This window comes from Peromyscus eremicus, unplaced genomic scaffold, assembly GCF_949786415.1.
Source record: "Peromyscus eremicus unplaced genomic scaffold, PerEre_H2_v1 PerEre#2#chr22_unloc_1, whole genome shotgun sequence".
Classification (NCBI taxonomy): Eukaryota; Metazoa; Chordata; class Mammalia; order Rodentia; family Cricetidae; genus Peromyscus; species Peromyscus eremicus.
The window spans coordinates 3,255,289-3,327,377 of NW_026734286.1; the positions used below are offsets into that span (position 1 = coordinate 3,255,289).

Consider the following 72,089-nt stretch of genomic DNA (forward strand, 5'->3'; position numbering starts at 1 on the left):
GCCACCATGGGGGCTGGCTGGCCAAGCACGTACTGCACATAACTCTAAGTTGGTGAGGGGCCTCAGAAAGTAAACATCTGGCTGAACTTTGAGCAGTCAGAGTACGTGCAGAAAGGAAGCTACTGCAAGGACTGTCTTTTGTTCATGGCCCTCCCAGAAACTGCTTGCTCAAGTCTCACGAGAAGACTGAGCAGCCTGTTATGGCATCTGCTTGGTCCTTTCATTATCTGATGTCCTCTTACATAGAGTAGTACATGCAGATAAAGCACTCATACATTTTAAAAAAATCTTTTTTTAAAGAATAATAAAAAAATAACTACAAACAAAATGTTAAGCAAATTGAAATTTCTCTCTTTCTTCGGACTGGTAATTTTGGCCAACTGCAGTTAGAACCAGAAAAAATTCTCACACATTATCATTTTGTAAAAGTAAGCAAAACAAGGGGGCTAAGAGAGATGCTCAGTAGTTAAGAGCATTCGTTGCTCTTGCAGAAGACCTGCGTTCAGTTCCCAGAACCCAAAGTTGTTCACAACCATCTGCAACTCCAGTTCCATGGTATCCAAAGGCACCACCAAGCAAGCACATGACACACAGAAATATATGGAGGCAAAACACACACGAAATAAAATGAATAAATCTAAAACAAAAAACAACTAAAGCAAAAACAAACCAACAAGAAAACAAAATGCAAAAACCATACTGGATGAGGTGTTAAGGGGTAGAGATACAGCTCTGTAGGAAACTTCTCGAACAGCAGGAGACATAGGGGAACGATTTTGAGACAGATCAGATGAAGGAGGGGACAGAAGAAGACAGAAATTAAATCCGAGGTGATAATGGGGAAAAGAAAAACAAAAACAAACAAACAAACAAACAAAAAACACCTAAATCAGCGCCCGCAGAAGTACAAGAGGAAAAGGGAAACTGTACGGAACACCCAAATCCCTGCACAGCCGTCTGGACTGACCATCTCCAACCCGCCAGCGAGGTTAGGTCTGTGTTCATGGCAAGGACTAACTCAAGAGGGCTGGGGATTGCGGGGAAGCTAGCTACTTTACTAGGACATAAGTGTGGCGGACTCCAGACTCAAGGCTGCCTATGGGGTGCACATTTCAAGTGCACGTGGGCATAGGCATTGCTGTGCGAGACTCCGCCTTCCACTGTACTGCATAGCAACAGGGGAAACTTCAGGAGCTGGCGCCGCATTTAACTCCAAAGGAGCTAGCGTCCCAAACCCTCTCCAAGAGCCCAAGGCACACTCACCATTCCTGGCTTCTGATGTGTTTGGGTTTCCACCCAATGATGCCTGCACTCAGCAGAACACAAAGTCTCCCAAACCAGGTCCTCACAAGAATCCCGCCATACTAAGCAAAGCGTAAAAAAGACTTCCCCCACCCTTCCCCCGGCTCGCTGCAACTATCCGTGCTCCCGATTGGCCAATTCATTCCTTTTAGTACTATGGTCCCTGATTGGAGAACTCTACTGACTCAGCGGTAAGTATCAAAACATTTTAGGAAAGTTCAAGTGCAACCCCTGACTGCCCACACTCTAGAAGGCGAACTTCAGTGAAAGACATTCAGGGCTACACGGTGACACCCTGACCCAAAAACGAAACCAAGAAGCCCGGCATGGTGGCAGGCATTTTTAGTCGTGATCACTAGGTGGAAGCTAGCCTGGTCCAGAGAATTAGCTCCAGGACAGATAATAGTACCCAAAGAAACCGTGTTTCGAAAAACCAAAACAAACAAACAAGGAAGCAAAATAAACAACAACAACAAATTTAAAAACAAAAACTCTAACATATCCATACTCTCTGGAATGAACCTGTTCCATTTTGGCATTTCACTGCATTGTAAGAAAACATGCTCTGGGATTTGGGCTGTACTCCCTCCCTCACATACACAGTATGCCTGCCTTTTCCATAAAGATAATGCATTAAGTTTGCTCTATACATTCCAATATCTTGCCTCAAAGGAGAAAACGGAACTTCAGGATAGAAGCAGGCCCTAAGCAGGTTCAAGCACAGAAACCACATGTAGGGCTTGATAGGAAACCTCGAAGATTAGGGATGAGGCAAAAGCCTGACTTTCTCACACTTCATGTTTCAGTATATTCATTTTCTGCCAATATAATGAAAACACACCAACAAGAATATGCAGTTACTCGATGGATAAAATAGACATACATGGCAGGAGTACTCAACTAAGGATTCAGAGTTATAAAAAGAAATTCTTGAACTTCAGAATAGGTTTTCTTTGCCCAAGGTCATGAAGAAAGCCTCCATTCACTAGAGGAAACACTCCCAAGCATCAGGATGACACTGATTACTAATAAAGAGCCCTGCAATGGTCATTCTCTAGTGATGATGCAGACACTCCAAATGATTTATCCTTGGGACCTCATCATGCCAGCTATTGCTTCCATGACCATGAAATATTCTTTCAAAACTAAGATATTCTCCAGAATTACAATGTCACTGACACCCACATTAGATTTACCTATTTTATTTCACCATTGTGTGAGTTTTTCCTACATGTGCAGCATTGTGCCTCATGTGTACTTGGTACCCTGGAATATCAGAAGATGCTATTTTATTCCCTGGAACTGGAGTCTCAGACTGTTCTGAGCCACCATGAGGGTGCTGTGAATCAACTGTGGTCCTCTGGAAGAGAAGTTTGTGCTCCTAACAGCTGAGTCATCTCTCCACCCTCTATTTGGGTCTACCAAATTGTGTCTCTACAACATGACCATCACAGATGTTCTTCATAGGAGAGGGAGGACTGTTGTGACTAGTCTTAGTCATGCTTTGAGTGACTGTCCTCCTAGCTAAGCAACCTTCATTTGGGGGATGTCCAAAGATGATCACAGCTGGGCTGATTAACCATTTAAACCCCACATGGAGAGTGGAGGAAAGCACAAACTTCTCACCTGAGGGTCCAGCTGAAAGGAGTCTGGTGAAGGGACAGCTTATGCCGAGGCAGGGAAGAATGAAGGGGGAGGGGAGACTCTGCAGCTACAGAAAAGCTCTCATCCTGCTGGATAAGGCTTTCCAGGACCAATGTGTCAGTTCTGAAACTGATTACACCAGTGTGTGTGGCATGTGTGTTTAGGAGCGTAAATTCCTCTTGGCAGGTTGTTCCTCTGCTAAGCACTAAGTGACCCTCTTCAGACTAGTTTTGCCCTGAAGTTTGTCTTCTGATATTATACTAGATATGCCCTTGTGTTAGTAAGGGTTTCTATGGCTGTGATAAAACACCAGGAACACAGTCAACTTGGAAAATAAAGATTATTTTCACTTCCAATCCCACACCACAGTCTATCGCAGTCAAAGAAATCAGAGTAGGAAGCAAAGGCATGAAACCGGGGGGCAGAAAATGAAGCAGAAGACATGGAAAATATTAATTAGTGGCTTGTTCCTCATAGGTAGCTCAGCCTGCTATTTTATACCATGGAGGACCATCTGCCCTGGGGTGGCAGTGTCCCTAATGAACTGGGCCTACTTACATCAATCATTAATTTAAAAAAAAAATGACCACAGGATATGGTAGTACATGACTTAAACTCCATATTGGAGTTGGGAATTCTACATCTAAACAGTTTCAAGGCTGCTGGCTGAGATGGACCAGTTGCACAAAATACCTGAGTCAGGACTTGACCATAATTCTAAATTTTCTCAGGGTCCCCATAAGATTACCAGAGCCACAAATCAACAGGAAGTAGCCTACAGAACTATACCTAAATTCCTAAAATATTGTTTATGAATGTTTGTTTTCATTTAAGGTTGGTTGATTATAAATTGTTAACGGTCATATGTCGGCAGCAGTAAGTTTGCTGCCTTAATTTTAAATGCCCTTTTCTGTCCTGTCCCAGTTAAGTTGTTTGTGTGAAAAATGTGCAGTTGGGTTCCGGAGGGTGCTGGGGATCAGTTCCCCTGTAGTTTTTCCTGTTTGGAAAACAGTGTCCGGCTTGCCTCCAGATACAGAGTAACCATTCCTTGACTCCTGCTGTTAGAGGGGTATATAAACCCATGTTGGTACGAATAAAGGGGGCTGCTTCCCTGACGAGCTGAAACTGGGTGTCTAGAGTGCTGTTTAACCTCGGCGTCCCTCGCCAGATTTTGTGCTCCAGCTGCGCGGGCCGCGGCGGCCATAGTCAATCTCTTTCTAAGAAGAAAAAGGGATATGGTATAGAAATGATGGGGGAAAGGGTAGATTATTCTGATGAATTGTTGAATCTACTTTAATCTCAAAATATTTTACATTGGTATGGATTTTAGTTTAATGATACAAATTTAAAGCCAATTTTGTTATACTATATGTATATTTCTACTCTTGTTTAAGGTATTAGGTTTATGCAGCTCATTTTAAAATGTATAATTAAAAATACAGATTAATACATAGTCACCTAAATAGTCACATTTATAATCATATTACCTATACTTTCTAGGTATACAAAAACATATTTCAATTAGATAGGTAATCTTCAAATACTTCAAAGACCTGTAGAATAAGCATTTAAAATGTTTTGTTAACCTAAGGGTTTGCATGACAATGAGACACATCTGCTCCTAGCAGCAACAATTTACTTCAGAGATGATAGGCATTGAAGAAACTCCTTATGGAGTCTTCTTTCAATGTGGAAAGGCTAGACATTTAGGCAAAAAACTGCTCTTGCCTGGACTGCTTGACCGTATCCTGTATAAATTGAATACTCAGGACCCACAGAAAAGTAACCACTAAACTTTGTCAAAACAAGGTGGGATGGTCAGAAACAACTGCCAGACATTTTACAGGACACAGAGAAAAGTGACTGATGAACTTTGCCAATATAGGCAGGACAGTCCTTCAAATCTCCTGCTTCAGAAAAAGTTTGCAAATACTCTAGGCTTATAGGCTAAAGATGGATGCCCCAATGTTACAGAAGAACTTTAGATAACTACCCAGGTAGCTAGATGTCTCTGTCATTTCTAGAGTTTTGGAAGTTGCTTCCAATGCACTTCCTGTTTACTCAGGTAATATTATATCCTTCTGGGGTCTTTGGTGGAATTGAAGACTAGATAGTTATAATTATAGTTTTCCTTAAAAGATAAAAGATAAATTAGATATGAAACTTCAGACTCACTGAGATAAGATAGATAATTGAATGTTTTCTCTAATTTTGTCAAATACAAATAGACTAAATATTGTAACTGTAATTCTTGCTTGATAATTGTTTTGTTATATATAATTTTACTATGTTAAAGTTAAAACCTTCTTTTTTGATTAGACAGAAAGGGGGAAATACTGCTCACAGTCCTTCTGTATGCTCTGAAGATGTGTTGCTCTCATTGGTTGATAATAAAAATATTTGGCCAATGGAGAGGCAAGATAAGGTTAAGTGGTACAATCAGACTGAGGCTAGAGATAAAGAAGGGCAGTGTCAGGGCAGACACCATCCAGCCAGCTACTCAGGAAGCAAGATGTGTAGAAAATAAAGTAACAAGCCACGAACCACATGGCAAAGCATAGATGAGAAATATGGGTAAATGTTGTATGGTATTTAGTTTGTGTTCTGACAAAAAAGCTTCTCTGGAGATCAGAGGGCAGAGCTAGTCACTAGCTAAATGTAGAGGTCAGGCAGTGGTGGCACACACCTTTAATCCCATCACTTGGGAGGAGGAAGCAGGAAGATCAATGGTTCAAAGCCACCCTGGGCTACACAAGATTGAACCAGTCTTAAAGAGAAACAGTGTCAGGTAGTGGTGGCTCAAGCCTTTAATCCCAGCACAGGGAGTCTCACACCTTTAATCCTTGGACTAGGGAAGTGGAGACAAAAATATAAGGCAGGTAGAAACAGGATCTCAGCCCCCATTCAGTCTGAGGGTTCATAGAGACAGGATGCCTTATTCAGTCTGAAATTTCACAGAGGTACAAAGTCTAGTGGGTGCTGCTCTGCTTCTCTAATCTTTCAGTTTTCACCCTCTGTTTCTGATTCTGGATGTTTATTGTTAAAACTAATTAGGATCATGATCCATTAATTTAAGGGTTAGTAATAAGCCTGAGCTACTGACCAAGTTTTTATACTTAATATAAGCCTTTGGAAGCAGCTATGAAATAGGGTGGGACAGAGGAAGAAACTCCATTTACACTCTATCCCTGACTGTGTGTGATTTGACCAGTTCCATTTTGAGGACTGTACCCTTCAATTGTGAGATTGAAAAAAAACTCTTTCTACCTTAAGTCACTTTTCTCATATTAATGATAGCCAGATAAAAAACCTAATATAAGAATTAGATATGAAAAAGTGAAAACATTGGTATAAGTAAACCTAAACAGGTTCTCCTTGGGCATTTTTAACTTGTTTTGGAAGGAATGTGCAAGAATTTGGAAGAAATTTTTCTTTGACATGAAAATTTGCCTGAGACCAGATCTAGTGGGGTTGATGTTCCACAGAAGAGGTCTGGAGTTGTTTGGGTTGAGGGGTGTGGTAGAGAAGGAGACTGACATGATCTGAGGGTGAATCAGGATGACTGCCCATTTATTGAAAAAAGAATACACATTTAATAGTTTATTGTAGCACAAAAGATTAAATGGAAGAAAGAAGGCACGTGAGCTCAGGTGTGGCTTGAGATCAAGGATTGAGGAAGCTAGCATTGACCTTGACAAGTTAATAGGCACCAGTCATTATTAATGGTAGGGCTACAAGTTCCTCTTGCTAGAGATAATGTCTCCCTTTTTAGTGAGCAGGAATTTACTCAAGCTCCTGAGGGAATGGGGACTTTTGTCTAAATGCCTGGCCTTGGAAAAGGGATTTTCTAGGGGGATCAGATACTCCATTATACAATATTTTAATTTTTATATGGCTTAGTTTAATCTATATAGCTAAAGCTTAAAGTGAGCAAAGATGAAGCTAAACAAACATTACTGTGAACCTGAGAAGACCTTAGGAATCTACAAATGTTGATTACCAAATATACCATATCAAGCATATGTTATTTAAATTTTTCTAGCAGCTTGGTGTTAACTTGTATAGTAGTAGGTGGAGTTATCAGGCTATATGATTTCATGGTAGAGGGGATTTTTTATTTGGTTTAAAGAAAGTACCACTGTACACAATTTCATACTTCACCAAAGCCTGCACAAAATTTCTCAAAGGGAAAGGCATAATAGTGAGAATCATTAAAAATGAAAGTAAAGGGGTGCTGGAAAATTGTGATCCACAAAGTCAAAATGCTAGAACATTGTCAAGCAGCAATTGTTGTCATGTCAAAATAAACACACAAAACAAAGCTGAAAGACTCATTCTAGTATGCATCACAAACAAAAATGCTGAAAGAAATGCCTACAGAGGAGGCATAGATCAGAAAGGTTCCATGGGGGAACAAGAACTCTGTCAGGAACTAGAGTAAGGGCCATTCCTGTGCAATTAGACTCAAGAATACAACTTCATTCTGACCTATATCAGAAAACTTGAAATGAACTTGAATGTAAATTGTGGAGTACTTTGGTAGAGGAAAAGAATGTCAGCAAGCTAAATTTTTAAACAAAGGGAGCAGTTGGAATTAGTAACAAGTTAGTACTACGCACTGGGACAATAGTGAAGCAGGTAACATGGGGGAAACTCAACAGTCTGGGAGTGGCTGGAGTTTTTCCTGTGTCTTGTAGCCACTCGGTGCCAAATAAACACACAGAGGCTTATATTAATTACAAACTGCTTGGTCTATGCCTCAAACTTATTATTAACTAGCTCTTTTGTCTGAAATGAACCCATTTCTATTAAGCTATGTATTGTCACATGCCTTGTGGATTCACCTGTGTTCCGTTACATCTTGGCAGCTCTAAGCATCTGTCTGGACCCTGCCTTTCTTCTTCCTGTATCTCTCTTGGATTTCCTGCCTGGCCATAACCTTTCTTACCATAGGCCAAAGCAGCTTCTTTATTAATGAATGGTAGCAACATACATTCACAGCATACAGAAAGACCATCCCATAGCACCTGGGACTCTAATTGACTTGGGATCTGCACACAGCACTCTGAACAATAAATCTATCAATCTGTGGGTAGCCTTCTTTGAATAATCATTGTTAGTGGGCTGCATCTATATATGCTTTAAAAATAGCAATAAGCAGTTCCTTTATTAATGCCGTCATAACTACTTCTTGTATTTCCTGTTGGAAAACACTGGACACAAGCTGATTCACAATGAAGAAGTATAAGGTGCATGTGCAATAAGGCAAACTGTTCTCAAAATAAATGTTCTAGAATAATCTTTATTTATTTGTCTGTTGTTACAATTTTATCATTTAAGTAATTGGGCCTGCACATTTTAAAAACCAGTACAAAGGAGAATATCATATGCAGTTAGCTAGGTGTAACCAGAAGGTTTCTCCAGTCCTGCCTGGCCCCGCGGTTCCCCAGCCACTTATAAAATAATCACTCAGAGGCTTAATATTATTCACAGACTGTATGGTCTATGGCAGGCTTCTTGCTAGCTAGCTCTTTCATCTTAAATTAATCCATTTCTATTAATCTATGTTCTGCCACATGGCTGTGGCATTACCAGTCTGCTGGCATCTTGCTTCTCCTTTGGTGGCAGCTGGCCCCTCTCTCTTGTCTCTGTTCTTCTCCCTGTTTCTTTCTCGGATTTCCTGCCTTGATATAACCTGATTCACCATAGGCCAAAAGCAGCTTCTTTATTAACCAATCACAGCAACACATATTCACAGCATACAGAAAGACATCCCACAGCAGCTAGGATTATGAAATGTAATCCTATGAGTAAAAACATTGATCTCTGTGTATGTTATATACCTTTTAAAAATATTTTATTTAAAATATTTTTTCACTTATTTTACATACTGACCACAGCTTCCTGTCTCTCCTTTCTCCTGGTCCACCCCACTTCCCATCTATCTAATCCCCTTCCACCCCTCCTCCACCTCCATTCAGAAAGGAGCAGGCGTCTCATGGGCTTGAACAAAGCATGGCATATCAAGTTGAGAAGGACCAAGCTCCTTCCTTTGTGTCAAAGCTGGGCAAAGTAATTCAGCATGAGGAACAGGTTCCCAAAAGACAGCTGAGCACCAGGGACAGATCCTTATATCACAGCTAGGAGCCTTACAAAGAGATCAAGCTACACAACTGTCACACACATTCAGAGGGCCTGGATCAGTCCATTGGAAGCTACCTAATTGTTAGTCCAGAGTCCATGAGCTGCCATGAGCTCAGGGCAACTCTCTCTGTGGGTTCCCCTGTTATGATGCTCCTGGCTCATACAGTCCCTCCTTCCTTTCTTCAGCAAGACTCCCAGAGCTAGCCCAGTGCTTGGCTTTGGGTCTCTGCATCTGCTTTGATCAGTTACTGGATAAAGTATCTCTGATGACAATTAGGGCACTCACCAATCTGATTCCAGTAGATGGCCAGTTCAGGCACCCTCTCCACTATTGCTAGGAATCTTAGCTGGGGTTATCATTGTAAAAAAAAAAAAAAACCCAAGAAAATAGACATCAAAATACCAAATAATCAAATTTAAAAATGGGATACAGATCTAAACATAGAATTCTCAACAGAAGAATCTCAAATGGCCACAAGACATTTAAGGAATTGCTCAACATCCTTAGTCATCAGGAAAAAATCAAAACAAAAAGACTCTGAGATACTATTTTATACCTGTCAAAATGGCTAAGATAAAAAACACTGAAGACAGCTTATGTTGGAGAGGATGTGGAGTAAGGGGAACACTCCTCCACTGCTGGCAGGAGTGTAAACTTATACAGCCACTTGGGAAATCAATATGGCAGTTTCTCAGAAAATTGGGAATTAATCTACCTCAAGACCCAGCTATACCAATCTTGAGCATATACCCAAAGGCTGTGCAATCATACCACAAGGACATTTGCTCAACTATGTTCATAGCAGCATTATTCAGAATAGTCAGAACCTGGAAACAACCTAGATGACCCTCAACTGAAGAATGGATAGGGAAAATGTGGTACATTTACACAATGGAGTATTACTCAGCTATAAAAAACAATGACCTCATGAAATTTGCAGACAAATGGATGGAACTAGAAAAAAATTATTCAGAAGTAACCCAGACCCAGAAAGACAAACATGGTCTGTACTCACTCGTAAGTGAGTATTAGGAGTAAAGTATAGGATAACCAATCTCCAATCCACAGCCCCAGAGAGTTTAGATAACAAGGAGGGCCCAAAAAGGGATGCATGGATTTTCCTGGGAAGGGGAAAAAGAAAAGATCTCCTGGGTAAACTGGGGGTGGGAAAGGGGGGGAATGGAGGGATGGGAACTTGAGGGAGCAGGTTAGGCAGGCTAAGTGTGGGAGGGAGGTTGCGGGGGACATGGAGGAGGAGAGTAACTAAAGAAATGTCTTGATGGGGGGGGCATTTGGGGGTTATGGAGAAACCTGTTGCCAGGGAAACCCCAGGAACCCACAAGGATGTTATTTATGTACTTTAACAACCAAATTCTCTTTCTTTCAAAGCCCCCACCAGATAACAGGTACCCTTAGTCATGTAGTCTGCTGACATCTTTCACTGCATCATTTCTGACTTGTACTATGCCTTTGCTTTGAATAAAGTTACCCTCTAAATGGGAATTGAAGGAGAGCCCCCCTGCATAGTGGGGACACTCTCCCAGACCCCAGATTATGCATAAATCATACCCAAACATCTGTGTTCATAGAAAGATCCTTCATTAAGTGAGGAAGAAAAGTTAAAGTAGCTGCTTTCTGACTCAGGCAGAACAAAACACAGCAGCAAATGACCTTGCAGGTGTAATTTTTAAGAAGAGAAAAAAGGGAGGTCTGTGTTAGAATGGGCTAGGATGTAGTGGTATGTTCTGATTGGGCATGTTAACTAGGTGAACCAAAGGGGTCTTTTGATTTTGGAACTTCAATAATTTGATAGGTGGACCTTGGTAGTTGGCCTCAGGAGGAGGAAGTGGCCAAATAAGGGAACAGACCTTGGTGGTTAGCTTTAGTAATGTAATCTAGTGGGTTTTAGCAAGGCAGAGGGAATGGGGGAAAAGGGCAAGGCCTCCCAGAACCATGTTTGCCATTATTGGGCCAGCTAGAGTCCCTTCAGGAATATCCCACTCAGACCCAACAACCAATTAAGTACTTTAGGTAGGTAAGGGAAGTAAATAAATTTTCCTCTCTCATTACTAAAAATTCCCATTACTACTTTCTACCTCCTCTCCATTGTCACATGTATGGCCTCAATCTAATCAGTTTTGTCAAAAAAAATCATCAACCTGAGGCCTCCATGTCCTACAAGTTGGCTGATAATGGACTGCCTCTGTCAGGTTGTTCACCAGGACTGGATACATCAATAGAAATACAAGAAAAGTGGACTATGACTCTGCCAAATCACAAACAATGCAGGACTCCTCAGTGTCAATTTAGGACAATTCCTCTGGCCCAAGTCTCCAGCCTCTTGGAACTGATGGAGAATGTTTTGTTTTGTCTTTGTCTCCTTTGTTTCTTTTTCTTCCTGTGTCACTCGGAACATCAGCTGAAAACAACTGTGATCTTACTGACTTAATACTACACAATAACAATCGTCTATGATAAAATTATTGCATTTTTGTAGAAGTTCACTGGATAAAGACACAGGGAAAGAAGAGGACTCTCATTGAGATGAACTCAATTTCACAAAAAAGTATTCTATAATGCATGTACCAAATTCTAAAATTCCCGAAACACTTGAGATCGAATCAGTTAAAAAAACAGGCAGAATGGGATTGATCTTCATGAAGGCCACCCCTAGGTAAGAAGGTATTGGCAATTGATGGCTTTGAAGGGAAAGAGAGTCATTTTTCTTCAGGAATGTGGCCACCAGTAGGTTTCCCATGCCCTGTGGATAGCCACACACATTTGGACAGCAGTAACTGAACTCAGTGTGTAATCAAAAACAAAAACAAAACACAAGTAAATTACGAGATGGCTGCTGGGGGTGTAAGGAATAAAGTTGATTAAAATACATCACTTCTATGCAGAAAATCCCCCCAAAACAAACATATTTAAAAGGTTTTGTTTAGATTTTTATTAATAAAACAAAACAGATGTCTGTGGGGCTAGGATATGGGTACGCATGATAAAGGTTGCCATGCAAGTCTGAGGACCTCAAACCCTCTCGAGGATGAGGAAAAGTGAATACTTAGTGTTGGTAGGAGTTTAAACTGCTATAATTAACAAGCGAATCACTGTGAGTTTACCTCAGAAGTAAAATACAGAATTACCATTTCAACAAACTATACATCTCTCCACATATAATGAAGAGCCCAAACATCTACCACAGATACACGCACACACATGGTCACTGTTGATCTACTTCCAATAACTAAAAGAAGAATCAGCCTGGAGGTCCATCAGCTGATGTTGCATAATAGAAATGTAGCCCATAGAACACATCGGAATTTGACTCTGCAATGAAGAAAACTAAAATGAAATTTGCAAGTGAATGGATGCAACTCGAAATATAATATAGTGAATGAGCTAACCAAAGTGTCCAAAGTCAACTGCTGTCTGTTCTCTCTTATGTGTGGATTCTGCCTTTAACCTCTTACCCATCTCTTTCAGAACTGGACTGAGTGTCCATAGACAGCACGGAGAAAAAAGGTTCCTTGAGATCTGTGGGCAGGTGGAGGTGGTACAAGCACAGTAGCAGGCATGTGATGTGCAAGTGCAGTAATAGATACACTAGGACTGCAAAGGTAAAAACAAGTAAGGGACAGGGAAGAGAGGAGTTTGGAGTATCAAGGTTTGGGATTATCCTCAGCTATAAGTTGATTTCTGGAACAGACTGTTGGTACACATACGTTCCTGTCTAAAAAAATAAAATCAGACATGAAGATGCAAGCCTTTAATCCCAGAGTGAATGACACAGAGGAGGGTGATCTCTGAGTTCAAGGCTACCTGGTCAACACAATGAGTTCCAGTATGACACAGAGAACCCCTGTCACCAAAAACAAAACAAAACAAATAATAAAAAATTATGTATTAAATATAAATTAAAAATAAATATCAAAGTAACTACAAACACAAGAGTAATTAATATATTATGAATGTACTGTACACTCATGTCAACCTTCAATTAAAAAACATCTCCATCAGATAAAAAGCAAATTTGTCTTTCTCTCCTATGAACTTTCTGCAGCTTTCTCAATGGTTCGAAATTACACCACCTACAAAACCAACTATCTGAAGGCAACAAGAAAGAGATCAAGGACTGCAATCCCGGAAATTACATTACAGAATTCACAGTCCCAATCCCTTCTGTTTCAAGCAGCAACAAACACTATTCCAGAACCTCTAAACATGACTATCTGGCCCATCTGACATTCAGTAATGTTGGGAATACTTTCCAAAATGCCAGTTTTAACCTCAAAAATTATCACTGCAAACAAACAAAATATGAAGCAAAATGAAAATTTTCTCTTTTTTTCTTTTCTTTCTTTTTTTTTTTTTTTTTTTTTTTTTGGTTTTTTCGAGACAGGGTTTCCTCTGTGTAGTTTTTGGTGCCTGCCCTGGTTCTTGCTCTGTAGACCAGGCTGGCCTCGAACTCACAGAGATTCACCTGGCTCTGCCTCCCAAGTGTTGTGATTAAAGGCATGTGCCACCACTGCCTGGCCAAAATTTCTCTTTCTTCAGACTTGTAATTTTGACCACTGCAACAGGGAATAACAAGAAAAAAATGTTACACATTATCATAAAAAAGGGAAAAGGAAAAATGCAAAAATCATACTAGATGAGGTGTTAAGGGGTAAAGACACAGTCTGGACTCAGCATCACCATCCCGTCATCTCTTTAAAACCTGTATAGCACAGGTTCATGGCAAGGACTCACACAAAGGTGCCAGGGATTGTGGGGAAGCAGCTTCACCAGGACAGAACAGTGGGGACTCAGGACTCAAGGCTGCCTGTGGGGTGCACACTTCAAGTGCATGTGGGCACAGGCATTGCTGGGTCAGACTCCATATTCCAGCACCACGGGAAACTTCAGGTGCTAGTGCCACATAAGTAGTTAGTGTTGCAAACTGCCATCAAAGATTCTAGAAGCCCAAGACCCATTCACCATTTCATACTTCTGATGTGTATACACTTTCAGATGAAAGTGTACTGTTTCATACATGATATAAGTATTTATATTTATAAATTTAAATTTTATATTGTAAATGTAAAAATGAATATAAAGTTAATAAGTATTTAAGCCTCAAAGTTGGTCTTATCTTATGCAATTATTTTGCCTATCATTAGCTAGAATTATCTAGTATATTACTAACACTCATTTCAATTTGAGCAAGAATTTACACTAAAATACAGAAGGAACTGTGAAATATACCCACCTTTCTTAACCATTTAATACTTTCAGTAACATGGCAGGATTAATATTAACATTCAATAAGCAACAGCATTTCTGTGCTCCAGTAAAAACTAGGGTGAAAGAGAAAATCAGTGACAAGATCCCATTCACAGTCACATGAAAAGAATTATTTAGAAATAAACCCAAGCAAGAGAGTAAAAGCAGCAACAATGACAACCTGAAATGATAAAGAATTTGAATACTCATGTCTATGAATGTCCAGGAGTAATATCATACAAACATCATTCTATTTGACCGAGTATCTTGGTTGTAAACACAGCATTCATAGGAGACCACAGCCTGCCTTGCTCAACCATCCCAGGAGAGGAACGTCTGCTGAGACAGCTTGTCTCCCTTGGGCAAATAACTTCAGGGAGGAGAGACTACGTAGCAGCACATAGCCTAGGAAGCTGCATCAACTTCCTCAGTCCCAAGCCCCTTCCAGGGACCTTTAAAGGGTCCCAGGCAGCTTGATCCCAGTGTACAGCAGGAAAGTCAGTGTCATTGGGGTCTGTGCTAATGACCAGTGTCCTCTGCTGTGGTCAGACTCTGGTCTCTTTCCAGCCTTTTGTTTCCTCACTCCTCACTGTGAAATCTAAAACTATTGGAAACACTATTTTTTTTCTCCAAAGATGTTCCTCTGGGAAAAAGGATTAAGTACTCATTAAGTACTCCCTCATGCAATTTCTTCTACTTAGAGAAGCAACCAAACCATTCAATCACAAGCCCAAGATCCCCTTCACAGGGCACACAAAGGTCAAGGCTGACACAGCTTTTCAAAAACTCCAGTTTGGGCCTGAGGAAAGGTCACTTAAAAAAAATGGAATTGAAAGTTCTCTTCCTCTGTGACTGGCAATTTTGACCTACTATTACAGAGAGAACAATCCAGTCCTTCCCCATCATCATTTTTAAATGGGACAGAATACACACACACACACACACACACACACACACACACACACACACAATTGGGAGTTGGGAATGGAGGGATGAGGCCTAATGACAAAACCATTGTTTATCTTCTATCAGGCCTGGCTTGTGATTCGATACTAAGAAAAATATAAACTCACAAACATGATGTCAGGAAAAATCTAAAGCAGCACAGAGATAGCCATGAGGGAGAGCAATGAGAGAGCACACCACTCATGTCCCCTCACACCAGACAGGGTGTGGTGTCACCAACCTGGCAGCACAGCAAGCAGTAGGGAGGCACAGGTCCCAGAAGCCTTTTCACCCCAAGAAGAGAGTGGCCTGGAAACGAAGTAGATTCCCTGGGACAGAACAGGGCCAGAGGCCTTGCTACATGCTTTGCACACAATTCCATTGCTCCAGGAAAGACAAAGCCAGTGTAGGAGACCAGGGCACACTCTGCGCAGTGCCAGGGGAACATCAAGGCAGTAGCCCACAGCCTCAGCAATGGCACAAATGCACAACCCACAATTCCAGGAGTCCAGGGCACACTCACACTTTCCTGTTGCTGATGGACCAAGATGTCCTCCGCATGGCCTAATATCAGTAGCAGATGTCATACAGGACTAATACCACAAGTCTCAGGACCTACAAAGGATTCAAATTTGGTAGCAATGGTGTTTCTGCATATCCATGCACCTCAATGGACATTTGATGAAAAGAAGTAACGGCATCCCTGATGGACAAAAGAGACATAAGGCCTAGATAGTCCTGTGAGTAACAAGATACCAGAACTACTAAAGTAAATCCTTTACGTTACTGGAACAATTGTTGCTGGTGAGCTGGAGCTATGAAATTAGCCGTGATTAAGAAGAAATCAGCATCACTGAGTTGAATATTCTAGGAAGAGTTCCCTGAGAGCATAGAGAAGCTGTGTTTCAGAGGTTGCACATCATGTTGGCAGCAGGACTTGTTAACGTGTAAGCATCACCCAGGTCGTACTGGTTTTGAAGGCATGAAGAACACCTGAGGCTTGGCACTGTGCGAGGCCATTGGTGAAGGTACAGCCTCAGTAGCAGTTGAAGACCCAGGACTGAAAGGCTCAAGCAGAGAAATTAAGGCTTGGCACAAGGAAGAAAACCTATGAAAGGCTATCGGCGAAAGTGCAGCCCAGTTGCAGCGAGGAACCCTGGCATCTGGAGATAGCAGTACCATGGGAAGATCACCAAAAACAGTAGCAGCAATGGGAGCTGAGAAGACAAGCTGTGTTTGCTGTAGAGGGCAGATCCGGATAAATGACCTAAGCCCTTTGGAGGAGTCCCGAAGATCATGAGTGAATCCCAGATAACTGGACATTGAGTTATTTATACTGTTGGGAATTTTGTTTTGTTTGGTTCAGATTGTGATGGTGTCCTAGTTTTTCCCTCTTGAAGGAGGTATTTAATTTTATTTTGATTTTTAAAGGAGCACACAGATGAAATACTTGAACTATTAAAAGAGATTGATATCTTAAAGAGACTGAAATTTTAATGTGTTGAATTTGTAAAGACTGTGAAACTTTTAAAATTGTTTAAGGTTTGAATGTGAGATCTTGGGGATGAATAAGAAAGGAAGGTTTGTAGCTTAATAGTGATGTGTTTATGTGTCAAGATGACCAAGGGTAAGTTATACTTACTGATTTTGTGTGTCAGCTTGACAAAAGCTAGAGTCATCAGAGAGGACGGAGCCTCAGTTGAGGAAATGACTCCATGAGACCCAGCTATAAGGCATTTTCTCAATTAGTGATGAAAGGGGGAAGATCCAGCCCATTATGGTTGTTGCCATCCCTGGGATGATGGTCCAGGGTTCTATAAGAAAACAAACTGAGCAAGCCAGGGGAAGAATGCCAGTAAGCAGCTCCCCTCCACGGTTTCTGCATGAGCTCCTGCCTCCAGGTTCCAGCCCTGTTGGAGTTCCTGTCTTGACTTCCTTCAGTGATGAACAGCAATGTGGAAGTGTAAGGCAAATAAACCCTTTCTTCCCCAACTTACTTTTTGATCATAGTGTTTGGTTGCAGCAATGGAAACCCTAATTGAGACAGGGCTGGATAGAAAAACACAAAGATCAGGTATGAGGCAACAGCCCATTACTATCTCATACTTGATATTTCTTGGTATCCTTTTTCTACCAAGAAAATTAAAACACAACAACAAGATACAATTCCTCAATGGATGGATAAAACATATATGGCAGGAGTACTCCGCTATGGACTCAGAGATATGAAAAGCAATCCCTGAACTTAAGAAAAGGTTTGCTTTGCCCAAGCCCATGAAGAAAGCCTCCATTCACTAGAGTAAATACTCCCAACTCACAGACTGCTAACGAAGAGCCCCACTATGGTCATTCTCCAGTGATGATGCAGACACACTAAATGATTAATGTTGGGATGTCATCATGCCTGCTATTGCTCCCAGAGCTTTGAAATAATTCCCACAACACTGGGATATTCCCCAGAATAATACTGCCACTCATATGCATATTAAGATTTATTTATTTCATTTCCTGAGTGTGGTAATATTTTATTTGTGCACCCCAATAAAGCTTATCTGGGGATCAGAGAAAAAAGCCAGCCACTATATTAAACAGAGGTCAGGTAGTGGTAACACACACCTTTAATCCTAGCATTCAGGAGGCAGAGATTCATCCAGATCTCTGTGAGTTCAAGGCCACACTAGGAACAGAGTCAAGCATGGTGGCACATGCCTTTGATCCCAGGGCTAGTTAACCATATAAGTCTGGAGGTCTATACAGACAGAAAGGAAGTGATAAAGCTGGGCAGAGGGAGAAAGTAAGGTGGCAGGGTACAGAAAAGTATATAGGTGTGAGTATACAGGAAGTAGCTCGCTCTGGCGGCTGAGGAGTTGGTTAAGGTGAGGTTGGATGTGGCTTGTTCTGTTTCTCTGATCTTTCAGTAATCACCCCAACATCTGGCTCCGGGTTTTTTATTAATAAGATTATGTAGCAATTCGTGTTACACCTGAGTATGGATGGTTTTCTTGCATTTACATCAGTGCACCTCATGTGCACTTTGTGCACTAGAAAGCCAAATGATGGTTCTGTATACCGTGGAACTGGAGTCACAGACGGTTGTGAGCCACTCTGCACATGCTGTGGTCCTCTGAAAGAGAAGTCTGTGCTCTTAAACACTGAGCCATCTTTCTAACCCTTATTCACATTGTCCATTTAACAGAAATAAAGAGTAAAATCCACAAATATCTTACTCAGGAGTCTGCCAAATTTGGCCTCTAAACATGACCACTGAAAATGTTCTTCATATGAGAGAGACTGTTTTGACTAATCATAATCATTTTGTAAGTGACTGTCCTCCTATCTAAGTAACTTAAGTCTTCAGATGTTCCCAAGTGCCCCTGTGAAAAAGATTATCGTAGCTGGGCTTGTTGACCATTTAAACCCCACATGGAGGGATGGAAGAAGGCATGAAATTCTCAACCATTATGGGTCAGGCCAGAGAGAAAAATCTGCTGAGACTACCTGTTTCCCAAGGTTGTCTGATTTCCTTGGGCTAACGATTTCAGAAAGGAGAGCCTGCATGCCAGGGCTGAGTACAACAAGGTGCTTCAACTTCCTGATCCCAGGACCCTTTTATAAAGGTGTCAGGCAGCTTTCTTGTACTGCACGGCTTCCCTGCACAGCAAAAGCAGGTTCAGCTTGCTGTATGTGTTGTCTGTTGAGGTCAGACTTTGGTCTCTTTCCAGCTTTTTGTCTCCTGTACCCTAAAATCTAACACTAATGAAAATACTATTTTGCCTCTAAAGAAGTTCATCATGTAAAATGATTAATTACCGATTAAGTGCTCCTTCATTCAAGCTCTTCAACTTGGAGAAGCAGACTAGAGTAAAACAAACAAGAAACAATCCATCCCCTTCACAGGGCTCGCAAAGGGCGAGCTTGGGAGAGCTTTTCAAATATCCCAATTTTTGCCAAAGAACTGGTTAGTGAAAAAAGAAATCTAATTTAAAATTCTCTTCCTCTGTGAATGGGAATTTTGACCCACTCCTCTCCCATCATCATTTTTAAAAGGACAGAACACACACACACACACACACACACACACACACACACACACTGAAGAGTTTTTGCTTGGCGAATGTAGCCTAATACCAAAGCCTGTGTTGGCCATATGCCAGGCATAGCTTCGAGTTCAGTACTAAGCAAAACAAAAAAATCACAAAGGTGATGACAGGAAAACTCTAAAGCAGCACTGACATAGCTCTAAAGGAGACTACCAAGAGAGCACACCACCCACGACCCTCCACACCACTGCCTGGACACAGTGTCACCAACATGGCAGCTCTCCAAGCTCTGAAAAGGCACAGGTTCCAGGTGCTGTTTCATCACAGCAAGAAACTAGCCTGAGACACAGTCGTTTGTTTCCCTGGGACAGAACAGGTCTTGTGCACAGCTGCCTGCTTCGCCCACAATTCCGGTTCTGTGACAAGGAGGAAGCCATGTGGCATTCTCCAGTGCGCTCCTGTCTGCACAGTGCCAGGGGACATCAAAGCCACAGAGCCACAGCCCCTGCAATGTCACAACAACTCAGGATTCCAAGAGCGGTGGACAGTCTTTCCTGTTTCTGATGGATCAAGGTGTCCTCCCTACGGGCCTCACGTCAGTAGACGTGAATGTGGATGGAGCTGACACAACACACCTCGGCATCTACACTGGATTCAATCAAACCCGGTGGCAACGGTGAGGCTTTCTGAATATCCATGCACCTCAGTGGACATTTGATGAAGGGAAGTAACAGCATCCCTGATTAATGAAAGAGACATAGGCCTGGATATTCCTGATTGGAGGTCCTGAGGCCAAAACCAATAGAGTTGGGGTAGAAGGAATCCTGAGTTCTCTCCAGACACAGCAATGGGAACGACGGCCTTCTATGCAAACACAACAGTTTAACCTTACACTTAAACCTATCCATTTCCTTATTTGGTTGTGTGTTTCGTTTTTTGATTCAGAGCCTCTCTGTTATGGATCAGTGACTGGCCTGAAACACCCAATACAGACTAGGCTAGCCTGGAGCTCCCATCACCTGCCTCTGCCTCCAGAGTTCTGGGATAAAAGGTTTCATCTACCATGTCCTACTCAATGTGACCATTTTATAAAAAGAAAACTGAAATACCAAGAAGAGAATACAATTACTGAATGCATAGAAAAATGAAATGACATGGCAGCAATTTTCAACAAATTTTGAAAAGGCTTAAAATCAGACAAAGAAGTGTCTTGAAACCAAAACAGGAGTAATGTCTACATTCAAAAGTGGAAACATATTCACAAACCTCAATATCACATGGACACAATGTTGTAGCCAGAGTCCCCCAAAGACCACCAAGAGACCAAATCTGATGCAAAAGCAAAAAGTGTTTTTTATTTTGAGTTAACCCAGGCCTCTCCATCTGTCTGATGCAGCAGCAGAGCAGGAGAGACCCCGAGTAGCAAGGGGGTAGAATATTTATAGGAAGTAAAGCTAGTGGGGGGGGGTGTCTTGGTGTCTACACACTACATAGGAACAGACTCAGGATTGGTTTATGTGAGTGTCAGTCATGTTAGTAACTTTTAATTGTCTAGGGTAAGTTGGGAGTTACAGTTACCCATTTTTGGGCAGGCCTGGACAAGTCCCAGGCTTTGTCCTTGAGCTGTCATGGAGGCTGGCTGGGCTAGCATGTACTGACTGTGGGGACTGGCTCAGTGGCCCAAGTTCAGTGCATCCTATTTCCCTGTCCCTGCTGGCACAGACATCAGTGATTGTCTTTTGTTCATGGCCCTCCCAGAAACTGCTTGCTCAAGTCTCAGGAAACTGAAATTGAGGCCTGATCTCTGAGAGAAGACTGGGCAGCCTGCATTGGAGTCTGCTTGGTCCTTTCACACGGAAGTCCTTCTGTAGTGATGATGTAGAAACATTGAATTCAACTCTGGAGCTCGCCATGCCTTCTATTTATTGCTTCTTTTGCAAATAAAGTTATTTCAGCACCTTATATTCAAAGATGGACAATATTATCTACACTTACATTAAGGTATATTCGTATGGGTGAGGTGATCTGTGTGTGCAGGGTACGCATGTCTTCTAGGTTCTTGTGTATCCTTACAATGACTTGCACAGAAACACAAGCAGGAGGTTTGGAATAGCCTGAACTGTACGCCCTAGTGCCACTGTGGCTTGACAACTAGGTGAGGACAAAACGAGGGAGGGCGGGTAGAAGTGTTCAGTGACAGCTTTTATGGGCCATTAACTTAGTAGCCATCTCCAAGATCTAAAACTGGGATTTTCTAAAGGTGATCTTTAGGGTAAATGAAGCTTAGGTAGATTAAAGCTGCTAGTCTCTCAGCTGCCACTGTCTTTTATATATACATCCCTACAACCTCCTGCAATTTCTAATTTTTCTGTCTCAATTTTCCTGTGAGTGCTGTGGCTCCCACAAATTTATGCAGGTGCAGAAGGATGATTACTGATTACTGAAATATTTAGATATTCATGAATCAGCCAAAAAAATAAAAGCATCAGTAAAAACTGAAAAAGAAAACTCCAGTTCTGTACTTGAAGAATACTGAGAAGTACAAACCATAGAATATCCATAAATGAAGTTGACGGTGAGACTGTGTCAAGATTAAAAGTACTTGCCGCTCCTCCAAAGTACTGCCGTTTGCATCCTAGTACGATGCTCACTCAGCTTGCAACTGCTTCTAACTCCAGTTCCAGGGGATCCTGCACCCTCTTCTGACCTCAGGCACTTACATGCATGGGCACATACACACAAACACAACAGACACACAGAAACTATAAAACTTTGGGGAACAAAGTCTATACAAATGACATCCAGAAAATGGCTACTCACATGAATCTAATTACCAAGAAGGCTTTTCCACCATACTTATATAATATAAATAAAACTACTGTTCAGTGTGACACCTCTTATGAATGTTAAAATAACTAGAGTGGGAGAAGGCTTTTCCACAATGCTTACATGCATAAGTTGTCTCTCAGTGTGAATCCTTTCATGAGTGATATACCAACTGAAATTGGCAAAGGTTTCTTCACAATGTTTACATGTTTAAGGCTTCTCTCCAGTGTGAATTCTTTCATGAATGTTACGGTAACTGGCTTGGCTGAAGGCTTTCCCACAATGCTTACATGCATAAGGCTTCTCTCCAGTGTGAATTCTTTCATGAATGGTACGAGAACTGACTTGGGTGAAGGCTTTCCCACAATGCTTACATGTGTAAGGCTTCTGTGCGGTGTGAATTCTTTCATGAATGGTACAAGCGTTGGAATTGGTGAAGGCTTTATCACAGTGCTTACAGGCATAAGGTTTCTCTCCAGTGTGAATTCTTTCATGAATGTTGCAATAACTGGCTTGGGTGAAGGCTTTTCCACAATGCTTACATGAGTAAGGCTTCTCTCCAGTGTGAGTTCTTTCATGGGTGACAAGAGAACCCAAAATTGCAAAGGTTTTGTCACAGTGCTTACATGCATAGGGTTTCTCTCCAGTGTGACCCCTTTCATGAATGTTGCGATAACTGGAATGGCTGAATGCTTTCCCACAATGCTTACATGCGTAAGGCTTCTCTCCAGTGTGATTTCTTTCATGAGTGCTACATGAATTCAAAATGGCAAAGGTTTTGCCACAGTGCTTACAAGCATAAGGTTTCTCTCCACTGTGAATTCTTTCATGAATTCTACAGGAAGTTAGACTGGTGAAGGCTTTCCCACAATGCTTACAAGCATAAGGCTTCTCTCCAGTGTGAATCCTTTCATGAGTGCTACATGAACTCAAAATGGCAAAGGTTTTGCCACAGTGCTTACATGCATAAGGTTTCTCTCCACTGTGACTCTTTTCATGAATGTTACGATAACTGGATCGGGTAAAGGCTTTTCCACAATGCTTACATGTGTACAGCTTTTCTTCTCTGTGAGTTACTTTATGTTTCTCAAAACATGAAGCATATTTAAATGTTTTCCCACACTGCTTACAAATGTACCTTTTCTCTCCAATAGGACCTTTTTCAGGGTTGATAAGGTTACTGGGATCAATAAAGGCTTCTTCACTGTGCTTATGAACAAATGATTTCACTTCCGTGTGGATTCCATCATCTTTCGGGCTATCTGTATATCTCCTTAATAAGTTCTGATGGAATTTATCTCCACGTTGTATTCTCTTGTGAGGCTTATTAGAAGGGAGACTCCTAAAGGCTTCCTTACATTGCTGATTCTTGTAAGGTTTCTCTCTAGGAAAAGTTTCAAGTACCTGAAGAGATTCAGAATTACTGATATTTTCCCAATGTTTCTGATGTATAAAAGCTTCCTTACATTGAGGTTGCTTCCCTCTAGGTTGGACTCTGAGATACACATGTGAGAATGAATGGTCTATGATGTTTCTTACATGCCATAGGCTTTCATATCCTCTTATTATATGAGGCATGTATTCATTAATCTTATTCTTTGGAATTGGTTGACAGTTGTCATCACACCGAGTATCACATTCATATCCACAGTCTTTCTCAACCACCTGAGTTCTGCAAAAAATGAGAAGAGCATTACTGTAAACACGTGAGATAATGGAGGCTGGGTCATGTGGTCCACTACAACTTTACTATTAGAGAGGCAAAAGCAGAATGGCTCCAATGGTGAGGACAATATTACAACATGTAAAACCACTGTCACCTGTAAAGGAGTAAAGTGTTGACTATGCTTCATTAAGAACTATGAGGTGGAAGGATGGCGGTGGCCTTTAAATCTAGCACTGGGAGACAGAAGCAGGCAGACCTCTGTGAGTTCAAGGCCAGCCTAGTCTACAGAGCTAGTACCTGGACAGCTAGGGCTACAGAGAGAAACCCTGTCTCAAAATAAATAAATAAACAAGCAAGCAAATAAATAAATAAATAAATAAACAAACGAACAAAAATTATGAAGGAGCTATATCATAGTCTTGGAGATTCTTGCTCTTTCAGCAAACCAGAGTTTGACGGCCAGCATTCATGTGCAAGGCTCACAAGTTCCTATTATTCTTGATCTGAAGGATCTGCTGCCCTCCCCTGATCTTTTTGGCATAAGTGGTGTACAAAGCAAACATATGCGTACACATAAATAATTGATGAACATAAAAGGCATGATCATTCAGGGACAGGTTTTGGCATTAAGAGACAACCACAACAATCACATAAAGTTGTTGCATTTTGACATTCTAAATACTTAGCCTCTGTTGGTTAATTTGTTTTCAACTAGACCAACCTGGCATCATCTGATAATAAGGAACCTCAATTGAAAAAAGTGGCTTGCAAACATTGGGCTGTAAACTAGTCTGTGGGGGCATTCTCCCATTCCTGATCCACGCTATAGGGCTTAGCCCACGGTGGGAGGTGTGCATTTTATAAAACATATCCCTTAGTAATCCACGAGGAGCAAGCTAGTAAGCAGCCTTCCTCCATGGTCTCCCGTTCAGTTGCAGTCCCTGGGTTCCTGCCTTTTTGAGCTCCTCCCTTGCGTTCCCCTTGCTGGACTATAACATGGAAATGTAAGCCAAAATAAACCCCATTGCCCCCAAAGATGACTTTGGTCATGGTGTTTATCAGGAGCAGAGAGCACTGTCAAACAGAAGCTGGTTACCAGGTTCATGGGGTAGTGTTGTATCGGGTGTTCAGTTCACACAAGCTGTGGAAGAATCAGGATCACTCTTTTCAGCCACAGGGTGGTCAGCCTCTTTCGGACTGACTAATTGTAGCCTTGCAAAGAACTTTTTTATTGTTAAACAATTTACACCTTTAGCAAGTCAATTTCCACATACCAAAACTTCTTATCTGAAGTTCCCCAAAGAGGCAAGTGCCAAAGCAATTCCCAATCACAGGACATTTCAGTTTTCAGAGTCCTCCCACAACAGTTTTGCAAAAGGCTTTGAACCTTTAGGAAGCTCTCAGATAAAATTTACATACTTCAAACAGAAGGTAACGGACACAAAATGTAGCAGTCACAAAAGGCAAATCAAAGCCAGGTGCTAACACTCTGGAATCAAACCGCTGCAGAGCTCTGCAGGAACTCTCATTACAGCGTAGTACTGTGACAAAGCTGGCCAAGGTTGTTATGAGGACTATGAAAATGTCTGGAACCTTAGGCTAGAGGACCTTAGTCGTTAAGGCTCAGTGGATGTCATAGGACCTCAGAGGACAGGAATGCTGAGAACAATGTAAATGATGGAAGTCTGACTTCTATAGTTTTAGGGATGATGGAAAGTATCTCAAAGGCTCTACTGGGATAGTGATATTAAGAATCTGTGATTTCTGGTGTTATATCATGCTGTATATTGTGAGATTAAGATGATTTAGGGAGAAACAAACCATGAAAGGTTCTGGATTAATAGCGCGGGATTTGTGTGTAATGTAGACAAGAAGTCAAGTGTTTTGGTTAGTTTCCATCAACTTGACTCAAGCTAGTTCACACATCTGAGAAGAGGGAATACCAACAGGGAAAATGGCTTTATCAGATTGACATTTAGGCAGATCTGTTGAGACATTTTCCAATTAATGATTAATGTGGAATGGCCCAGCCCACTGTGGGTGGTGTCCCCCAAGAGAGATGGGCCAGGGTTGAAGAACGCAGAAGCTGAGTAAGGGATGAGGAACACACCAGTAAACAGCATTTCTCCATCACCTCTGCTCAGTTCCTGTTACCAGATTCCTGCCATGCTTGAGTTCCTGCCCTGGCTTCCCTTCATGTTGGGACTATGACAATGAAGAGTTGTTATCTGTCACAGCAAAAGAAAGCAAACAAAACACAGCACTTATGTTCAAAGCTGCAGAGAACATATAGAATGGAAAGTTTTTGTGTAATAAACCACTGGGACAGATCTTTCAGAAATTATTGGTCTGTTACATGATAGTGACAATCATGAATCACACAGATGAGATACACAAATATTGAATGATACAATTCCATGTTCCATTACAGGAATTTGTCCTTAGATTCAATTTGCACCAAGGTATATTTGGGTCATTTTGTAGTTTCTCAGGTGTCTTCTCACTCCCAAATTGTGGGGCCCACAAAGTCTTTCTAGTGAGATCTGAGCTTGCTTTACCCAGCAGGGCTGCACCAAGGAATGGCTTGACCACGTGCGTGGTTACCTGGTGTTTGGAAAGGTCTGCACTTGGCTGTGCTAGGTCTTTTGCCCTGCCCCTTCGCATTCCTATAAAAAGCTTTTAGAAGAGACAGAAGGGCCAGTAGATATTGATTCAGGCTCTCCCAAAGCTATCCTGTGTTTCTTTCTATCTGTCTCTTCTCCACACTATCTATCTAAAAGTTTCTTATCCCCCCTCTTCTCAGGAGTACCTGGGGAAAAGTGGGAGCTGGCCTCCCACAGATGGCACCAGAACATGGGACCCCAGCACAGGTTCAGGGATCCCCACAGAACAGGAATTTAACTAGGGACTTGGTGAAAGGAGAGTCGGGCCATCACAGGAGCAGGGGGGGAATGCCCGGTAATGAATGAAAAGTAAAGGCTGCGGTATTCTATTTTCAGGAGTGTATACATGAAACAAACAAAGCAGTGGAAAGAAAAGCCAAGAGAGAAGTTAGGCAGCGAGTATCTTTCCCTGTCTAGGTTTATTTCTCCCTCTCGCTCTGTCTTAATTTCTATCTATTAAAATTAAGTAAAAATATAGGGTTAGGTATAGGAATACTAGGTAAGAAAAAAAATAGGTAAGGTAGAATATAGGAATATAGTGTAGGAAAAAACTTAGGGTAAGGTAGAATATAGGAATATAGTGTAAGAAAAAACTTAGGGTAAGGTAGAAAAGCAACAAGACAAAGGAGCTGTGTTCTTGCGACTCTGAACACAGACTCCTGGGGAAGAACCAGAGTCATGAAAAAAAATGCTATGAGGAAAACAGGCAGAAAAATATTCCTGGGGAAGCTTTTGGCCTGTGGACAGCTTAGATCTGAGTCATGAGCTGCAGGGAGAGGCAGATAAGGGTCACACGAAACCCTCCGCTCCAGTGACGCTGGAAAAAAAAATGCTTGCAGATAAAATCGTACCATCAAAGCCAGTTCCTTCTTGGCCATGAAGCTGAATTTAAGGAACAGAAGTCTTGAGATGAGACGAGGGAGGAACTGAAGGGCTTGAAAAATCTCGTAATTTCTCTTACTCAAAAAATTGGAAGCTTTTTGGGTCTCATCTTCTTTCTGTAAGGGCAAAATTAGACCCACCTGGAGGGAACATCTATCCGAATGGGAAAGTCACCTGTACGGCCCTAGGAAAAAAAATCCCCCGGAACACTGCAAACCCTCACTCTTAGCGCTGTGTCTCCTCTTCTCACCAGCACTCGGGAAGCAACTAGCAGAGGCCAGAGAGCAAGCACCTCCGAATTTAAGTGCGTTCCAGGGACCCCAGGGTCCTTGCAGTCACCAGGCAGCGTCTCCAAGGGCGAACCGCCGCAGAGGCGGTGCAGGACCAGGGAAAAGCTGCTGGCATGGAGAAAGCAGTGGAGGCCTTGAAATCCTCCCTGCAACGAAGAGGGCAAGGGCTAAGCCCCTAGCAGTGCCTGCAATGGCAGCACGGGAAATGCTGAGGCAGAATTTGGCTGTGCAAATGAGGCAGAAGTGGGGACTCAAGCCGTACCCCCAGAACAAAAAGTGGCTAGCAGAGAGCCTGAGCAGCAACAGCAGCATCAAGAACTGCATCTTGGGGGAGGAGACAAGCGGGGACAGGTAGGAGCTCTAGCCTGGGGGGAAAAAAATCTCTAAAAAAGCTCTTGTTCTGGCCTGGCGATGGTAGCGCAAGCCTTTAATCCCAGCACTCGGGAGGCAGAGGCAGGGGGATCTCTTTGAGTTCGAGACCAGCCTAGTCCACAAAGTGAGCTCCAAGACAGGCTCCAAAGCTACACAGAGAAACCCTGTCTCAAAAAACAAACAAACAAACCAACAAGAGCTCTTATTTCAAGTACTCTCCTTGTTTTTTCACTGCCCGCTGAGGTGGGGGGGTGAGGTGAGGGGGGAAGCCCTGAGGGGCCATTTTTCCTGCTGGCACCAAGCGCCAGTCCTACGTGTGAGACCTGCTCTGGGAACAGTGCCGGGTGAAAAGTCTGATTAGGGAGGTACGTCTGTCAAACAGTAACGCAGGTGGACTAATTCAAGCTTAGGGAAGATGAAAAACCTCCCATACCAAATGTTAAATATAAATTCCTTTCTATTACATATAAATTACCCCAGATTTCTGCAGAGATCTTTGTAGTCCTCTTCAATATGTTCTTCTAGTCCTTTCTCTAGAAGTAAAACCAAATAATTCATTAGGAGATATTCAAGATTAAAGCACTCAATTCCCCACAGGTTCCATTCAAGAATTCAAATCACACCACTACACACATAAGCAGGACACAGCTGTTCTCTGACTGAATAAGCAACAGGAGCATGCTGTATTTTTTCACCTATGCAGATCAGGTTCAAGAAGGTTTCCATCATCACATCTCTGTAGAGCTTCTGTTGACTGGAATCCAACAAAGCCCACTCTCCTGAGGTGAACTTCACAGCCACATCCTCAAAGGTCACGGACTCCTAAAATAGTGCACATGTTACGATGGTTACTTTTCACTGACAGGCTGACAATACACAGAATCATCTAGGACAGAAGCTTGTAAAGGCACTTCCAAGTGATTGTGCAGATAAAGGTTAACCCAAAAACATCTCTGTGATGCCATCTTGATTACTTGGTATAATATAATAACATCCATTGTCTCAGTTACTTTTCTACTGCTGTGAAGAGATATCAGGATTGAGCAACAATTATAAAAAAAAATTTAATTGGGGGCTTGCTTATACGTTTAGAGGGTCAGTCAATTATTATGGTGGGAAGCAGACAGGCATGGAGCTGAAACAGTAGCTGAATGTATTACTCCTGGAAAAGGCAGCTGGCAAAGAGACAGACAAGGTGCCTGGAATGGACTTTTAAAACCTCAAAGACCACCCCCATGACACACCTCCTACTTCAAGGCCACACCTAATACTTTCCAATGAGTTCCACTACAGGTGGACTAAGGTTTCAAACACATGAGCCTACAGGAGTCAGCCATATCCAACACCACACACACAGACACACACACACACACGCGCACGCACGCACGCACGCACGCATGCACGCACACGCACGCGCGTCTACTTGAGATGCAGCATGTTGTAAACAGTATAGGGATTGCATTAATGGAAGGAGGGAGCTGAGACACAGACAACTACACATCACTCTATTCCTGATTGTGTGCGATTGACCAGTCGCTTCATAGTCATGCATTTTATGGATTTGACCTTCAATTGTGAGAGGAAATAAACTCTGCCTTAAGGTCCTATTCTCAGAGTCATTTATGGCAGCCAGATAAAAAGCCTGATACAAGAAATAGATTTTTTTAAAAAATGGAACCTTGTTGTAAGTAAAACTAACAAGGTTCTCTGTTGGCATTTTGAACATGTTTTGGAAGAAATGTGGAGGAACTGGCAAGAAAATTCTCTTTAGACAAGAAAAAGTCTAGAATGCACTGAATGCAAAGCTGAATGAATCATTCTGGTAGATGCTTTAAGGACAAAAACACTGAAAGAAATGCCTACACAAGAGACATGGATCAGAAGTTGTAGAGGGAACAAGGACTTTGTCCAGAACTAGAATAAGGGCTATTCCTGAGATATTAGAGTGAAGAATATAACTTCATTCTACCCTACATCAGACAACTTGAAATGAACTTCAATGTACAGATTGTGGAATAATTTGGTAGAGGAAAAGAATGTGAGAAAGCTAAAATTTTAAGCAAGAACTGCTGTAATTGATAACAAGATTAATATGAAGCATTGGGACAATAGTGAAGCAGGAAACACAGGAAAACCTCAGCATCCTGGAACTCTACTTGGCTTGGGCTCTGCACACAGCCCTCTCTGAACAATGAACCTAGCAACATGTGGGTATTTTTCTTAGAAAAATTATCTTTAGTGGGCTGTATCTATATCTCCTTTAAAAAGAACAACAAGTTAGTTCCTTTAGCAAATGCCTTAGTAACTCCTTATTGTATTCAAATACCTTCTGGAAACCATTTTGGACATATGGAAAATTGGCTGATTCTCAGTGAAGTAGTTTGAGGTGCATGCGCAATAAGGCAAACTGTTGTCAAAATGAATGTTTAAGAACAATCTTTCTTCTTCCGATTTTTACAATTCTTTTTCTCCTAAATAATTGGGCCTGCACAGTTCTAAAATCAGATCTCTATGACAAACGTCATGTGTAGTTAGCAAGGCTGACAAAACGTAATCCTGTCTGTCAAAATACTGAACCTTGTGTGCATGCTGTGCCCCTTAGCAACCAAATCCTCTTTCTTTCAAAGCCCCCCAAGATAACTGACCCCTTGTGTACCCTCACTCCTGCTGACATGTTTCATTGCATATTTCTGTCCTGTAGTATGCCTTTGCTTTGAGTAAAGTTACTCTTCTCTAAACAGGAATACCCTGCCCAGACCCCAATAACCAATTATGAACTGGGCAAACAGTCACAGAGAGGGAAGTAAACCAAGTCTCCTCTCTCATTACTAGAAATTTCCCTAAACACTTTCTGACCCATTTCCATTGTGACATTTATGTTCTCAATGGCGCACCAAATAATCAGTCCATGTCCTACAATACAGGTTGGTGGAGGACACACCATCTCTGCTACATTGTTCACCAGGAATGGATAAGAAATCAATAGAAAAGACAAGAAAAGTGGACTAGTAGGTGACTCTGCCAATTCACAAACAATGTAGGACTCCTCAGTTTCAATCTAGTGAAAGACCCTGCTTATAGCAGGCTTTTACTTAGCATAAGAAACGCCATTCTGCGAGGCAAGTACCAGAAAAACAGGGCGTCCTTGGCCTAACTGCAAAATGTACGTTTAGATAAACCACTTGGCATAAACCATAATCAGCCAGCTGCAAAAGCCTGGGACCAAGGAAACACCCGCCCTGGGAGAGTAACCATTGAGTCAAAATAAGATATCTCTGGTTGGCCACTTGGCCTTGGGGAATAAACAGTTGGGCTGGGAAAGTACACCCAAGGCCAAGTCAGCCACACACATCAAATTTCCGAAAATTAAAAATATGTCCCCAAGTTCACCCTGGCCTTCTTTGAATCAACCAATGGGAACCCTGTAACTATGCTTCTCGCTTCTGTAACCGTGCCTCTGCCCCTGGGATCCTATAAAAAGTCCCCTTTACCCAAGGAGGGTGCGCAAGTCCTCCGAGAGACTTGGTCGCCCCGGGTACCTGTGTATCTGAATAAACCCTCTTGCTGTTTGCATCTGATCCGTGGTTTCGGTGTGTTCCTTGGACTTGGGGTCTCTCCTGAGGGAAGATCTCCTCCGGGGGTCTTTCACTAGGACAAGTTCTCTGGCCTAAGTCTCCAGCCACACAGAATTCATGAGAAGTGTTTACTTTTTCTTTCTCCCTTTCACTTTCGTTTTCTTCCTGTGTCAATTAGAACAACTTCAGTTGGAAACAACTGATTTCTTATTGACTTAATCCTACATCAGTTACATGAATAATAATTGCCTATGTTAAAAATGAACATTGTAGGTTTATAGAAGGTTGATGAACAAAGACACAAAGGAAAAAAGAGAAGGAACTGAGAAGGAACCCAGTTTCCCCAAAAATAGTCTACAATGCACCTATAAAATTTTAAAATCTAGGGACTGGAGAGATGGGAGATGGTTCAGTGGTTAAGAGCACTGGCTGCTCTTCCAGAGGACCCAGGTTCAATTCCCAGTACCCACATAGCAGCTCACAACTTTCTATAACTCCAATTTCAGGGGAATCTGACACTTTTACACAATGCACATAAAATAAATTTAAATAAATTATTTAAAAGAAACATTTTTTAAGTTCCAAACACTTTGGATCCTGTCAGTTAAAAATTTGGGCAGAATGGGATTGGTCCTCAAGAAGGCCACCCCTAGCTAAGAATGTATGGGCAACTGACAGCTTTATGGAGATGGAGAGTCATTCTTCCTCAGAAACGTCATCACTAGTAGGTTGTCCACACACACCCTCTGGATGGCCACACACATTGGGATAACACTAACTGAACTCAGTGGGTTATAAAACAAAATGAAACAAGTAAAACAAAAGCACACAAATAAAGGTGTGCTGGATTATAGGGGCTAGATACGATAAAATACATCACTTATAGAGAGGAAATTCCCAATAATAAACATATTAGTTTGTTGGCCTTTTCATAAGCTACTTGAGGCATGTGAGTGGCCATGCCCCACCCCTAGAACCTCCACAGCTTAGGCTCTGCCCACAGAACACTCTAACTACCATAAAGACCAGACCCAGCCCAGCCACACACAGGCAGCCAAGTTCTGCTCTACAGAGTAAAAAGCCCAAGTGAAAACCCACCAATTCCCACCCTGGAAATCTCCACTCTGGAAAATCTGCACCTAAGAAATCCTATTTAAACCCTGCCTTTTACTCAGTTCTCTGCTGTTTCTCACCCAAGCAGAGGCAGCCACCCTACTGGGTCTTGCCTTGCAATAAATCTGTTGTGTAGTTTGTTGTGAGGGGTGACTTTGTGGTATTCCTTGGCTCCTGACTTACCTAGCCAGGTAACCCAAGCACACAAAGTCAAATGCTGTCTTTTTCTCCTGTCTATGGATTCGATCTTTAGCCTCTTAGCTATCTGTTTCACAGCTTGACTGAGTGTCCACAGAGAGCATGGAGAAGGATGGTGCTATGAGATCTGTGGGGAGGTGGGATGGGTACAGGCACAGTAGCAGGCATGTGATGTGCAAGTAGAGTGGGGATACACTAGGATTGAAAAGACAAAACAAGCATGGGAAAGGGAAGAGAGGAGGAGTTTTGAGAATCAAGGTTCAGCAAGGTTGAGGATCAGCCTTAGTTATAAAGTGATTTCCAGGCAGGTACACAAGTGTCCCTGTCTAAAAAAAAAGAATGCATAAGGCAGAGGAGGGTGATCTCTGAGGGCATGGTTAGCCTGGGAAACACTGGGAATTCCAAGGTTACACAGGGAAACCTTGTCACCAGAACTAAAAAAAAAAAAAAAACAAAAAAAAACAAAGAAATGATAATACATTATATATTAAATATAAAATTGCAGTAAAGTAGAAATCAAAGAAACCCTACACACAAGTGTTATAAATATATAATAAATGTAGGATACTCTCAAGTCCATTACAAAGCACCATCCCACAAGCACAGCAAGGTCTGTGTTGAGACAAGTTCATGGCTAAGACTCACACAAGAGTTTGGGGGGTCGCAAAGAAGCAGCTTCACCAGGACAGAAGAGTGGGGACACATGGCTCAAGTCTGCCTGCAGAGTGCACACTTCAAATGAACTTGGGCATAGGCACTATTGTGACAGACTCCAGCTCTACTGGACTGCACAGCACCAGGGAAAAATCCAGCCGTTGTCACCACATACCTCCAAAGCAGCCAGTGTCTCAAATGCCATGTTAGGTCTCACACTCTGGACAAATGGCTCAGGTGTCCATTAACATATTAAAGAGAAAGCTGGCTGCCAATCCACCTGTTACAGACTCCACCTGACCGGCATACCCCGCCCCTATTCTAAACTCCCCAACCCAGTGATGGGGCTGTGTTTTTCTTCCCCCAGCTTCTCTGAGTCTATAAAGCCCAGACTTTTTGCCTCTTGGCCACTTGGTCCCCTTCTCTCCTCCTTCTCTTCTCTTTGTCTCTTGCTCTCCCTACCCCTTCTCTTGTAACATGGCCCAGGTCATTGCGGACCACTCCAGAGGTCCCTGGCTGGGCTGTCTCTCTCTCATATTTACAATGAACCTTCTCCTCCACCACACATGGGTGTAGTCATGTCCTCTTTTATTTTTCATTCACCTGCCACCCAGGATTCCAGGAGCCCAAGGCATACTCACCATTTTGTGCATCTGATGTGTCTAGATGTCCTCCTGAAGACTCCTGCAGTCAGCAGAACACACAGTCACCCAAACAGGTGCTCAGGAGAATATTCTTTGCTAAGCAAAACAAAATAAAACAGCACTCAGGGTAGGAGCAGGCTCCAAGTAGATTCAAGCACAGGAACCACACAGGGCTTGATAGGAAACCTGAAACATTAGGAATGAGTTAAAAGCCCATGACTTTTTCATGTCTCATGTGTCCCAACTCACGTTTCAATGTGTCCATTTTCTGCCAATATACTTAAAACACAACAAGGGAATACAATTACTCAATGGATGGATAAAATAGACATACACAGCAGGAGTACTCCACTTAGGACTCACAGTTATGAAAAGCAGTCCCTGAATTTCAGAAAAGGTTTTCTTTGCATAAGGCCATGAGGAAACCCTCCATCCACTAAAGTAAACATTCCCAAATCTCAGGATCTCACAGTCTGCTAACGAAGAGCCCACAATGGTCATTCTCTAGTGATGGTGCAGAGACACTAAACAATTAACCCTGAGACTTCACCATGCCCGCTTCTGCTTTCATGATATTCCCAACAGTAATTGCACATTAATATTAATTTATTTCACTTCATGTGTATGGATTTTTTTTGCATGTACATCAATGCACCTCATATGTGCTTAGTGCCATAGGAAGCCAGGAGGCATTGCATTCCCTGAAAGTGGAGTCCTAGACTGTTGTGGGTCACCATGTGCATGCTGGGAATCAAATTGAGTACTCTGGAAGAGAAGTCTGTGCTCTTAACTGTTGATCCATCTCTCCATCCCTTATTCACATTAAAATTTTAACAAAAATAAACAGTAAAATTCACCAATACTTTGTTCAAGAGTCTATCAAATTAGGTCTCAAAACATGACCATCACAGATGCTATTCATATGAGAGAAACCGTTTTGACTAATCTTAGTCATGATGTGACAGACTGTCTTCCCAGATAAGCAACCTCCATCTTGGAGAATTCCTAAGTGCCCACTTGCATAAGATGATCACAGCTGGGCTTGCTGACCACTTACAATCCCACATGGAGGGATGGAAGAAGGCACAAGACTCTCATCCGAGGATCCAGGCGGTGAGATCTGGAAAGGGGATAAGATATATGGGGGCAGGGGAGAATGAAGGGGACAAGGACTGGGGTGGGGCACTCTTTCTGCAGCTACTGGGAAACTCATCCCTGCTGAGTGAGGCTTTCCAGGATCAGCTGGCTGAGGGAGGAATGGCCAAACTCCTATAAATAATCTTTATCATATGCACTTTAAGGAACCCAATCAACCCATGGGTTCCCTAGGATGAGCTGTGGCAGAATCCTGCCTCAGTGTGCTGTTTGGGTCTTGTGAAGAATTGCTTTACATCTCCCCTGAGGAAGAAATTTTAGCAACACTTGGCTTGTTGGCTGGACATGTTATCCAGCATGTCATACTCTATAACAGCAGCAGCAATTAGGTTAAGACATCCGTCTTCTTCACTGGGATGTGAAAGCCAACATTTCCCTGACCAAGATCCTGTGAGAGCTGAAGCTATGTTTTACATTTTAATTACCAGGCCTAAAAGATCCATAAAACAAAAATCCCTCTAACCTGAAAGCCCCTTGCCTAAGGACACACACTTCCTGAAATGCTTGCGGCTACTGCTCACGTAAGTAAACAAGCCACGTTTTTGCTCCCCTAAGCCAGTTCCTTTGACTCATCTATACTGGATATGCACATGTAGGCAGGAGGAAAGTAGGCAGGAAGTATTTCAGGAAATATGCATGCCCCTGATTGAAACTGGTGGGAAATATGTGGCCTTATGGGTTTGCCTTGATGAGCCTCTACAAAATGTGACTTGTTGCCATTTTCTGGGAACCTGGGAATGGACTGGGCCAGAGTTCATGCACCTGGGCAGTATTTAATTAAAGCTTGCCTCAAATTTGGGTCAGAACTTGTAGTAGTGTCTTATTATTGACCTGGTAGAATTAGCAATACATGGAAACAGCCATGCTCAGAGCGATAATGTGACATGTGTAGAATTGTGAAAAACTATGTCCATCTCCTGTGGAAATCAATACTTTACAAAATTAAGATCTCTCAGAAGAAAGCCAACCCTGATACCATCCACTACCTGAAGGGTAAAGAAAGTTAGTATTTTTTTTCCAAAGACTGCAATACTGGAAATTTCTGGTTACAAAATTTACACTCCCAATTCCTTCTGTTTAAAACAGCTAAAGCAAAACAAGCAACAGCAACAGAAATATAATGCCAACGCCATGAAGCTCTTTGTCAGCGTGCTGGCCTTCTGCACATTCACCAAAGTTACAAATACTTTCTAGAACTCCAATTTGGGCCTTGAAAAACATCACTGCAAACAAATAAATTGTGAAGCAAATTTGAATTTCTGTCTTCAGACTGGTACCTTTAACCAACTGCATGCAGAAGAAAAAGAAAACATTGTTGTCCATTATCCCTTAAAAAAAGAAAGAAAAGGGGGTTGGGGATTTAGCTCAGTGGTAGAGCATTTGCCTATCAAGCCCAAAGCCCTAGGTTCGGTCCTCAGCTCTGGGGGAAAAAAAAAGCCGGGCGGTGGTGGCGCACGCCATTAATCCCAGTACTCGGGAGGCAGAGCCAGGCGGATCTCTGTGAGTTCGAGGCCAGCCTGGTCTCCAAAGCGAGTTCCAGGAAAGGCGCAAAGCTACACAGAGAAACCCTGTCTCAAACAACAACAACAACAACAACAAAAAAAAAAAAAAAAAAAAAAAAAGAAAGAAAATTGGATGAGGTGTTAAGGGTAGAGGCACTGCTGCTCTGTGGAAACTTCTCTAACACCAGGAGGCATAGGGCTCAATTCAGAGGCTGACCAGATGGGGAAGGGGAAGGGAAGACAGGAAGGAAATCATAGGTGATGAGAGGAAACAATCTGAATCAGGACAAACACAAGCACAAGCCGAGAAGGGAAACTGCACAGAACACCCACATCCGCACCCAGCACAGTGTGGACGCAGCATCACCAACCCGCCAGTGCTGCAAAGATCTGTGTAGTTCATGGCAAGGACTCATGGGAGAGTGCTGGGGATCTTGGTGAACCAGGCTCACCAGGACGGAAGAGTGGGGGATTGTGGATAAAGGCTGCCTGCTGGGCACGCACTTCAGGTGCACCTGGGAGTGCACTTGCTGTTCCAGACTCCACCTTCCACTGGGCCCTATAGCCCTAGGGGAACTTTCGGGTGGGGCCTGTTTATCTCCAAAGCAACTAATGTCCCAGTGCCGCCACCCAGGCATCCAGGAATCCAAGACACACCATTCCATGCTTCTCAAGTGTCTAGGTGTCCTCACAAAGTAGCCTGCTGCCCTCAGTACACACACTCACCCAAGCCTGGACTTGACATTGCTCTCCTTCACCACAAAGCCTAAAGAGGCAGCACGCCCAGGAGCCTATGACTATCCACGATTCTCACTGAACAGTTTATAAGTAATAAGGTCTATGAACGATGAACTGTTCGCACTCTGCCTCCTCTGCCTTAATTAATAAAACACTTTAGGAAAGTTCTGGTGCAAACCCTTACCGCTGGCACACTTGACGGAGGTGGTCTTCTGAGAATCCAAAGCCATTCAGTACCCCCCACCTGCCGTTTCCAAAATGATACTACCTTCAGTTTGATCTGCACATTCTAGTCACATGGCCAATTCAGCAAAGGAAGCAGATTGGCTAACTGCCGAGCAACACCTCTCCATCCACCCACCCACATCAAATCTCCAATTCTCATGCCCAGACCTGCAGCAAACCACCTTCTGTGGCTTCCCCTTCCTCTTCTGCAGTGGACCACACAGATACACCCCTTCAAACTTCTTTTGGCCCACTCATTACTTTATCTCAGGCCCCACACAAATAGGCACTCGCTGCAGGCTACTTTGCCCAGCGAAGCAGGTAGGCTAAGTGCAGTAGGCTCACTTCACCTCTGCCTCCATTCCTCCAAGTCCATCCCCAATTCTCATGCCCAGCCCCACAGCAGAATTTCTGCTGTGTCCTGTCCTCACTATCCCACAATTTCTGAAGAAACTGAGCAGATCCTAGTGGAGCACACTGCTTTCCTCTCTCCAGTGGATTCCCTCAGCCACCTCCCTTCATTCATAATGAAGTTCATCTCCATTCTTAAGTTTCAACTCTTAGGGTAACGATCAATACTTAGGGTAACGATCAAGCTACGGAAAAGGGTACCTTTGTTGGGCAGGCCCAGGTGAGTCCCTAAGAAATCACACCTCAAAACAGAACTAAAGCAAGAGGTTTATTGAGGGATGGGGCAGAGCAAAGTGCTATCTCACAATTGGGACAGGACAGAGACAGACAGACAGACCAGGAGGCAGAGAGAAGGAACGAGATGGAGAGAGAGAATGCTCTGGAGTGGCCGGGGACTTTTAGGGGGCATGTTTCGCTATGCAACTCTATACAACCCATAGGAACATGAGAGTGGAAATGTGCCACACCTGGCGGTGAGCGTGACTGCTCAAGCGGCTGCCACCTCAGCTGCCACAGCAAACCACTGCTGCCACCTCAGCTGCCATAGCCACCACTGCTGCCACCTCAGTTGCCACAGCCACCACAGGTTGACAGGGGTGTCAAATTTACGACTCTTAGAAACATTTTCTACCTGGAACCCACAGTGGCTACACTTAACAAGATCCCAAAGCATGTTATACTAGGGAAAACATAAAAACCATACTCTGCTAAGAACCAGAGAAGGTAAGAGAAACCAAGGAACAACACACCCACACAACAAATACAATACCAGATATCAACACCTAGAATTACAATCTTCCCAAACCGTGACGCCTGGACTGCAGTGTAAAAACACAACCAGTAACAGCCAGGACAGGGTATCCCCACTACCGCAGAGCCTTCCCCCCACAGCAGGCCCTGAGTCGGGCAACATAGCTGAAGCATAAGTAAAAACACTTAACATTCATAAAAACATTCACAGTCCTGATGAACATGATAAGGTCCCTAAAGGAGAAATGAACGAAGGCCTTAAAGAAATCTACAAAACCAAACAAACAGTGGAAGAAAATGAATAAAACATTCAAGACATGAAAGTGGAAATAGAATCAATTAAAAACAACTGGAACAAAATAAAACCTGGAAATCAAAAATTTAGGCACTGAAACCTTACCTCAGAGGCAAGCCTCATCAAGAGAATACAAGATCTGAAAGAGAGAATCTTGGCCACTGAAGATATGATAGAAGAAATGGATGCCTAGGTCAAAGGAATGTTGACTCTAAAACACTCCTGGCACAAAACATCATTGAAATCTGGGACAGTATGAAAAGACCAATCTAAGAATAATGAGAATGAATAGAGGAGGAAAAGAATCCCAGGTCGAAAGCATAGAAATATTTTCAAGAAACTCAGAGAAGAAAGTTTTACTCCCCTTGAAAATAGATTCCCATCAAGGTATAAGATGCATACAAAACACCAAATAAACTGGACCACAAAAGAAAATCTCCTCAGCACATAATAGTCAAAACGCTAAAAGTACAGAACAAAGTGAGAATTTTAACAGCTCCAAAGGAAAATGACCAAATAACATATAAGAGCAAACCCATTAGAGTAACACCTGACTTCTCAATGGAGACTCTAACAGCAAGAGGAATTGGACAGATATTCTACAGACTCCAAGAGACCAAAAATACCATCCCAGACTAGTATACTCAGCAAAATTTTGAATCACATTAGATAGAGAAAATAAGACATTCCAGGATAAAATCAAATTTAAGCAGTATCAATCTAAAAATCCTGCCCTGTAATGGTGCTCAAATTAGAACTATAACCTGAACAAGTTAACCACACCCAAGAAAAAACAAGGAATAAATAATCCCAAAGCAGCAAATCAAAGCGCTCGCACATGCAAGCACGTGTGCATACACACACCCCCAAAACTACCACCACCAAAACAACAACAAAAACAAATAAAAAAGAATCAACAAACACTGCTAGCTGGTAACACCCAATATCAATAGTCTTAATTCTCCAATAAAAACTTAGACTAGGGCTGGAGAAATGGCTCAGTGGTTAAGGGCACTCGCTGCTCTTCCAGAGGTCCTGAGTTCAATTCCCAGCAACCACATGGTGGGTCTCAACCACCTGTAATGAGATCTGGTGCCTTCTTCTGGCCTGCAGGCATACATGCAGACAGAACACTGTATACATATTAAATAAATAAATCTTAAAAACAACAACAACAACAAAAAGACTAATGGAATGGATGTGAAAACAGGGTCTATTTGTCTGCTGATTCCAGGAAACACACCTTAACATCAACAATATATATCACTTCTGGGTAAACTTGTGGAACAACTTATTCCAAACAAATGGACCCAAGAAGCATACTGGTATAGTCAATTTAATATCTGACAAAATAGACATCAAACTAAAACTAATCTAAAGAGACAAGGAAGGACACTACATACCCAAAGAATAAATTCACCAAGATGATATTTCAATTCTTTTTTTTTTAAAGATTTATTTATTTATTATGTATACAGTGCTCTGTCTGCATGTATCCCTGCAGGCCAGAAGAGGGCACCAGATCTCATTACAGATGGTTGTGATGGTTGTGAGCCACCATGTGGTTGCTGGGAATTGAACTCAGGACCTTTGGAAGAGCAAGCAGTGCTCTTAACCTCTGAGCCATCTCTCCAGCCCGATATTTCAATTCTTAATATTTACACGCCAAAACAGAAGGGCATCCAAGTTTGTAAAAGAAACATTACAGCTTATATGACATGTTGACCCTCACACAATAATAGTGGGAGACTTCACTACTCCACTCTCACCAATACACAGCTCATCCAGATAAAGCGAAGCAAAGAGATGCTGGGGCTAACTAATGGTATAAAATACATGAACTTAACAAATATTTACAGAACATTTCCCCCAAATACAAAAGAATATACCTTCTACTCAATAACTCATGGAGCTTTCTTCAAAATGACCACATACTTGGGCACAAAGCAAGTCTGCAAAGATACAAGGAAATTGAAATAACACCCTGCATTCTAAACGAGCATCATAAATTGAAACTGAATATCAACAACAAAAACGAGAAAAAGCTTCCCCTCACAGAATGTGAACAACTAACTACATAATAAATAATTATATAAATGAAATGATATGATTTACATTAATAAAAAAATTGGTCAAGACAGAAATCCAGAAACAAAAGACTTTGTAGAACTGTATGAATGTGTCCCAAACTTATGGGACACAATGATGGCATTTCTAACACAAATGCCTACATAAAAAAATTGGAGAGATCTCAAAAGAGTAACTTGGCAGCCCATCTGAAACACGAAGAAAAACTCACACCCAAAGTGAGTAGAAGACAATATATAATCAAACTCGGGGCTGAAATCAATAAAATACAACCCAAAAACAAACACAAAGAATCAGTGAAAAAAAGAGTTCGTTCTTTGAGGGGAAAAAAAAAAATGAGATTGACAGACCCTTGTCCAAATTAACTAAAAAGCAGAGAGAACCAAATTAACACAATTAGAAATGAAAAGGGATGCAAGAAAACCCTTTAACAAAATCCAACAACTCTTCATGACAAAAATCCAGGAGAGACTGGGGATTCAAGAGACAGGCTCAGCAAAAGCAGGCAGTTTATAGCAAGCTCAAGGCCAAGAAAAACTTAAATGGAAAGAAATACCAATCAGTTCCACAAAAATCAGGAAGAAGACAAGGTTGTCCACTCTCTCTAGACCTATTCTATGTAGTCCATTTTTTAATTCAGTTGTTTGAGTTCCTGTTATTTAGTAGTTTTATTTTTATTTTTTTATATATTCCGGACACAAATCTTCTGACATTTCCTTTGCTGTCAGAGCTTTTCAGTTTCATGAAATCCCATTCATCTTACCTGTAAGTCTTCCTTCCTTCACTACTGAAGTCCTTTTTAGAAATCCTTCCCCATGCTTTCAATTTCAAGCACACCAACAGATCTACCAGTTTCTGAGTATAACGCTGCATAGTGAGGACACTCAACAATTTGGAGATGACTTCTGTGCAAGGTGAGAGGTAAGATTCTAGTCTCACTAGCCTGCACTTTGAAATACATGAAAATTCTCTCTCTCCCCGGTCAAAATGGTTTTCAAGAGGATACAAAGGATTACAAACAGTGGCAGGATGTGGGTCACAAGGAACCTTTGTCCACTGTTCATAGGAATATAAAGTAGCGTAGCCTTTCTGGAAATCAGCCTGTAGTCTGCTCCAAAAACTAGAAATGGGCCTGAAGAGATGGCTAACAGTTAATCGCGCAGGCTAGTCTTCCAGAGGACCCAGGTTCTATTCCCAGCACTTAACGGTATTTCACAACCGTCTATGACTACAGTTCTAGGGTATCCGACATCCACTTCTGGCCCCCAGAAACTCTACACACAAGAGGCACACTGACAAACGTTGTTTTTAACTAAATTTCAATCTTACGATTTTACCAACAAGGACTCAGGAGCCAGACGCTGGGGTGAAAACCTGATAGCTCAGAGAGACAGAGAAAGCATGCAGATGCTTCCTCCTCGTCGCCATCCAGCAAAGAAGGAGCTATTCTTCTACACTGTCCCACACAAAATTTCTCCAACCGGCTGTCCCTCTCTTTTCCTTCCTATGCATCTCTCTCTCCATCTGCCTGATTCCTCCTATCTGTAGTTTATTTCTTTCTGTCAACTCATTATTTGCTCTCCCTCTTGACCTGTGGTTGATTTAACTTTGTCCTTTTTACAATAAGCAGAAAGCTCTTGATTAAACGTGTGTACTAGGGCTGAGCCACATTACAACTAGAAACAGCGTTTTCCAATAAATAACACAATCTCAGGGTTTACACTGTGATCAAATATCCTGCAACAGACACACATGAAGATAAAACAACACAATAAAAACAAATAAAAAAAAACCCTCAGAATAGATTTACCATATGACATAGGTATAAAACTGATAGGCATATATGCAGAGAACTATGTCATACTATAGAGATACTTGCATATCCATGTTCATTGGAGCTCCATTGACAATACCTATGAAATAGAATCAACTTAGTCACCCATCAACACATGGATGGATAACGAAAATCTAGTATATATGTACAATGTTATATTAATTACTTTGCTATAAAAATATGAAATCATGATATTTTCAGGAAAAGGGTGGTACTGAAAAAAAAAAATTCTACTGAGTGGGATCACCCTTGGCCAAAAAGACAAACACTAAATGGCCTTATCTCATATGAGGTTCCTAGTTTCAAATCTTCTGTTTATGTGTAGTTTTAACATTGAGTACATGTAAAAGATAAGGAGCTAGAAACACACTATGGATTGGGAGGGAGTATGAGGGGGTGAATATAGGTAAAATCAAAATAGAGAGGGGAATACTAGAGACAGAGGTTCCAAATAGGTAATGGAGAGACACAGATGGGTAAAGAGATGCCAGAAGAAGGCTTAAACAAGATGAAGTGTACATGAAGAAGTTACTTGGGAACTTATGACATTGCACTACAAGATAAACACATATGCATATAGTAAGTGGGGATAGAAGTCCATATGTGACATGAATGAACACTGGGAAAATATCGGAAGCTGAAGGTTTAAACAGGGATGAGGACAGAGTGTAGAGGAAAGGTGGGTAAGGAAGTGGGTTAAAGGAAGCTAAACATATATTTAAAAACCCTTATGAAACACCTGTAGCTTGTAAGCTACTTTTCAGGGGGGAGTGATAGAGCATCACTACGAAGCCCTGGATGTCCTGGAACTTTCCTCATAGACCAGGTCTTGTACTCCGTATATAGACCAGTTTAGCCGCAAACTCACAAAGCTCTGAACAAGCAGATATTCAGAGCAGATATTGAGACCCTTATTGAAGGGATGCAAACTATTAGGGGTTGCTGATCACAATGGCTCATGGTTGAAATCCCAGCACTTGCACAACTGATGAGTAAAGAAATGAGGAACTATTAGTGAAGAATAGTTAATGAAGAAGCTGCTCCCAGGAGCCAGGAGTGACCCCTGGGAGTGTCAGTGTCAGGCACAGATACTTGGTCAGAAAGGGCCCCAAGGTACACAAAACAATATAAGCTATTGCTACTGCTGCTGGTTGCCCACAAAAATTAGATAACACACTACTGCTAAAGACATCAGACACTTGGTTTATAAAACACAGAAAAATCAATCATAAACTGACTTGTCCCAGGTGCATATCTTTCTTAGTGCTGAAAGGTACTATGAAAACAGGTGGGGAAGAAAAGGCATCAGTGGGCTATCCTGAGCTAGATATTGGATGCTACAATACTGATGTGCCTACTGGAACGACTAATTGTGGAACTAATCAACTGCTGTCATGAGATTGCAGACTTGCTCCACAAGAGAGAAATCATGCCTGGTACTTTCGCAGGGTCAAAACTCACGGCAAGGGAAGTCATAGGTCCTCAGGGAGAACCTACTAATGGTGTGTTTCTAAGTGCTCCTGTTGACATACATTCTAAATATTTGCGTTTCTATCCATGGGTTTCTATTGTCACCAACCTGGATCAGACACGCTTATTTTAGCAGTGGTAGTTTATACAGAGAAGATTACTATTTAAATTATGAAAATATGCAACTGTGACTGCTGAATCATAGATGGGACATTTTTATCAAACCCATAACCCTCAAAGCTCAGGAAACATTGCAAAAGGTGGCTGAAATGAGAGTGTAAGAGCTGGAGGATGGGGAGTACTGTGAAAGGCTGTGCTCTGTGCATGGCATAAATTCACAACTGCTGTGGCTTCACTCATAAGATCTGCATGTGATCCTGGTAGTGAAATATTCCAGCAATGGACTGAGGTGTGCTTTGAGACCTCAGCCCTTACTGAGATCCTAGTTTTAGCTGATGCTTCTAAGGGAAGTAGTCTCTTTTCTTTAGGAATGTAGCCATGTGTAGGGTATCCTTACTGCTGTGTATGACCCCATGCACACTGTAAATAAGGGCTTCACTAATTAGACCCAGTGGGGTAGAAGTAAATTATTAAAAAAAAAAAAATAGGAACTGTGTTAATACTTGGGTTTATCTACCACTAGCTTAATCTATGTTATTCTGAAAATAGTTCCTCATTTCTTTACCCATCGGTCATACAAGTGCTGGGATTTCAATCATGAGCCATTATGATCAGCAACACCTAATATTTTCCACCCCTTCAATAATGGACTCATGACTATTACACACCTTCTCTAATACGGAGTTCTTTTTCCTGTAGAGGAAATAAAGTTGGGTCTCATATTCTAATGTTCTGTCACTGTCCTCTAACCACTGTACACAAACACACACACACACACACACACACACACACACACACACATGCATGCAGAAGTAACTGACATTTAAATAGAAAATTGACAAACAAAGTGACAGTTTGTATACTACTTTGGGTAACACTTTTGTTGTAATAAACCAGGTTTTGCTTAATTTTCTTTCCTTAAGAGTGATTTTAATTACAGTAATTTTAATTCCAGGAGAGGAACGGAATGTCTGCTAAGACAGCCTGTCTCCCTTGGGCAAATAACTTCAGGAAGAAGAGACTTCATATCAAAACACAGCCCAGGAAGCTGCATCAACTTCCTCAGTCCCAAGCCCCTTCCAGCACTCTGAAAAGGGCCCCAGGCAGCTTGTGCCCACTGCACAGCAGGAAAAAAAAATCACTATATTTTGCTGTCTGTGCTAATGACCAGTGTTGTCTATTGAGGTCATATTCTCGACTGTTTCCAGTCTTTTGTCTCCTCATTCTGCACCCCAAAGTATAACACTATTGAAAATATTAGTGTTTTTAATCTCTAAAGAATTTCATCTGGAAAAAAAAAAAAAACAAACCTATTAAGTACTGAGTAAGTACTCCCCTCATGCAATTTCCTCTACTTAGAGAAGCAACCTAGAGTAAACCAAGTAAACAAGAATGCATTCTGAAGTCCACGGTCCCCTTCACAGGGATCACAAGGACAGTGCTGACACAACTTTCAACACCCCCAACTTAAACACCAGAAATGACCAGGGCAAGAAAGTTGAAACATTTTCAAGAACACTTGAAAGTTCTCTTCCTCAGTGACTGGGAATTTGACCCACTCTTACAGGGAGAGCAACCCAATCCTCTCTCATCACAATTTAAAAAAAGAAAAACCAAATACACACACAGACACACATGCACAGATAACGAGGAGTTGGGAAACGGGGGATAACGACAAAGCTTTTGTTTTGTTTTGTTTTTTTGTTTGTTTGTTTGGTTTGGTTTTTTTTTGGGGGGGGGTGGTTGAGACAGGGTTTCTCTGTGCAGCTTTGGAGCCTGTCCTGGAACTCACTCTGTAGACCAGGCTGGCCTCAAACTCACAGAGATCCACCCACCTCTGCCTCTGAGCGCTGGGATTAAAGGCGTGCGCCACCGCCCCGCTGACAAGGCCTTTGTTTAACTTCGGTCAGGACTGCCTTGGGGTTCACTCCCAGTACTAAGTATAAAATCACAAAGATGATAACAGGAAAAATCTAAAGCAGCACAGACATACTTGTAAGGGACACCAGACAGGAATCCACCCAGGTCCCTTCACACCACAAACTAATCTCAGTGTCACCAACCTGGGAGCTCTGCAAGTTCTGAGGAAGCACAGATTCCAGGTACTTTTTCACCACAGCAAGAGAGTGGCCTGAGCCACAGTCATTTCCCTGGACAGGACAGGGCAGGAGGCCTTGTGCACAGCTGCCTGCTTTGTGCACAATCCCAGTGCTTTGGGAAGGATGAAGCCAGTGCAGGACACCGGGGCACACTGCACATGTCACAGCAGTAGCTCCACAGCCTTAGCACTGTCACGTTGTTCAAATCTTAGATGGTCTTTTAATAATTTAAAACAAACAAACAAACAAACAAACAAACAAACCCAGAGCCAGATATCAGGGTAAAAGCTGAAAGATCAGAGAAGCAGAACAGCCAGCCACTAGTTCTTACCTGTACAAAATCCTCAGCCTAAAGAGAGTTCCTGTTTCCTCATGTCTTATATATGTTTCTCTGCCCTGCCATATTACTGCCTGGGATTAAAGGCATGTGTGCTTCCCAAGCAAAGGCCTGAGATCTCAAGTGCTGGGACTGAAGGTGTGTGCCACCACTGCCTGGCTCTATTTCTCTCCTATACTGGATCAATCTCATGTAGCCCAGTGTGGCCTTGAACTCACAGAGATCTAGACGGATCTTTGACTCCCAAGTGATAGGATTAAAGATGTGTGCCACCACTGCCTGACTTCTATATCTAATCTAGTGGCTGGCTCTGTCCTCTGATCCACAGGCAAGTTTGTAAGGGTACACAATATATCACCACACTGTCACAAATGCACAAAGCACAATTCCAGAAGTACAGGGCACACTCACCGTTTCCTGCTTCTGATGGATCAAGGTGTCCTTCCTATGGACCTAAAATCAGCAGAAGGGAATGTCATCCAGGACCAACAACACTTGCCTCAGCATGTACACACAATTCAAACTTGGTGGCAGGAATATCCATGTACTCAGTGGAAATTTGATGAAGGGAAGTAACATCATCCCTGATTGAGGAAGAGACAGAAGGCCTGGATATTCCTGACTGGAGATCCTGAGGCCAAAACCAAGACAGTTGGGGTAGAAGGAATCCCTAAGTCTGTCCAGACACAGAACAGAAGGGGGCCTGCTGTGAAAACACAAGAGTTTGGAATGATGTAAAGACATTGGAGGCTTTTTCACACCTTATGTTTCAACCCATCCATTTTCTAAAGTTTTTTAATTAAAATATTATTTAGCAGTTCTCTAATACTTGCCTAACCTTGACAGTGAATTATCTTAAATAAACTTGACTTCAATTTTTTAATTAAAAATATGACATTTTTAGTGGATCTATGAGCAATTATTTTGGTGAAACATATATTTGGGACATATTTTAAGCCTACTAATTACTTAAAGGAGTCTGAAATCGCAGGTCTAAGTTATTTTCTCAATCTTTACATTTTTAAGAATGGAAGAACCTAAATTGTCATCTCCAAGATGAGGGCATTGTTCATGATAATGAAATTGTACCCTTGTATAGAAGATGTTGTGTCCTGAGAGCAACAGGGACATTTTAGACTTCTTATAGACTCAGAGCTGAGATGATTAACCCAAAAACATACTGAGTATTTTATCTAACTTATAAAAAGAAGCTTTAATTACACTATGAACTAAAACGAATTTAGGCCGGTCTGGACATTTATATTAATACCACTTAATGATAAGCCAAAAAGTACGGTGGAACCAATAAGAAAACAGAAGCACATGTAAACAATACATATTTGCATAAGTAAAATGAAGATCATTTTAAAAACAAAGACACTGTATCAGTTTTCCATTTTAAATTAGGCTGTTGATTAGATCTTAGATCATATTTTACTAGCATTAGAAATCCTGAATCTAAAGGCTATCCTTTTGAAAATATGATTGTAATCTAAGTAGAAATCCTGGGATGTAAAAGACACGAAGCCTAACCTGACTACTGGGAAGTCTTTGAGCAGGCTGAACAGATACTTTTCTTTTTTAGTTTAACTGGACAAGAATAGAACTTGGAGAAATTTGTCATTAAAGAGGAGAGCATGGATAGAAGGGCCATCAGTCTTACTCTTTAATGTTACAGGTTAAAATTTATCTTAGAAATATTAATTATTGTTAGTTTAATACTTAAGAGCATAGACAATTTTATTCAGCTGGAAGCACCTGATTTCTTATTGACTTAATACTACATCTGTTACATAATAATAATTGTCTATATTAAACTTGAACACTGTTGTTTCATAGAAAATCAATGGACAAAGACACAAGGTACAAAGAGTGCTCTTACTGAGATTAACTCAACTTCACCAAAAATATTCTACAATTCATGTATCAAATTCTAAAATTCCCCAAACACTTTAGATCACGTCAGTCTAAATATTTGGGCAGAATGGGATTGGTCTTCAAGAAGGCCACCCCTTGTTAAAAAAGGCATTGGCAACTGATGGCTTTGAGGGGAATAGAAAGTTATTTTTCCTCAGGAATGTGGCCACTAGTAGGTTGCCCATGCCCTGTGGATAGCCACACATTTGGACAGCACTAACTGAACTCAGTGGGTTATAAAAAAGAAAGAAAAAGGAAAAAGAGAAAGAAAGAAGGGGGCAGAAAGAAAGAAAAACAAAACAACAAAACCAAAAGACAAGAAGTTAAGAATTGAGTATGCTGGGAGTGTAAGGGTTATATATGATTAATATACATCACTCAAATGTAAGAAATTCCCTAATAAAAATAATTTAAAAGTTTTGTTGGGCTTTTTATTAACAAACCAATGTCCATAGAGCTAGAGCACAGGTAAGCAGTTGAAAATCTTGCCCCACAAGCCTGAAGAGCTTAAACCCTATTGAGGACGTGTAGAAAAATGAATACTTACTCACCGTTGGTGAGTTTAAACTGCTGGGATTAATAAGCAAATCAATGTGTGCTTCCCTCAAAAGTAAAAAATAGAAACATTATTTCATCAAGGTATAAATTTCTCTGACTATAATGAAAACACTTTATACACTACAACAGATACATGCACACACATGGTCATCGCTGCTCTCGTCCAATAGCTAGAAAAAGAGTCAGCCTGGATCTCCATCAGCTGATATCCACATGATGGAGATGCAGCACATAAACACAATGATTTCCACTCAGCAATGAAGAAAACTGAAATGAAATTTCCAGCAAATAGGTGTAAGTGAAAATGTAATTACATTGAGTCAGGTAACCAAAGCCCACAAAGTCAGGCATGGTGTTGCAAGACTTTAATCCAGAATGCATGAGGCAGAGGATGGTGATCTCTGAGTTCAAGGTTAGCCTGGTCAACACAAGGAGATCAGGGGCTACAGAGTGAAACCCTATTCCAAAAAAATAAATAAATAAATAATAACATATTTAATACAAATTAAAAATTAAATGAAAATCAAAATAACTATACACAGAAGCATAATAAATTATGCTAAATTATAAATTTAGTCCACATTCAAATCAACATTCAAATAAAGAACATTTTTCCACCGGGTAGAAAGCACACTTGTCTTTCTCTCAGATGAACACTCTGAAGCTTCCCAAATGGTCAGAAATTACACTACCTACATAAACCAACTGTCTAGAGGCCAAAGGAAAGAGGTGGAATATTAATATTTTCCCAGAGACTGAAACACTGTAAATTACTTGCTACAGAATTGACACTCCCAATCTCTTCTATTTAAAGCAGCCTACGGCCAAACAAGAAGCAGCAACAGAAATATAACGCCAATGCCATGAAGCTCTTTGCCAGGTTTTTTTGTTTGTTTGTTTATTTTTTTGTTTTTTGGTTTTTTGTTGTTGTTGTTGGGTTTTTTGTTTTGTTTTGTGTGTGTTTTTTTGTTTTTGTTTTTGTTTTCTTGGCCTTTTCTGCAAAGATGGGGAAACTTTTCAAAATTCCAATATTGGACTCAAAAAAGATCACTGCAAACAAAAAAAATGAAGCAAATTGAAATATCTTTCTTCAGACTAGTAATTCTGGCCAGCTGCAGTCAGGAGAGCAATTTAAAATTCTCACACATCATTTTTTTTTTAAAGGAAATATGCAAACACCACAGAGAATAAGGAGTTAAAGGGTAGACAGGCAGCTTTGTGAGAAATTTCTCTAACACCAGGAGGCATGGGAAACAATCTGAGGAAGACCAGATGGGACCGGAAAGAAATCCAAGACGGTAACAGAAAAAGCAAAATCAACGCGAACAGACGTACGAGAGGAGAAGAGAACTGCACAGACCACCCACGTTCCTTGATAGTACAGTCTGGACTGAGCATCTGCAACCCGCCAGCGCTGTAAGGTCTGTGTAGGTGCAGGCTCGCGGAAAGGACTCACCCAAGAGTGCTGGGGAACTGTGGGGAAGCAACTTCACTAGGACAGAACAGTGGGGGACTCGGGGCTAAAGGCTGCCTGTGAGGTGCACATTTCAAGCACAGATGGGCACAGGCATTGCTGGGCTGGTCTCCACCTTCCATTGGGCTGCACGGCACCAGGGAAACTGCAGCAGCTAGTGTCCCAAACCCGCCACCCAGGATTCCAGGAGCCCAATGCTCACTCACCATTTCGTGCTTCTGATGTATCTAGTTGTGCTCCCAAAAATGCCTGCACTCGGCAGAGCACCAAGTCGCCAAGCCATGTCCTTACAACAACACTTTCTGCTAAGTAAAACTTAAAAGAAAAGACAATGGAAGCACACTATGACTATCCGTGCTCCTGATTGGACAGCTCTTTCCTTTTAGTAATATCGTCCCTGATTGGCGAACTCTACTCACGCCGCACCTCAGCCCAATGTATCTAAACCTTTTAGGAAAGATCAGGCGAAAGCCTTACTGCCAGCACTCTTGAGGAAGGCAGACTTCTGTGAATTCAGAGGTATTAAGGAATACATAGTGAGACACTCTACGTATCAAACCAAACAAATATGCCAGACACGGTGGCAGGCTTCCCCGCGCCCCCCACCTTCAGACAGGGTTTCTCTGTGTAGCCCTGGCTGTCCTGGAATTAGCTTTGTAGACCAGCACCAGGGGAACTGCAGGAGCTGGCACCACATAGCTCCAAAGCAGCTAGTGTCCCAAACCGGCCACCCAGGATTCCAGGAGCCCAGTGCTCACTCACCATTTCGTGCTTCTGAAGTGTCCAGTTGTCCTCCCAAAGATGCTTGCACTGCACAGAACACGAAGTCATCCAAGCCATGTCCTTACAACAACACTTTCTGCTAAGTAAAACTTTAAAAAAAAAAAAAAAAAAAGATAATGGAAGCACACTATGACTATGGAAGGTCTACCCTCGAACTCACAAAGATACTTCTGCCTTTGCCTCCGGCTGCTGGTATTAAAGGCGTGCACCCCCACACCCTGCTAGTGGCAGGCATTTTTAATCCCTGCAATGCAGAAGCAGCAGCAAGAAGATCACCAAATGGGAGGCTCACTTGGTACAGAGAACTAGTTCCAGAACATACTGCCCAACAAACCCTGTCTAGAAAAAACAAAACAAACAAACACATATACAAACAAATAAGCAAAACAACAAACATAAATAAAGAAAATACATTAACATTTAATCCTTGCACACTGACATAAACCTAATCTATTTGGGGATTTCAGGAGTATTTACTCTAGTGAATGAGGCTTTCTTTATGGCCTTGGACAAGAAAACCTTTTTGTAAAATCAAGGGTTCCTTTTCCTAACTCTGAATCTTTAGTGGCGTGCTCATGGCATGCACGTCTATTTTATCTATCCATTAAGTAATTATATTCACTTGTTGGTGTGCTTTAATTATATTGACAGAAAATGGATATACTGAAACACAGAGTGTGAGGCAGTCATGGGCTTTTGACTCATCCCTAATCTATGAGGTTTCCTATGCTGCCTTATATGTGGTTTCCGTGCTTGAATCTACTGGAGCCCTGTTCTTACCCTGAAGTCCTGGTTTTTCCTTTGGAGCAAGAAATTAGAATGTATTGAGCAAATTTAAGTCTCTGACTTTATGGGAAAAACAGGTGGAAATACTGGGTATGTGAAGAAGTGAGTGACTGCACCCGGAATCCCAGAGCATGTTTTTATGCTGCAGTGTAAACATTGTGACAAAACCTTTGCCACTTTGAGTTCTCGTGACACTCATGAAAGAATTCACACTGGAGAGAAACCTTATGCTTGTAAGCATTGTGGGAAAACTTTCACCAGCTCCAGTTGGCGTAGCATTCATGAAAGGTGTCACACTGGAGAGAAGCCTTATGCATGTAAGAAGCACTGTGGGAAAACTTTCTTCGGCTCCAGTTCTCGAAACTCTCATGAAAGAATTCACACTGAAGAGAAACTCTTCGTTTGTAAAACATGTGGGAAAGTGTTTCTTCTCTCTCATTATCTTATCACCCATGAAAGAACTCACACTGAGAGAAGCCTTATGCATGTTAGCATTGTGGAAAAACCTTCACCGGTTCCAGCTGGCATAACACTCATGTAAGAATACACAAAATAAAGCAGCACTATGCATGTAAGCACTGTGGAAAAACTTTCACCATTCCCAGTCTGCATAACATTCATGAAATAATTCACAATGTAAAGAAGAAGCTTTATTATGCCTGTAAGCATTATGGAAAGGCTTTCAACAGTTCCAAGCGCTGTAAAATTCATGAAAGAACTCACACTGGAGAGAGGGTTTATGCATGTAAGCATTGTGGGAAAGCCTTTAGCAATTCTTATTATCATAACATTCATGAAAGGATTCACACTGGAGAGAAGCCTTAGTCATGTAAGCATTGTGGAAAAGCCTTTACCTGTTCCACTTATTGTAACAGGCATGAAAGCATTCACGCTGGAGAGAAGCCTTTTGCACATAAGCATTGTGGGAAAACCTCCAATTCTTATTATCATAACATTCATGAAAGAATTCACTCTGGAAAGAAGTTGTATGCATGTCAGCATTGTGGAAAAGCCTTCAATAGTGCTTTTTGTCATAACAGACATGAAAGAATTCACTCTGAAAGGAAGCTTTATGTATGTAAGCATTGTGGAAAAGCCTTCTCCAGTTCTACATACTGTAACATTCATGAAAGAATTCATACTAGTGAGAAACCTTATGCATGTAAGCATTGTGGCAAAACCTTTGCCATTTTGAGTTCCTGTCACACCCATGAAAGAATTCACACTGGAGAGAAGCCTTACACATGTAAACATTGTGGAAAAGCCTTCACCCAATCCAGTTATTGTAACATTCATGAAAGGAGTCACAGTGGTGAGAAACCTTATGCATGTAAGCATTGTGGAAAAACTTTCACCACTTCCAGTTGGCGTGACAATCATAAAAAGCATCACACGAGAGAGTAGGCTAATGGATGTAAGAATTGTGGGAAAGCCTTCATAAGTTCAACTTGCTACAAGAGCCATAAAAGGATTCATACTGGAGAGAAACATGTGGGAAACTGTTCCTTTGCTCTCACTTTATTAAACATAAAAGATCTCACATTGGAAAGGAACCTTACCAATCTCAGCCTTGTGAAAGAGCCTTCACTACCCCAAGTTCATGTGGCATTCAGGAAACAACTCACACTGGAAATAAGCCTCATGCATGTAAGCACTGTGGAAAAGCCCACCCTGGTTCCAGTTGCTGTAATATTCATGAAGGATGGAGAGATGCCATACATCTGTAACCATGTGGAAAAGCCTTTCACAGTCATAGTTCCTACTATACTCATAAAAAAATTTCACAGTGGTGGAAAACTTTGTTTGGAATAAATGTGGGAAATAATTCATAGTGTTTAGAAGCATTTTCCATGCAGCCAGAGTGTGCCTGCATTTCTGTGCTTTACATCCCTACACAAATCCATAGGATCTCACAGTGAAAAAGAAGTACAGTGGGTAGAACTTGTACCAGGGTAAGTAAGTGACACTGCATTTGGTCAATTTGCCTCCATTGCAGGGTTGAAAGAAGGATGTGGTTAGATCATGAGGTCCATCAATTAGTAACGGTTCTTGTTCAAAACCTGACCATCTCAATTACCTCCCTAGGTCTTACACTGTGGAAATAGAGAACCAATTCCTGAAAGTTGTGTTCTGACAATCACATGCACACTTCCCAATGAACAAATACACAGAGACATACAAATTAATAATTAAATAAAATGTTCAAAACAGTGGAAACAGAAACTAACAAATACATTTTTAGTGTAGAAAGAAACATTATGAGACAGTAAAAGTGTAGTTCTTAACTTGCAATGTGTTACTCTATGTAGGATAAAAACCACTTGCAGGGTGTGCAATAATACTTGTCTTTTGCCTCCTATGGCATTGACAGTACATTTGAATACGACTGTACTAGTGGTCTGAGTGATAATGGACCAATAGTCTCCTAAGTTTGACTATTTGGTTTCTAATTGATGGAATTGTTTGAGAATGAATAGGAGGTATGGCCTATTGGAGAATATCTGTCATTCTAGGCAAGTTTTAAGCTGACACAAAAGACAGTGACACTCCCAGTGTGTTCTCTCTGCCTCTTTATTATGGTTTTTCATGGGAGCTCTGAGATATTGCTACCACCATATTTTGCTCCGCCATCAGAGACTCTTAACACTCTGTAACTGCAAGCCAGATGTAACACTTCCTTTTAAAGGTTACTTTAGTAGTTGTGATTAGTCACAGCTATAGAAATACCACCTGCTTTGGACTTTAAGAAGATCCAAATCCAGTCAAAAGAAATTTTCATTGCACAACTGTGAAAAACTTAGTGTCATTTTAAATGAGATAAAAATTGTGAAACTTTTTCCATGTACTTGAATCTCATGTAAGAAATAAATACTTTCTGGAAGTTATTCCAGAATATTTTAGAAATGAACAGTTTGAAAAAAGTACAGTCAAATTCTGAGCATTTTTGTTATTGACCCATTCCTATACAGGAGATTTACTTTGCATTATGTTTTTATTAAGAAAGCAAGGTATGGTTTCTGTAGTTACTCCAGGTTATCTTTTCACATATGAAGATTTGGAGCTAGAAACCACAAATGAAAGAAAAAAAGAGATTTATATTTCTGAGATGAGTTAACTTGTTTTCTAGTTGATTCCACCTACCAAACCATTTTCTGGTTTAAGATTTCTTTGTGCCTAGATCGTATTCTCTTGGTAAGTAGGGAAGAGGGTGGAGAGGGGAGTAGCTGGATGTGAGGGCTATGAGGGGGAAAATGTGAAAACTGTGGAGGAGGAAATTTCTAATTGGACATGAGATGAGAAAGGTCAATACAGTAAAGAGAAGAGGAACAAATACCAATGCTGTTTGATAATCCTCAAGGAGTTGTTATTTTGTTCATGCCTAAAGTTATATAATGCATGAAAGTGTGACTATGAGATTATGCACACACACATTCATTAAATGAAGTTATGTCACTTGGCTTTACAGTGCCTCCCCAAGAACCCCGTACTAACAAAAACACCACTACCAGGCATGAAAAATCTCCATTTAAGATGTTTAGGATAGTCTATGTAATTCCCCAAGTAATTTAGGGTATTACTCTTTCCTTTGATCATCTCTGAGAGGTTGAAGGTAAGTTGTATTTGCTGAACCATTGCACACTTTGGTTGCAGGACTTGGAAGGGTTGAGCTGGATCTAACACTGAAACCACCTTCATTTAGTCTAACTGCCTTAGTAATAGATACAGTGCAAGTTGCCAAGTGAGAGAAGCAGTCAATGACCCTCCCCAACTGTGACTTCTGTTATGGTTTGAGTGAGAATGGACCCCATAGGCTCTTATATTTTAATGCTTGGTTAACAGATGGTGGAACTAGTGGGAAGAATTAGAAGACGTGGCCTAGTTGGAAAGGGTTAATCACTGGGGTAGCTTTGAGGTTTTAGTGCTCACCATGTTCCAAGTTAGCTCTTTCTGCCTCTAACTTCCATATTATAATGTAAAGTCTTAGCTACTGCTCAGAGCTATGCTTGCCTGCCGACTGCCACTGGTAGAAAGCTAAAGGAGCTTAGGACTCCTCCTAAATACCCAATATTTCATGGATTGTAATCTAAATTGGCCTTAACAGCAGCAGCTATAATAATAGCTATAAATAACAATAGTTTTTATAATAATAATAATAACAATAATAATGATGGTTACTTTTGGCTACCCCCAATGATTTTATACCCCAGCAGGAAATTATAACCAAAGATGAAAATAATTGGCATAAGACAAAACAAAGCTAACCTAGGCTTTGAAAGAGACAAATGATAATCTGGACCTTATATAGGCCTTCCCATTAGGTCCTGTATAAGACATACTGACATAGTGTATAGGACAATCACAGCCACCCCAAGTATAATGCAAAAATACCCTCTGTATAAAACCTGTTAGATAAGCTTATCTAAATCTAGCAGTAGTTGCATCCTTATTTCGTGCTCTAGTTTCCTTCCTCATCTATCTTTTAACATTGCTGGTACTCAACGGTTACTGTTTCCTTTCCATCTATCCCATCAATAGGTAGATACTCCCTTCAAAATGTTCTTTGTTTCCCACCACCATCTTAATATATAATAATCAGCTGCTTTTTGTTTTCTTTTTACAAAACAGAGAACATCTGCTCTTCCCACTTGCTGATACTGAAAACAAGCTGAAACCCTACTGCTAAGACTGAAAATCCAAAACCTTCTCTTGAAACAGATAGCCTAGTGAATCATGTGCTACCTCTGAGGCAGTGACTATGCTCATCACCAGTAAGGAAATAGTTATTCAACATGATTGATCAAAATCCTTCTGCAGCCCCCAAAGCTTTTGGAGACCACAGCACTCACAAGGGAATTGAGGCAGAAAATGTAGAAACTACAAGAGGTTTGAGGGCTGCACATATAAAAGGCAGTGGTAGCTGAGGGTCTAGGAGTCCTTAATATACCTGAGCTGCATTCACCCAAGGTAGCCCTCTTGGAAAATCCCCATTATGAGACCTTGAAGGAAATGCATAGTATGTTAATGACCCATAAAAGTCCCCCTTTCTGACCCTTCCCACCACCCCCACTTTGCTTTCTGAGAGCCAGGCCACAGTTCAGATATGGCACATATTCAGGCTCCTGCATATGTTCCTCTCTGTCTCTGTACAAGTCACTTCAAAGAGGCACAAGCACCTGCCCTCTAGACTCAGATCACCTCACCTGTAACAACACCTTAATGCCGGTGTAGATGACATTGTCCCTCTTGTGAATATTAAGATGTTGAAAGGGTTTTCTTGGCAGAGGAAGCAATAGAAGGCATGGTGATCTCCCAGAGTTCTTAGGTGTCTCTGTCTCATCACTAGGGAAGGACCACCATATAAGAATAATCCTGAGGCTTGTGATTATGCTTACACTTGTGGATGTAGGCATACCACCAGACTTCCAGCCAAGGAACTTTTTGTCTGAATTCAAGGGTTGTTCTTTAGATGTCTTAAATTCTATGCTGAACATTGCTATTATGTAACTTCATTTTTCTATAATTTAGTAATTATATTTGTTGGTTGTCGTTTTAATTTTCTTGGTAGAAAATTTCTCTGTAGAATGGTAGTGCATAGTGGCCCACACCCTTAAATCCCAGCACTCTGAAGACAAAGGCAGATGAATCACTGTGAATTCGTGACAAGCCTGTTCTACATAGTGAATTCTTGGACAACCAGAGCTACATAACAGATATTCTGTCTCAAAAACAAAATTAAAACAAATTGGATAAGTTGAAACGTAAGGTGTGAGAGAGCTTTACTTCATCCTAAATTCTTGTGTTCGCATAGCAGGCCCTTCTTGTCCCTGTCTCTGGACAGACCTGGGGATTCCTTTTACGATGACTCTGGTTTTTCCACTAAGGACTTGAATCAGCAATGTCCAGGACAAACTTGGGCACTATTTGTGATCAAAGAAATAGGCCGCCTCCAGCCTCACCCCCCACCCCGAGTTCACCAAAAGCGAGTGTGTGCACCAAAAAGTACAGAGTATGTTCCCTTAAATGAGAAACTATAAACCTGGTCGGGACAGGCTTAACCCAGCTTTAAAAAAAAAACAAAAAAAAAAAAAAAAAAAAAAAAAACAAAACAAAACAAAAACCCCTGGAGTACAGTGGAATCTGCAATTCTAACTTCATTTGGGAAGGGGAATGTTATTAATTCAGGCAGTTAAACTCAAGGTTATCCGTATCTTTCGTCAATCCGGGACGCTGTTACTGCCCTCCACGAACTGTCCAATGAGGAGCACGTATATTCGGAAGGCCCCGCCCTTGCTGCCATGTTTGAGTCCTGTGTTGTGAGAAGGCCTGTGGTGTTTGGTCTGGGCTACCTGTCTCTCCTGGTTTTAGGTCGTTTCGGAAGAAGACCTGGATGCATCTGAAAGAGGAAATGGTGAGTGTGCCCTGGGCTCCTGGAGTCGTAAGTGGCAGATTTGTGACAGTGCAGGGGCTGCGATGCTGTTGTCTGGCCGTTCCCCTGGTGCTGTCCAGCCCAGTGTGCCCTGGCTCCCTGATCCCCAAAGCACTGGAATTGTGTGCAGAGCCGTGGCCGGGCACCGGATCCCGCCCTGTTCTGTCCCAGGGAAGCTACATCGTCCCAGATCCCTGTCTTCCTAGAGAGAGTCGTCTCCTGAGACCTGAGCCTCCGCACACACAGCAGCGGAGGCAGGTTGGTGACGCTGAGTCCAGACTGTGGTGTGAGGGGACGTGGGTGGTGGTGAGCTGTTGCTCGTCTGTCCTTACAGATATGTCTGGACTGCTTTAGATTTTTCCTGTCATCACCCTTCTGAATTATATTCTTTTTAGTGCTACAGTTAAAAAGGACAAGGCTTTGGCTTTAGGCTGCATCCCCACACCCCAATTCATCAACTCATCAATCAAATCATGTGGGGTGTGTGTGTGTTCTGCCCTTTTAAAAATGATGATTAAGAAAGTATTTGATTGCGCCCTCTATAAGAATGGGCCACAATTCCCCATCTTGGAGGAAGGAGAAACATTTAAATTTGATTTTTTTTTTCCATTGAACATTTCTGAGGCCAGAATTTGGATTTTTGAAAAGTTTTGCTAAACCTGGTGTTTGTGAGCCCTGGGGAGGGGCTCAAGTGCTTGTGATTGTATTGTTGTTTGTTTGTGTGCTCTGAGCTGCTTCTCCAAAGAGGAGAAATTGAGACTGGGAGTTCTTAATCAGTATTTACCAAATGACATTCTTTGAGAAAAAGAAAGTATGTTCAGTAGAATATTCATTTGCACGGTATTGTTTCGGGCAATCAAGGGACTTGAGAATTCAGTTTCTTTACCATTTGAAGTTGTCATTGTTAAGATCTTTTATTTCTAGTTCTTTTCATGTTACTATGAATGGGATTTTATTCCTGGTCTCCTCTTTCACCCCAGTCTTTATGGGAATAGACAAATGATATTGCTTATTGAATGCTGATTTTATATCCTGCTATGTTCAAGAAACTATTAAATGCTACAAAGAAAATGTTTACTTTTTAAAATTCCCTCTGTATTGTATTCATGCTTAAACTGAAGGGAATATTAGCAGTGTATTAGATAATTCTAGCTAATGTTAAGTAAAATAAGGAATATTTACATATTAAAATTAGAAAGACCAACTTGGAGAGGGTGAAATACTTATATTGTATATGAAACAATATACTATTATTTGAAAGTGGATTTAGATTACTTGTACGTTGAATTTTTTAAAACTCTGGTTAATCAGTATTTAGAAAAGAGCACTTTTAATTTTCTAGTAGAAGTTAAAAAGAAAATAAATAAATACCACATTAAAAGGAAAGTTTAGGGCCTCAAGAGATGACTCAGCGGTCAAGAATACTTGCTACTTTTGCAGAGGACCTGGATTCTGTTCCCGCAGCCAGGTTGGCACCTGAGAATCAAGCTCCTGTGGACCTGACATTCTCTTCTGGCCTCTAGACCCTGCACACAGGTGGTACACACACATACACATAAAAAAATAAATCTTAATGAAAGAAAATCAAACAAAACATTGTTTATTGCAATGAAAGCAATTACACATGAAAGACACACATTTTTCTTAAAATTGTCCATTAAAACGTCAATGTTATGTGTGTGTCTGTGTGTGCATGCATGTTCACACCAATTAAAAGGGAGTGACAGAGAATATCAGAATAGAAAACCTCACTGTCTTTCTTCTATGGGTAAAAATAATCACATATAAGAGATGGAGTTTAGTAGTTGTGGTACCATTGTTGAAGAGATTAAAAATATTAGCCATTGCTGGTCGTAGTGAAATCCTGAAATCCCAGCAATTGCAAGACTGAGCTGGGAGAATTGCTATTAGTTCAGTGCTATCATAAGCTATAAATAATTTCAAGTCCTGCCTTAGAGTATGAGTCCTGTCTCAAAAACAAACCAAAACAACTTGACCACAAATATCTGTGCCACAGGAGAAATGACTTGATTTCTATCATCTAATATGATGGGCATTGTTTGTGCAGTGGAAATTAATGAAAGACTTTTTACCACAGGGAAGGATAGTTATGCAGCAATATGTAGCTTAATTTCCTCAGCTATCATAATCAACATAATGCATCTTTCAAAACATCATATGAGTTCTATATAGTAAAATCTTTCTGTTATTTACCTATTAAGCAAAAGAATATTTTTAGGATACTTTAGGCTTAAAGTCAAGGTAGATTCAGAAAGGTATGAAGATAGGGTCAGTTTCTAAAATAATTTACTTATAACCCATTGAGTTTAATTACTGCAGCTCTTGTTTACATGTACATGGGGTTATATACAGGAATATGGCAAACATTCCAAAGCCACACTCTAAAGAAAAATGACTCTTCCTCCTCAAGAAGCTACCAACTAAAACTAGCTTCTCAGTTAAGGATGGGGCTTTGGAAACCACTCCCAAGTCTATTGCTGGAATTTTTCACTAGCATGAGCTCATGCAGACCTTGCGTGGGTAACCACGGCTATTGTTAATTCATGTATGCAATAGTCATGTCAAGTACAGAGCACAGCATTTGATAGTACTGCTCCCCATCTACCAGCTCTTACATTTTCATTTCAGATTTTCTGCAGTGTTTCCTGGGCCTTGGGAATAGGGGGCTGATATAATGTCCCATCTGTGGTTGAGTATACACAGTTATTTTCATAATTTAAATAGTAATGCTTCTCTGTATTAACTACCATGGCTACAGTAAGAAGCTCCTTTGACTGAGATTGGGAGCAGCAGAAATCTATAAACAGAAAACACCAATGTTTAGAAGGCGGTGTGTCAACATGACCAGTTAGAAAAATACATCAGTAGGTTCTCCCTTAGGACCCATGACATCCCTAACTGTAGTTGTTCACCTTGCTAAATTATCAGACATGACTTCCCTCTTCTTCACCAGGCCTGAAATCTCATTGGCAACAGTTCCTTAGCTCCGTAAACATTCTTTCAAGTAGGCACATCTTGTCTGGCATATCGATGTTGTAGCATCCTAGGTTCAGCTCAGGATGAAATATTTTATGCCTCTTCTCCCCCAGCAGCTTTCAGAGTATCATTCAGCACTATGGAAGACAGCTTCCTGATAGTTTCCTGGTCAGCTCATGCAAGCAAAATGTGCAGTGTCTTCAACAGTAAGGTTTTATCATCTAGCTGTGGTTGGTAACCCAGAGCAATGGCAGTAGCTTGTATTGTTTGGGTGCCACTGAAGCCTCTCTGATCAATAACTTATATGGTGGTGACTTGTGCCTGACACTGACATTTTCATTTATCCCCTTGTGGCTTTTGGGGAGTGGCATTGTTCACTAATGTGTGGTACTTCTGCTTGTTTAGGTCTTTGTGGGTTTGTGGCCAGCCTGGTCCATATACAAAGTTTCGGGCTAACAGGAGTTACATAGTAAGACTCTGTTCCCCACTCTCTTCAAGAAAAATGTATTTTAAATTATCTTACAAGCTAGTGCTGTTTCATAACACTGCTCCATATGTCTTTAGTTTTGGCTAACACAGTTCCTAACCCCTCCTTCCCCCTACACTCCATCCACATCCCTTCTTAAACCTTTACCTTCCAGTATTTTCTCACTGTTCATTCATATGACATATGTTTTACTATCCCCTTTCACTATGTATATTATAGTATGTGTGTATGTAACTTGGATTGCAAGACCACTGGTGCCCAAATAACTTTTGTGTGTTCTTCATTTTGTTTAACCTTTATTCTGGCCCCTCTTTTTACCGTCTCTGTCACTCCCAAACCTGTTTGAGTCCTTTGGTCCCCAGTGTTTCCCTCTCTACTTTCATTTTAATCATGTTCTGCACCCCCATACGTCCTCCCCATTAGTAGCCTGTTTTTGCCTTCTTTATCTCCACATATACTCAGTGTTAGAAATACACAAGAAAGATTTGAACCTTGGAACCGCGTAGGAGAAAGACCTTTTAGTGTTTCTCTCTTTGAGCCTCATTGAACTCACTCAGTGTAATTTTCCCAGTTTTGTCCATTTATGTGGTTTTCATTATTTTATTTCCCATTGTGTAGATACACCATATTTTCATTATCCATTCATAAGTTGAAGGATATCTAGGTTGATTCTATTTCCTATCTGTTGTGAATTGATCAGCCATGAACATGGATGTGCAAGTATCTCTATAATAAGATACAAAGTGTTTTGGGTGTGTGCCCAGGAGTGGTATAGCTGGGCCATATGGTAAATCTATTTCAATTTTTTTTTTAAATTTTTATTTTGCAATACAATTCAGTTCTACATATCAGCCACAGATTCCCTTGTTCTCCCCCCTCCCGCCCCCCTCACCTTCCCCCCAGCCCGCCCTCCATTCCAATCTCCTCCAGGGCAAAGCCTTCCCCACAGACTGAGATCAACCTGGTGGACTCAGTCCAGGCAGGTCCAGTCCCCTCCTCCCAGGCCGAGCCAAGTGACCCTGCATAGGCCCCAGGTTTCAAACAGCCGACTCATGCAATGAGCACAGGACCCGGTGCCACTGCCTGGATGCCTCCCAAACAGATCAGGCCAATCAACTGTCTCACCCACTCAGAGGGCCTGATCCAGTTGGTGACCCCTCAGCCATTGGTTCATATTTCATGTGTTTCCGTTTGTTTGGCTATTTGTCTCTGTGCTTTATCCGACCTTGGTCTCAACAATTCTCTCTCATAAATTTATTTATTTTTATTTCTATGGGTATTTTTCCTACATGTGTGTCTGTATATTGCATGTATGTAAGTTTTCATGAAGGCCGGAAGGTGTTGGGTCCCCTGGAACTGAAGTTACAGACAGTTATGAGACACCATGTGAGCGCTGAGAATATAATCTGGGGGTTCTGCAAGAGCTGCCTGTGCTCTTAACTGCTGAATATCTTTTCAGCTCCCCCCTTTTTTGGGGGGAAACTTCCAGGTTGATTACCAGAGGGTGTGCACTAGTTTACATTTTCACCAATAGTACAAGGGCTTCCTTTTACCTATATCCAGGCCAGCATTTGTTGTTATTTGTATTCCTCATGATAGCCATTTTGACTGGAGTGAGATAGAATCTTAATGTAGTTGCAAAATGCAGACAAATGAAACTAGATCCTTATCTTTCATTTTGCACAAAACCCAACTCCAAATAGATTAAGGATCTTAATATACAACTTGATATCCAGAAATTTCTAGATGAAAATTATGTTGTAAGTGCACTTCAGTTTACAAGTAAGGACTTTCTAAGTAGGACTCCAGGTAAAGCAAACGGGATTTTATGAAACTGAAAATCCTTTGTACAACAAAAGGAAGAGTCAGTTAAGTGAAGAGGCAACCCACAGAATGGGAGAAAATCAGCTATGCATCTGAAAGGGGATTAGTGTCTAGGACATATAAAATGATTTAAAAAAAAAAACCTAAAAATCAAGACATCAAACACCCCAATTAAACAGTGGACTGTGGGGGTTGGAGAGATGCCTCAGCCGTTAAGAGTACTGACTTCCAAAGCACCCCAGTTCAGTTCTCACCACCCACATGGCAGCTCAGAACTGTCTATAACTCCAGTTCCAGGGGATCCAACACCCTTATACAGACATACATGAAGGAAGACCACCAAGGCAAATAAAAAAAAGTGGACTGTGGAACTGAAGAGAACATTCTCATGAGAAGAAATACAAATGACTAGTAAATACTTAAAAAGTGTCCGACATCCTCAGCCACTAGGAAATGGCACATGGAATGGATGATGTGGCCTCATCCAGTGGAACATGATTAACATACTAGTAGCCACAAAGAAATACTGACTCTCCTTCTCCTTTGTGAATCCCTCCCACATTCATGCTGGAATCTAACTAGCATAACCTGAAGTATTGTGAGAATTTCATACTTCGTGACATTAAGGTCCTAAGAATATGTATTCCATCTGTAAAGACTAGCCTTCAGCAGGATTGAGGGGCATTCATAGAGTCAGTGAACTAATCATTCAACTTGACTTTTCTGAGGGAGTAAAACTTAATTCTCTGGGGCCATTGAGGGGGGCAAAACAACTTTCTGGGGCCAACAAAAAAAGGAACACACACACACACACACACACACACACACACACACACACACACACCTTTGGGTCTCTCTATCATCTTCTCTCTTCTTTATTTCTTTTCTTAGCTCTATCCAGCTATATCCCTTCTGTCTCTATTGATGTCTTGTTTCTAACTAACTTTATTTTTTCCCTTACAGCTTATATACCCCAGCAAAATCTTTCAAGCAGTATAAAAATTACAATGTGGTTTCATTATTTCTTAAAAGAATAATTATAGTGAATACAATTAAAAAACAACATATTTCCCATGTCCCTTATATGATTAAACATTTTACGTATTGCAGGTGAAAAACAAGTTATCCCAAGAACACATATACATTCATACCTAAGGAACTTGTTATAGATTAACAAGAGTATAAGAAAGCATGGTGTTTTTCTCAGCCAGTTTTTTTGCTGGCAGATTGCATTTTGCAGTTACAAAAAAAGGATCAATCATTTTATTATTTATCTAAAAAGGTAATCTTATAAAAAAAACTTAAAAGAATCACAAATCCAAACTTTTATATATGAAAAACAGCCAGCTCTACTTTCAATCCTTAGTATGCATACCCATTCATCAACACTTTTTTATATCAGGAAGCTGAGGGCAGAAATGGGAACAAGGAATTAATCATCACTTTTGAACACCAACCCATCTTAGCAAGAAAGGCACATCAGCCAGCAATAGCCAGGCTGCCACTATTTCTGTTCCCTGACCTCAGTGAGTCCCTTATTCAATTATTAAAAGTGTGCCTTTATAGTTTTTAAATTGTTCCCCAAGATTTGCTACCTCAAAGCCATTAATAAAAACATCTTAACCTTAAGTCATTATTTAAAGCTTTGTTTTAGCTATGATGCAGACCAAAACCCATGGACACATCTATCAACATTAACATTAAAAGAATTTGAGCTACCTTAGCTTCTGGTACTCAATTGTTTTTCTTAACCATTAACCTAAGTCACAGTCTAAATGGCTTCTCAAAGGAAACTCATAAGTCCTAGCTGAGAGACACTTCCTTGTTCTTATTTTCTACCCTCTGCAGCCCCTGCTTTTTCAGGGGTGTATGCAACACCATATCCTGTTTTTACCTATATTAATTTTTCCACTAAACTAACCTCTATCACAATCCCTTACTATAATTATTAAAAAACCTCAATCAACAAAATTGTATTTAATCTAACTATTTTTGTATAAAAATCATTGCTTCAGTTAAACACTACAACTTAGGAGGAAATCATCTTCATAATAATCCACAGGTAAAAATGCCCAATAGAATGGGATATTCCCATGAGATAATCACACTACATTAAAGGCATGGGGATCCCCCACACACCCAGTGACACCATGCCAGATACCAAAGAAAAAATGGCAGTGGAAAACATGCAAAGATACAGCAATAGCAAGAAACATTCTGGAGCCTGGGGGCCTTGCCTATCCAAGATTCATTCATCAGCGTCTTGCATTCTGGTAGGCCAAACTACTGAAGTCAGTTGCTATCTGCTGCTCCTTTAACATGGCCACCAACAAACATGTGCACTTGCCGGGTGTGGTGGCCCAAACCTTTAATCCCAGCACTCAGGAGGCAGAGGCAAGTGGATCTCTGTGAGCTCTAGGCCAGCCCAGTCTACAGAGTGGGTTCCAGGACAGCCAAGGCTGTTACACAGAGAAATCTTGTCTAAAAAACAAAAAAACAAAGAATATGTTAACTGCTTTCTTTGTGTCTTTTTCCACTTATTTTCTTCCATAAAAATCACATATTCATTGTTAACAGAGAACTACCCTTGATGAGACTTAATATGTCATTTTCGATAATGCATCTGGTTTTAATCATATGCACTCTTCTTTTAAAAATATTTATTTATTTATTTATTTATTTATTTATTTATTTATTTATTTATTTATTTATTATGCATACAGTGTTCTGCCTGCATCTTTGCAGGCCAGAAGAGGGCACCAGATTTCATTACAGATGGTTGTAAACCATCATGTGTGCTGTGGGATGTTCTGTATGGCAAATGTGTTGCTAATTAGTCAATAAACACTGATTGGCCATTGGCTAGGCAGGAAGTGTAGGCGGGACAAGGAGGAGAATAAAGCTGGGAAGTGGAAGGCTGAGTCAGAGAGACACTGCCAGCCGCCACCATGACAACCAGCATGTGAAGATGCCGGTAAGCCACGAGCCATGTGGCAAGGCATAGATTAATGGAAATGGATTAATTTAAGCTGTAAGAACAGTTAGCAAGAAGCCTGCCACGGCCATACAGTTTGTAAGCAATATAAGTCTCTGTGTTTGCTTGGTTGGGTCTGAGTGGCTGTGGGACTGGCGGGTGACAGAGATTTGTCCTGACTGTGGGCCAGGCAGGAAAACTCAAGCTACACATGTGGTTGCTGGGAATTAAACTCAGGACCTCTGGAAGAACAGCCAGTGCTCTTAACCTCTGAGTCATCTCTCCAGCCCCTCATATGCACTCTTAAGTATGCATAGGCATAGGATTGTAAATATTGGATTCTCCTTTTTAAAAAAGGTCCTTTGGAGGACATAATTTGTCTTATTAAGCTTACAGCAAAAACTAGCTAATACTGGATTGGCCCGATTTCCATATGTCTTGGATGTGTATTTGTTTGTATTTGAATAGAAATGGGTCTTTGATGAGGGTTTCCTAAAGGGAGTAACTTATTCCATCATTTGAAACCAGTATATGAGTAGCCTGATGCAAGACTATGGGAGCATGTCCTAGGTTGCTACCATGCTCTTAAGTGCCTTGTTGGAGTGACATGTGTACATAGCCCAAGCTAAGTGAAGTCCCATATTGCTAAAGCCTTTCCTGTGCGTTCATACCTTAATGTATTTGTGCTAACCTCCAGCTGGAGAACAAGATCTCCCAGTGAGCCCCTTGTAAAGGCATTGACTTGTGAGTTGAGTCACTGTTTGAATGAGAGTTCGGGAAGAGGTTTATCTATTGGTAGGAGTGATGACTTATAATCATTACAAGAGAGGAGTCCTGCCAGGCCATATATCCGGTAAAGAAAGTCTAAGAACTGCTGTGATATGAGAGAACCTGTTTTCTTTGGGTTTAATTAGGAAAGGGGAGAGAAATAATACATAATATTGTTATTACTCCATAATTACAGTGATCAGATTATAGCAATTTATGTTACAAAAAAGACATGATCCCTGAGCCATTACCTGTATATATTGTATTAGTTTAAAAGGATGGGGTATTTGAAGAAGTCACAAGATGTAAAGCCACAGAAAGGATGAAAATTGCTCATATTAGACAGACAGACATTGATCTAACAGTTTGTCTTACTCCAGGAAAGGTCTGATTCCCCAGTTAGTGACCTGGTTATCCTGTAATGGGCTGACACCTACTGACTCTTAACTGTATAATGTTGTGGTCAGACAGCAGGAGTTTTAAAAAGAAAAGGAGTACTCAAGGAAAGACTAAGGAGTAAATGGTCCCCAGTCAGGGCCTTGCTCTCTTGCGATGGTTGTGAAGCTTGTGACAGAGCAATTATGCCTTGGGAGGACAGAGTTAGTTTGCTCCAGGCTCCAAGGCCCAGACCAGAGCTATTTTCCACCATGATTTCTCAATATTACATGTGGCAGCGACACAATAGCTTGTAGTTGTTTCCTGTTATCTATACTCACAAAGAATTTTTTTCCTTTCTCCTTTTACTTTTCTGCTTGTCTCTACAATGACACACTGAAGTTACTGAAGCAATGATGCTCTGTAACTCACACACATGTGAGAGCATAAGAAGGAGGAGAAAATGGAAAAGGAAAAAAGAAATTCCTCGTTTTTATGAAAAGACATATTTTCTTTTTAATTTTATATAATATATATTATATATTATATAAAATATATAAAATATATATAAAATATATGAAATATATAAAATTAAAAAGAAAATATGTCTATATATATAAAATCAGTGTGCATGAGAGTGTTTGTTGGTGCCAGTGGATGCCCAAATAAGTTGTCAGATTCCCTGGAGTACAGTTACATGCAGTTGTAAGCTACCTGGATGTGGGTGCTGGGAACAAACTAGACTCGAATTTAAGAGCAGCGATTACTCTTTCTTTTGTTTTGTTTTGTTTTGTTTTGTTCTTTTGAGACAGGGTTTCTCTGTAGCCCTAGCAGTCCTGAAATTTGCTCTGTAGATCAGACTCAAATAGATCTGCCTGCCTTTGCCTCCCAAGTGCTAAGATTTAAGGTGTGTACCACCACCACCTGGTAGAGCAGCTATTATTCTTAACTGCTGAGCCAACTCTCCAGCCCTAAAACAAACATTGTAAAACCAAGTAGCTGCAAAGTTTGGTTCAGTCCTGAGAAGTGAGGGTACTCAAGAAACTCAGTTATCGGTTCTGGCCTCCTTTTGTTGTGGAGTTGGAAAGGAGGAGGGGTTTGGCTGCTGAGGAGGGTAGCATGCACAGATGGTTCTGATTGATAGGCTGCTTTGGGGTAAGTCTCTGTTCACTGCACACCTCCTTTTCCATAATTCATCAGAATTTGATCATACCCATACCCAGTTATGCATATGTGTAAGATAGAGAAAAGAAGATTGATTATCCTTACAGGTTCATTTTCAGTGTTTGCCTTAATGCCCATGTACTTAAAACTAGTTCATGTCAGATCAACCCATAGTCAGGTGTGTTCTAATTTGTATTTGAATGGAGTCCAGACATGACCAAGGTGTTGCTAAGTGGAATAATGTATTTTAATTGTTTAAAGCAGGTATACTTGCATCCTGATGAATAGAGGATACTACAATAAGTTGTCAATGAATTAGTAGGTGCATTTTTCAGAAAGGGATATTTGCACTGTCTAAGCCAAGTCGAGTCTCACATTGTGCAGTTATTCCCTGTGCTTGCTGCCTCTCTATTGTCCCAGTGTCCAGTGCTTATCCCTTTAACAACACAGCTGCTTCGTTGTCTGTAATCTGCTTGTCCAAAACTTTAAGATTGCATACACCCCTTTCCTCTGACAAATAAATTAGTCCATTATCTTATATTCAGCTTCATCTAGGTTCTTAAGCCCTGGGCAAAATGAATCCAGATTTGTGGCAAAGTAGGAAATGAATGACCTTTATCTCACTTCCTGATGGAGTTATAATTTTTCTCTAAAATGTCACAAGGTGACATTTATCTGTCTGCATTTCTGTCAGCATTCTTGTCTTCCAGCTTTAACTATGATGGCCTGGTCTTGTCAAGGTGGCAGATCTTGCCAAATTGGCAATTAATGCTAACCCTTTCCCTGTTATTTTAGGAGCCGGTGACCTTTGATGATGTGGCTGTGAACTTCAGCCCAGGAGAGTGGGCTTTGTTGGATTTTAGTCAAAAGAAGCTCTACAGAGATGTGATGACAGAAACCTTTATGAACCTGATCTCCATAGGTAAAAAAAAAAACACCGTGATTCTTTTGCTTATTTAGTGAGACAACAGCTATTTCTTGCTTCTCTCTGTAGTTTCATTAATTGAAATATTGAAAGGGGACATTATGGTGACGGTAGCATGCCAGGTTATTATAACACAGTAAAAGGTAGACTATAATAAGTGTTTTCTAGTGCTGGGTAAGTCATAATGATTTCTTTTGATTTACTTCCAGGGAAAACAGAAGAAAACATTGAAGAAGAGTGTGCAAATGTCAGAAGTCGTCTGCGGTAATTCACACTCAAAAGGGGGAATTTGCATCAAGTATTTGCAATTTGTTTTAGGAAATATGAAAATCAATCCAGTGATTCAACTACATCTAAATGTAAAATGCTTCTATGACAAATTTTTCTAAAACCTGGATTGAGTTTGTGCATCCAGAATTGTTGAGAATTCCACCTCTGCAATCTCTTAATATTTCCCAAGTGTATTACAACATTGGGCCATGTAAGATATTTTCTGATGATTTGAGATATACAGACTTCTCTTCATGCACGAAAGTATTATATATATATATATATATATATATATATATATATATATATATATATATATATATATTTTTTTTTTTTTTTTTGGTTTTTCAAGACAGGGTTTCTCTGTGTAGCTTTGCGCCTTTCCTGGAACTCACTTGGTAGCCCAGGCTGGCCTCGAACTCACAGAGCTCTGCCTGGCTCTGCCTCCCAAGTGCTGGGATTAAAGGCGTGCACCACCACTGCCTGGCTTTAATATATTTTTATCAGGTTGACTTAAGGATTTTGGATATATGCCTCTATGTTAAGTACAGTGAATTTCAGTTTTAAATTGGAATCTAGCTTCAATAAATCTCATGAAGGTTACTCAGGTATTTTATCATCTTGATCCACATCCTTTCCATAAATAATTTTCCCCATTGTTAACTGGTATAGACATTTTGAAAACTTATTCTTTGGTAATTTCATACATGTATGCAATGTATCTAATCATAGATCTATGCTTCTTCTTTCTCTTCAACTCCTCCGGCATCCTTCCTCAGATCCCTGTTCCAGTAACTACATGTCTTCTTTTTAAAAGAAGTTTTTGTTTTGTTTTGTTTTTTAAATAACTCATTGACTCCAATTAGTATTACCCATATAGCAGTGGATGTGGGATATTCCAATGTGGCATGAGGAACCCATAAGGGTTCACACTCTTGTAGAAAAACTCCTTATAAAAGCAAAGTCAACACTTAGTATTGTCCCTTAAATCAAGCTCTTTTTATGTGAACCTCAAAGTTGGTATCATTCTACTGCTGCCTCCTAAGTACTCTATTAATGTGAATTAATGGGAATGAGACACAGCATCCAGCCTCCAATGCTTCTGTTGGCTA

General features: G+C 41.1%; 3 protein-coding genes, 1 long non-coding RNA gene and 1 pseudogene across 4 annotated transcripts in view; 2 read left to right on the plus strand and 3 right to left on the minus strand.

The window, feature by feature from the left end:
* Nucleotides 1-1,378, minus strand: part of LOC131900733 (zinc finger protein 14-like) — a 22,427-nt pseudogene extending 21,049 nt beyond the window's left edge.
* Nucleotides 1,379-21,777: 20,399 nt separating this feature from the next.
* On the minus strand, nucleotides 21,778-33,785 carry LOC131900419 (zinc finger protein OZF-like). The gene is made up of 4 exons (XM_059251639.1): nucleotides 33,756-33,785; nucleotides 28,736-28,862; nucleotides 28,516-28,573; nucleotides 21,778-23,839 (listed from the first exon to the last, which is right to left on the minus strand). Exons 1-4 carry the CDS (start codon nucleotides 33,783-33,785, stop codon nucleotides 22,378-22,380), a joined length of 1,677 nt encoding a protein of 558 aa, XP_059107622.1. The 3' UTR covers nucleotides 21,778-22,377.
* Nucleotides 33,786-34,234: 449 nt separating this feature from the next.
* On the minus strand, nucleotides 34,235-51,518 carry LOC131900739 (uncharacterized). The gene is made up of 3 exons (XR_009376273.1): nucleotides 51,404-51,518; nucleotides 47,660-47,701; nucleotides 34,235-34,320 (listed from the first exon to the last, which is right to left on the minus strand). It is a non-coding gene; the product is annotated as an uncharacterized LOC131900739 (long non-coding RNA).
* Nucleotides 51,519-52,963: 1,445 nt separating this feature from the next.
* On the plus strand, nucleotides 52,964-54,578 carry LOC131900420 (zinc finger protein 660-like). The gene is given in 2 exon segments (XM_059251640.1): nucleotides 52,964-53,166; nucleotides 53,288-54,578. Coding segments are annotated over 2 exon segments (1,494 nt in total).
* Nucleotides 54,579-59,065: 4,487 nt separating this feature from the next.
* The window catches only part of LOC131900734 (zinc finger protein 883-like), a 15,962-nt gene continuing 2,938 nt past the window's right edge, over nucleotides 59,066-72,089 (plus strand). Inside the window, exons 1-3 of the mRNA XM_059252052.1 lie at nucleotides 59,066-59,175; nucleotides 70,578-70,704; nucleotides 70,917-70,971. Coding sequence (XP_059108035.1) covers nucleotides 59,155-59,175; nucleotides 70,578-70,704; nucleotides 70,917-70,971 — 203 coding nt within the window. The 5' untranslated portion in view covers nucleotides 59,066-59,154. The remainder of the gene's footprint in view (nucleotides 59,176-70,577; nucleotides 70,705-70,916; nucleotides 70,972-72,089) is intronic.

Excerpts from the sequence above, each read along its gene's own strand:
- LOC131900419 (XM_059251639.1), bottom strand. The coding sequence starts at position 33,785 with ATGGCATTTGAGACACTGGCTGCTTTGGAG. Across the intron at positions 28,574-28,735 it reads CTTGAACCTGATCTGCATAG|AGAAAGGACTAGAAGAACAT; the intron begins GTGAAAAAATAC and ends TTTTACTTCTAG. Across the intron at positions 23,840-28,515 it reads GATCTCTGCAGAAATCTGGG|AACTCAGGTGGTTGAGAAAG; the intron begins GTAATTTATATG and ends CATTTTTTGCAG.